Source organism: Mustela lutreola, chromosome 14 (genome assembly GCF_030435805.1).
Source record: "Mustela lutreola isolate mMusLut2 chromosome 14, mMusLut2.pri, whole genome shotgun sequence".
Classification (NCBI taxonomy): Eukaryota; Metazoa; Chordata; class Mammalia; order Carnivora; family Mustelidae; genus Mustela; species Mustela lutreola.
The window spans coordinates 74,148,802-74,199,937 of NC_081303.1; the positions used below are offsets into that span (position 1 = coordinate 74,148,802).

The following is a 51,136-nucleotide window of genomic DNA, read 5'->3' on the forward strand; positions in this document are numbered from 1 at the left end:
ACTGCGCACCTGCCGGCGAGCTCTCCAGACGTCCCGGTCTCAGACTTTTGAATAACGGAGATCTGTCTCTCTCTCCCTGTGAGCTCCTGTCCCTGCACCCCAGTGTGCCCCACAGAGTACCGGTGACTCGTGTGGTCAGTGGACGGCCCCCTCTCCGAGCAGGGGCAGGAGACGACTTCTTAGAGCCCCTTCCTGCTTTCCTCCCGGGCCCTCCTCTGGAGCGTCTGACCCCAGACCTGTTTCAGAGTCTCCGATCTCTGCTCCGCGGCAGCGGGTAGTGACATGATGGGATCTCATTTGGGGGCTAAATACAGCCATTGTGCGAGAGCCAGCCCTGGCCACTGCCCGGCACCATTTCCTGAGCTCCGGAGGCTGGGGGAGCCCGGAAGGGCCTGGCGGGAGCTGGCGGAGGAGAGGGGGGAAGGCGACCATGCGGGCAGCCTGCGTTTCAGAAAGTGGAAGGAGGAATGTCTCCGGGAGGGGTTGAGGCCGCCTTGCTACACCTCATCCCTTTGAAGGACAGAATGGACATTATTGACATTGTGGCGTGGAGGGGGCGGAGTTGAGAGACCAGGACAAATGGAGAGAAATGGAATGAAGATATGAGGCAGAAGGAGCCCCATCGGGTACATTTGCACAGAGGGCGGAGGCCGGGAATGAGTGACGCAGGCGCTGGGCAAAGGTGGGTCTCCCCGAAGAGGCCGGACTCCAGCTGGTCGGAGCCCGAGGAAGAAGGGTGGGCGTTCAGGACCAGAGCCTCTGTCTCCCACGGACCCTCTGCAGCAGGTAGCATCCCCAGGGACAGAGGGGAAGAAATGCTTCCCACCAAAGCCGGCGCCACGCATGCCACGGGGACGGGCGTAGCAGACAGAAGCTGGGGCTGGTGACTCAGGCCTTTGGCCTCTTTTGTGAGGTCTCCGCCCCCTTTCCAGCCCCCCCTGCTCCTCTGTTCCCAGGGAGCACCCCGGGTCCTCCTCTTGCCTCCACCCCAGCCTCTCACAATACTTTGTGTGCATTTCCCCCTCCCTGCCCCCCCACCAGCTCTGGAGACCCTTAGAGGGCAGGCTGAGGCGCTGGCCCTGGGACCGTGCCGTGCTGGCCATGGGTCTGCCCGTCCCATTTCTAGCCGGCACATCAGGTGCACCAGGCCGTGTTCGCAGACGCAGAGAGCGGACCTGTCCTGGCGGCTGGCTGCGGGCCCCACGCCCACCCCCCCCCCCGTGGCTCCCCGGTGTGAGGAGCGTGGCCCAGCTTTCCAGGCCTCTCCCTTCCCCTTCTGTCCACAGAGCCGTTGGTGGGGCCGCAGGTGCACCTGCCTTGGCCCAAGCACTCACCCCCTTCCTTCCGCGCTATGGCCGGGACAGCACAAGGGCCTCTCTCTGGTGCTGGGTGGAGCAAGGGGTGTGGACAGGTTGTAGGGACAGTAGGAAGATTGCCTTGAAGGAGCCACCTTCCGACAGTGGGACTTCTGGTGTGGGTGGTGAGGAGTAAGGTGACAGGCAGAGGCTGGGCGCCCTCGAGGAGAGCCTGCGGGTCAGGGGAGGGCTCTGGCTCCCCGCCAGCTGGTCCTCCGGGGCCCTCCCAGCAGCTCCACTGGGAGACTCCTGCTAGCAGAAGACCCCATAGGGACAGGGCCTAGGACACAGCAGCACAGGGGCCAGCAGGAAAGGAGAGGTCCCGCCCGCCCCCCACCTCGGGGTCCTTGGTCCTTCGTTGAGGAGTGGGGCGTCTCAGTGTCAACTTTAAGAGCTCCTGAGGGTTTTTAACTCTGAGACTCACTGAGGCTGGCCCCAGGGCCGCCGGGCGCGGGGGTATTGGGTGGCGAGAATAGTGCTCACGTCAGGGACAGAAGAAACTTCCAGGTGGCGGCCAGTGGTGTCCAGCACTCTGCTTCTGGAGAGAGGACTTCCGGCTCTGCTCCTTCCACATGAGCAGCCTTGGAGGGGCCAAGCCGTCCTCCCCGCCCCTCTGTCTGCCTAGACTCCCCCCTTGAAGCCAACCACTCGCCCCTCTGGACCCCTCAGGCCACTCACTCCCTTCGGTTTCCTCTTGCTGAGTTTTCTTTTCTTTTAATTAAAGATTTTATTTATTTATTTGGTAGACGGGATGGGGGGATGCAGGCTCCCGGCTGAGCGGGGAGCCCGATGTGGGGCTCGATCCCAGGACTCTGGGATCATGACCTGAGCCGAAGACAGACGCTTAACCCATGGAGCCCCCCTGGCACCTTCCTGAGTTTTCTGAGGGGCTATGAGCTCACTCCTTCCACACCCCACAGCCTTCTGTCGCACCTCACTAGCCACTCTGGCCACTCAGTCATCTGTGATTTGGGCTTCTGTCTCTGCACACACACACGTGTGCACACACGTATGCATGTACGCACACACTCCTGCACACACACGCATACATGCATGTGCACAGGGGCTGTGAATTCCTTGAGGACAGGAACGGTATCTGTCTCTTTGCTCGGCTGGGTTTTCTGCTCACACCCTGGAGAGAGCCCCGGGCTGGGAGTCAGCGAAGCTGCTTACCCCTCTGGGCTCTGGGCCGGCCACGCCCCAGCTCCGCGCCTCAGGAAGGGAAGGGTTGGCTGTGATACCCCCCAACCCCCCCATCCCAGGATTCCAGGATTCTAGAACTCCTCTCGCCCCTTTGTCTTCTTGACTCAGACTGGCCCGTGGGTGCCTCCCATGAACGGAGACGTCCCAGAGGTGTTCCTCGCAGGCGGAGACCTGGTGTCCCAAGGCCACACTCGCCGCTGCCTCTCTGCAGTCGAGTCCGGAGAGCAGCTGGAGGAAGACGAGGAGGAAGACGAGGAGGAGGAGGAGGAGGAGGGAAAAACACAGAAGCGAGATGGCTTCCACGCTGTACCCCTCCGGAGGTCAGGGGCCTTCCGTGCCCATGGCCACAACCACAGCCCGTTCAAAAGACACAGCTGGGGGCCAGGCAGGGAGCACGAGGACCCACTGAGCAGGTAACGCCCGTGGGCCCCTGCCCCTCCTTTCCTCAAGTCCCAGACCCTGGAGAAAGGGGTGAGGCAGAGATGCCGGGGGCTGAGGGTACCTGGGCCCTGGCCCTTCCTGGAGAGTCTGAACCCGGCCTGTCTCTGGCTTTTGGGGGAGATGACCCTGCTTTTCAAAGTGCGGCCCCCCTCGCTCCTCTCCGGCTGGTCTGGGGGCAGGTGGGGGAGGCCGTGGAGGGGAAGGGACAGGCCATATCGCCTCCACCTCCCACTCTGGGTTTCACTGACCCATAGAGCTGGAAGGGACCCAGGCATCATGGGGCCCGAACTTGTCCCTGTGCAGCTGAGGGAAGTGAGCCCAGAGAGCTTCGGAGACTCCTTGGGCAGCATCCCCGGGCTGGGGCATTGCTGGTTCTGGGCTGACCCAGACGCAGGACGTCGTAGGCTTGTCCGTACAGCAGCGCAGGGCGAGGAGAGGGCTGTGTGCATCTTCCTGCCGAAGACGGGGGCCGGCTCTCCTCCCCTTCTGGAAAACCCCCGACCACTTCCCCAAAGACAGGGGAAGTCAGAGAGGAGGTCTGGGGGTCAACGTGGAGAGCTCAGTGTGACGGGTCTCTGAGAGGAAGGGCACTGACCGCTCTGGCCGTGGTCCCCGGGGGCAGGCTCGCTCAGCTCAGGTGAGTAGACCAAGCTCCTGGGCCCAGCGGGCTGAGCTGTGGGAAGGAGAGGGCCCACGGGCTCATGAAACCTTCCAGAGAGCAGCCCGTCGGAGGCAGAGATGCCCTGGGGATCGCCATGGGGGGCTAGCTGTATCGCAGGGCCTTTCAGGGGTCACCTTTCGCCGTCAGGCACTGATTCTGCCCCTTGGGCTTTGAAGGGGCAAAGCTGGGCATCAGAATCCGGGCAAGGAATGAGACTGCAGCTTGCCGTGGGGTCTGGCGAGCGCCGGTGTCCCTTCCGAGGACAGTACTGCCCCGTGGCCAGCAGGGGCCACCCTTGCCCGCAGCTTCGCAAAAAGCACAGCCCCAGAAGCCCAGTTTGGGTCTGGGCGGCATTTGTGCCATCAGGAAGGGCCCGGTGGGGCGGTGCCCCTCCCTGGTGCCCGTCACTAGCCACTAGGCACTGAGGGCAGTGGTGACAATGTGTGTTTCAGGCACGAACTGCAGGCACCGGGATGCACAGGCGCCAGGGAGGCCGCCTTGCTGCAGAGCCGAGAGGAGCTGGACAACTTTCTGGGGCCGCAGAGCCAAGGCAGTCAGCCCGCCCACGCGGTATGGACAAGCGTCCCCACGGAGGCCAGCGCCTTCTCCCCGACTCCTGCCCCCTTGTCTGTCGAGCCACCGCTCTGTGCCCCTCTGTCCTGCCAGCTGCCGGGTCTGTCTGTGCCTGGACCTTGTCCCGACTCCGACTCACTGAGGCTGTGTCTGCTGTGTGTGTAGCCCTCTGTCCGCCTCCCCGGGTCCGCGCGCCCTGTCCCCCACTCCTGGTGTCCTGCCCCTGCCTCTCTCTCTACGACTCGCTGTCCCCACCTCTCTGAGTCTGAGCTCTGCGCTGATGTGGACCTCTCTGCTCCTCTCATGAAAAGTCTCCTGTTCCCCTAATTGTGATAACCACTTCTTCCTGTGGGCTCCACATTTCTCAGCTTGGAGCCCAACTTAGACTATGTGGGAAGAAACCAGGCGTCTCATGCCCTGAAAGGCAGTGATCTCTAACAAGAGAATCATAGACTGGTGCATGAGAAGGGGCACAGAGTCTGCGCTGCCTTCGGGCTTAAGGGAACGCATCTGGCGGATCTCAAGCCAGGACCTAGGGACCCCTGGGGATACACAGGCCTTTAGGGGCACCCCTGCGTCAGCTAAACTCAATCCCTCCAGCTCCCCCTCTAGCTGGCCAGGAGCCCCAACACCAGCCTCCTAGGGCCGGCCTGTGGCTTGGCGGAGAGGGTAAGGGAGACGGGCCGCTGTAGACCGTGGCTGGACCCTGCTCCTCCCGCCGCCTCCCCACGGCCGCCTCCGGCGCGGTGCTGCAGGAGGAGCAGGGTGGGGAGGCAGACCAGCTTCCAGATCCTTCACGTACCTGCTAGAGGACCTAGAGCTCTCTCCAAAACTCAGGATAATAAAAACTGTCTTTTAAAGTTATGATTATTTTGAGGACGCCTGGGTGGCGCAGTGGGTTTAGCCTCTGCCTTCAGCTCAGGTCATGATCCCAGGGTTCTGGGATCGAGCCCCGCATCGGGCTCTCTGCTCAGCGGGGAGCCTGCTTCTCCCTCTCTCTCCCCACTGTCTGCCCTACTCGTGCCTCTCAGTCTCTCTGTCAAATAAAGAAATAAAATCTTTTAAAAATTAAATTAGGGGCGCCTGGGTGGCTCAGTGTGTTAAGCCGCTGCCTTCAGCTCAGGTCATGATCTCAGGGTCCTGGGATCGAGTCCCGCATCAGGCTCTCTGCTCAGCGGGGAGCCTGCTTTCTCCCCCCTCTCTCTGCCTGCCTCTCTGTCTGCTTGTGATCTCTGTCTGTCAAATAAATAAATAAAAAAATCTTAAAAAAAAAAATAAAAAATAAAAATAAAAATTAAATTAAATTAAATTAAAATAGGGCGCCTGGGTGGCTCAGTGGGTTAAGCCGCTGCCTTCGGCTCGGGTCATGATCTCAGGGTCCTGGGATCGAGCCCCGCATCGGGCTCTCTGCTCAGCGGGGAGCCTGCTTCCTCCTCTCTCTCTGCCTGCCTCTCTGCCTGCTTGTGATCTCTGTCAGATAAATAAATAAATTTTTTTTTCTTCTTTAAAAAAATAAAATAATAAAATAAAGTTATGATTATTTTGAAAAGAAAAACAAAAAAGGAAGGAAGTTCAAGTGCCCAGTGCAGAGGCTGAGCCCGAGGACACGCAGACCCCCTCCCCTGCTCTCCCTCAGCCCCGCCTGCTCCCTACCTTCCTGCCCTGCTCCTACTCCTCCCCCCTCCCCTCTCCTCTCCTCCTAATCTTCAAGCCCTCCCCCTGTGCTTCTCCCTGTCTACATGTTGGTGTTTTTGTTTCTTCCTCCAGAGCCAGTGCGTACAAACACCACTGAGGTCGAGGGGCCAAAAGCTCCGAGGCGCACGAGGGTGACCCTAGGCCTGCAGAGGGGGTGCCTGGGGCCCCCAGGAGGTACTCTGTGTGGCCAGTGCAGAGCTGACCCTCTAAGACTCAGCGCTGGGGCTGCTGGCCGGCTCAGTCAGGAGAGCCCGTGACGCTTAATCTCCGGGTCCTGAGTTCCAGCCCCACATTGGGCCTAGAGATAACATTTAAAAAAAAAAAAGAAAAAAAAAAGATTCAGATGTCTTTTTTTTTTTTCTTCCTCTTAACCAGACGCCACACCCAACGTGGGGCTGGAACTCAGGACCCGGAGATCAGGAGTTGCAGGCTCCACCCCAACTGCGCCCACCAAGCTTCTCCTAGTTCAGACTCCTTAAGTGGGGCCTGCGCTCTTCCCTTTGCCAGAGTGACTAGGACCCCCTGCTGTATTTCCCTCTCTGTCTCTCTCTCTCTTTTTTCCTAAGATTTTATTTTTATTTATTTATTTATTTTAAAAAGATTTTATTTATTTATTTGACAGACAGAGATCACAGGTAGGCAGAGGCAGACAGAGAGAGAGGAGGAAGCAGGCTCCCCGCTGAGCAGAGAGCCCAATGCGGGGCTCGATCAATCCCAGGACCCCGGGATCATGACCTGAGCCGAAGGCAGAGGCTTTAACCCACTGAGCCACCCTTGATGCCTCTAAGATTTTATTTTTAAGTAATCTCTACCCCCAACATGGGGCTCAAACCCAGAGCCCTGAGATTAAGAGTCCCTTGCTGCACCTGCTGAGCCAGCCAGGCGACCCTCCCTTTCATCTTTAAGTCCATGTTTGAAATCGAATGCCCAGTAAATCAGCGCCCACCGCTAGCCCTTGAACACCACCAGTGCCCGGGGTCTTGGTCTGGCCCTTGTCCCCTCTGCTGCTCCCTCCCTGCTCCACCAGAGATCATCACTTCCTTGAATGTCCTTTACAACCCATCCACATTTCTTTATAGTTGAACACAAATATATATGCATTACCTAATAATATATTAATTTTAATTTTAAAATTATTTTAAAACAATGATGTTACGTGGTACAAAATGGTCTATAGTCTGCATTTTCAGTCCACACTCTATCTAATTTTTATCAATGTGTTGTTGACGGTTCCGGTTTATTCGTTCCCATTCCACTCTGCCCTCGAACGTGTAGACAGTGTCGGCTCTGCTGTTCGAGCAGCGTCACCGTGAACCTGCTGTTGTCAGTCTTCTGGCCACATTTGTAAGCGTTTCCCGAGGGCAGACACCTCGGTGGGGGAGCCGAGGGGTGACAGCGCGCCTCAAACTTACAAGATCGCGGCAGACTGTTTCCTCCCCCTCCAAAGTGTGGGAGAGGCACTCTTGATCCTCGTCTTTCCCGGCATTCTGAGGCCTGAGACTTCGTAATGCTGCTGGTCTAGTGATCATAACCCCCACCGAGGCGCCGACCCCGACGGTACGTGCGGCTGAGCATCCTCTCCTGGGCACACAGGTCCTCTGTGTTTCCTCTTCCTGTCTCTGCCCATGTCTCGCCTTTGTTGTTATACACATTGCAATGATCTTTTCACCACATGGAGAAAAATGGTTTGTCTTTTCCTTCTCCTGTGGTGACTTTACATAAACAGAATTTCCTAATTTCTAATTTTATTTTTAAATATTTTCCTTTTAAGGAATCTCTACACCCCACGTGGGGTTTGAACTCACAACTCCCACATCAGGAGTCACGTGCTCCGCCAACTGGGACAGCCAAGCACCCCTGAATTTCTTTCTTTTTTCTTTTTTAAGATTTATTTATTTATTTATTTGACAGACAGAGATCACAAGTAGGCAGAGAGGCAGGCAGAGAGAGAGGAGGAAGCAGGCTCCCTGCTGAGCAGAGAGCCCGATGCGGGGCTCGATCCCAGGACCCTGAGATCATGACCTGAGCTGAAGGCAGAGGCTTAACCCACTGAGCCATCCAGGCACCCCGCGCCCCTGAATTTCTTAATTTTTAAAAAGTAAACATTTATCAAAGTATAACGTATATACAGAACATGCATTAAAACATGTTTGAGATTTTAGTTGGAATTGCAATGAATCTGGACAATAATTTAGGGAAAGTTGACATCTGTACAATGTTGCTTCTTCCTTTCTATGAAGATAGTACACCTCTCTAATATTATTTTTTCCCCATACAGACCTTGTAGATATAGATGTATTCCTAGGTATATATATATTTTTAAGATTTTATTCTTAGGTATATTATACTTTTGTTGTTTTAAATTTTAGTCATTCTGGTGGATGTCTTAGAGGTATCTCATTATGGTTTTAATTTTCATGTCCCTGTTGAAACAGTTTGTTGGGCATTTTTCTTTCTTTCTTTCTTTTTTTTTTTTTTTTTGAGAGAGAGAGAGAGACCATGGTAGGGGAGAGGTAAGGGCTAGGGAGAGAGAGAGAATCCCAAGCAGACTACAGGCTTACAGGCTGGGCACTGGATCTGATGTGGGCATTATCCCTGAGAAAACAACGTGAGCTGAAATCAAATGTTTAGCAGAATAAGCCATCCAGGCACCCCACTTATTCATATTCTTATTGGCCATGTACATTTCATCCTTTGTGAAACATCTGTCCAAGCCTTTATCCACTTTTTTTTAAAGATTCTATTTTATGGGGCTCCTGGGTGACTCAGCCATTAAGCGTCTGCCTTTGGCTTGGGTCCTGATCTGGGAGTCCTGGGACCAGGCCCCACCTCAGGCTCCCTGCTCAGCGGGAAGCCGGCTTCTCCCTCTCCCTCTCACCCAGCTTGTGTTCCCTCTCTCACTGTCTCTGTCGCTGTCAAATAAATAAATAAAATCTTTTTTAAAAATTCTACTTTTGGGGGCACCTAGATGGCTCAGTTTTTGGACTTCTGCCTTTGGCTCATGTTATAGTCTCAGGGTCCTGGGATTGAGACCCGAATCAGGCTCTCTGCTCGGTAGGGAGCCTACTTCCTCCTCTCTGCCTGCCTCTCTGCCTATTTGTGATCTCTCTGTCAAATAAATAAATAAAATCTCAAAAAAAAAGATTTTATTTATTTGAGAGAGAGACACAGAGCATGAGCATAAGCAGGGGGAGGAAGCAGAGGGAGAGGGAAAAGCAGACTCCCCGCTGAGCAAGGCACCGTGTGCTGGGTTGATCCCAGGACCTGGAAATCATGACCTGAGCTGAAGGCAGATGCTTCACCAACTGAGCCACCCAGGCACCCCTTTTTATAACAATTTATCTGTGATTTTTTTTTTTCTTCTCTAAGTAGATAATTATGTTATCTGTAAATGAGCTTCGTTTCTTTTGTTCCAAAATTTATTCCTTTCCTTTCTTTTTCTTGCCCTCTGTGCTGGCCAGAATCCTACTGTAGTGCTGAGTAGGAATGTGATAACAGTAGTCTTGTCTTTTTTTTTTTTTTTTTAAATGAAAAAAGCACTGTGCAGTGTATTTTGGTGTTTCTATTCACGAGAATGGTTTCCTTGTTTCTGATTTTAGAGGGACCACATGTTATTGAAATTGATTTTTGGCTGTAAGTGTTTAAAGAACACTTTTTATCAGGTTAAGGAAGATTTCTTCTATTCCTAACTGCCAAGGCTTTGGTTTAACAACAAATATTGAATTTTATTCTCTGCTTTTCTGCTTTTGCAGAGATAGTTATGTTCCTCCTTGAATATGTTACTTAGGGAAATTATATGTAAAGATTTTTCTCATGTTAAGCCACCCTTGTATTCTTAGGATGAATTATTTGTTTCAGGGGTACAAGTCTGTGATTGACCAGTCTTACACAATTCATGGCACTCACCATAGCACATGCCCTCCCCAAAGTCCATCACCCAGCCACCCCACCTCTCCCACCTCCCTCCTCTCCAGAAACCTTCAGTTTGTTTCCTGAGATTAGTAGTATCTAATGGTTTGTTTCCATCTCTGGCTTTGTTTTGTTTCATTTTTTCCTCCCTTTCCCTCTGATCCTCTGTCTTTTCTGTCAAATTCCTCATATCAGTGAGATCATATGATAATTGTCTTTCTCTGACTTATTTCGCTTAGCATAATACCATCTAGTTCCATTCACATCATTGCAAATGGCAAGATTTCATTTTTGATGGTTGCATAGTATTCCATTGTATACATATACCACATCTTTATCCATTCATCTGTCAATGGACATCTATGGCCTGGTGCATTTTGTTTTATTTATAGAAATTAATTAACTACCAATTCCATTTCTCTAATAGGACCATTCAGACTTTCTATTTCTTCTAGACTTAATTTTATTGTTATATATAGATATACATATGCATTTTTATAAGGGATTTTGTTTGCATTTTCAAAATTGCTATCATCAGGACGCCTGGGTGACTTGGTTGGTTAAGTGTCTGCCTTCAGCTCAGGTCATGATCCCAGAGTCCCAGGATCAAGTCCTACATCACCCAACGGGGAGTCTCTGACCCTGCCCTTCTCGTGCATGTCTTCCCTCTCTCTCACTCTTTCTCTCTCAAATAAATAAATAAAACCTTTTCTATTTTTAGAGAAAATTTTATACCACCATCACTCAGCAATTATTAATTTTGAATCAAAAGCACTTAGTTTGATAAAAGTATAAATAAAACCTTTTTTAAAATTGCTATCATCAAGTTGTGGGCAGTTTTCTCCTGCTTTCCTTTTTTTTTTTTTTTTTAAGATTTTATTTATTTATTTGACAGAGAGAGAGAGAGATTACAAGTAGGCAGAGAGGCAGGCAGAGGTGGGTGGAAGCAGGCTCCCTGCTGAGCAGAGAGCCCGATGCAGGCCTGACCCCAGGACCCTGAGATCATAACCTGAGCCAAAGGGAGGGGCTTAACCCACTGAGCCCCTCAGGCGCCCCTTCTCCTGCCTTTCCAATCACTGGGTCTGTCCCACATTCTTCCTCAGTTTGTCCCTTCCCTCCGTCTGCCCGAAAGTTGTCTACAATTTTTGGCTTTATTGATCCTGTTTTGTGTTTACTGCTCTGTTGATTGTTGCCTTTTTAATTTTTTTTTTTTTTTTAAGTAATCTTTCTGCCCAACGTGAGGCTCAAACTCACCTCCCTGAGATCGTGATTCACATCCTTGGCCAAATGCGTCACCCAGGTGCTCAGCTTTCCGCTTTTATCCGTACTATATCCTTCCTTCTGTTTTCGTTGAGCTTCTTCTGTTCTTTTTCTAACCTTTTGAAGTTGACCTAGTTCATTAATTTTCAGCTTTTAAAATTTTTTGATATAAACATTTTAAGGCTATAAACTCCGTCCGAAAAACTACTTTGGCCAATTCTCACAAGTTTTGCTCTGTGGTTCTATAGTATTTTCATTATTGTTGTTATAAAATATCTTTTTAAAGAGATTTTATGGTTTATTTTTATTTAATTTTTAAATATTTTATCTCATTTACTATTGTTATAAAATATCTTTATTTTTAAGATTTTATTTTTAAGTACTCTGTACACCCAACGTGGGGCTCTGAGATCATGACCTGAGCCGGAGGCAGATGCTTCACTGACTGAGTCCCCCAGGCACTCCTAGTTTTACGTATTTTAAACTTTATATGAATGTAATCATACAGTACATACCTTTTTTGTGTCTTGACTCTTTCCCTTACTGTTGTGCTTGTGAGATTCACCCTGATTGTGAGGCGAGCTGTAGTGTGTTTCCTTTTCTCTGTTGACAAGTACTTTGATGTGATACACCCCGGGTTCCTCATCCTGTCCATTGGAAAAGGATTTCTGGCTTGTTTCCTGTGGTCTCTATGATACAGGTGATTTGAAATATGTTGAAATTTGCCTTATGACCCGATTCATGACCAGTTTTTATAATGCTTCATGTAGGCTTGAGAAAAACATTTCCTAAGGGTTGGGTGTGTGGTTCATGAATGTTCCTGCTGCCTTTTGTCTTACCCCCAGGCTGTCTCAGTCATGTCCTTTCCTTTTTATTACCTGCCTGGCCTCTATAGCTTGAGTCTGTCGTGTCTGGAAACACTTTGGGGCACATTTTTTTTCTTTTTATTTATTTGGCAGACAGATCACAAGTAGACAGAGAGGCAGGCAGAGAGAGAGGAGGAAGCAGGCTCCCCGCTGAGTGGAGAGCCCGATGCGGGGCTCCATCCCAGGACCCTGAGATCATGACCCGAGCCGAAGGCAGAGGCTTTAACCCACTGAGCCCCCCAGGCGCCCCTGGGGTACAGTTTTTCTAAGTGATTCTCTGTGCTGGGCTTGAGCTGCAGCAGAGGGCTGAAGGCTAAGTGGCAGGAATGACTTGCAGGGATTCCCGGTGGAATGTTGCCATGTTGCAGACGTGGGAAGTGCAGAGAGGGCGTGGAGGTAGCCTTCTGCGGGAAAGTGGGAGCAGGAGTGGGATGAAGCCTGACTTCCTGTGAGCGTTCTCCATGTGATTCTAGGGTCAGAATTGCTGTCATCCGTCTGCCGGCGCTTTGGACCACTCGGCCCCTGGCGTGCTCTCCAAGTCTGTATCCATGAGTGGCATCAGTAGCCTCTTGGGGTGCTCCGATCCGGCTGGTGAGTGGGGGTGGGGAGCGAGGCCGCTCTGGCCCCTTCCCTCTTCGTCTCGCCACCACCCCTCAGGTGTGGCTGGGCGTTCCTGGGTTCCGTTTAACCACACACCCTTGGCAACACCAAAATGCCTCTGTTCCGGTGAGAGATGGGAATTCAGCACTTTGGCATTCTAAGACTATCCTTCCAATAAAGGAGGACATGAGACAGATTGCCGCTCCCCAGCTCCCCCTGTCCCCAGAGAGGGAGGACACTTAGCTGTGATGGACCTTGTCCTCAGGAGGAGACCCTGTGAGCTGGGAGCTGGGGTGAAAGCTCTGTTCTCCCCGTTCCCAGAAGCAGGACTGAGACGTCCGCCTCCGCCCCTGCTGGCTCCCTGGCCCCTCCGCTCTGGTCCACTCAGACCCCACCTCCCTCCCTCCTCCTGGGCACCAGCCCCCAGGACCCGCAGGAGCACCTGCAGCTTGGGAACCTGACCTGGGTGGAGGGGGCGGGGGAGGCAGCCCCGGTGTCTTTGTCTGGCTTTAGCCTGACACCTCTGGTCTCCTTCTGTGTTGGCAGGGACCTTATGCCAGTCCTCCACCGCTGCCCTCAGCCAAAGGTGAGTTTGGGAGACCTGCAGCCCTTCAAAGGCCTTGCTGGAAGAGGGGTGATGGGCCTGGACCGCGGATGTTGTAACTCCAAGGGTCTCTGCTTCCTGAAACGTTGCTCCTCTTAACATTTTTTTTTTAAGATTTTATTTATTTATTTGACAGAGAGCACAAGTAGGCAGAGAGGCAGGTAGAGAGAGAGGAGGGGAAGCAGGCTCCCCGCTGAGCAGAGAGCCCGATGCGGGGCTCGATCCCAGGACCCTGGGATCATGACCTGAGCCGAAGGCAGAGGCTTTAACCCACTGAGCCACCCAGGTGTCCCTCCCCTTAACATTAAAAAAAAAAAAGATATTTATTTAGACCAGGTGCATGTGAGTGGTGGGGAGGGGCAAAGGGTGAGGGAGAACCTCAAGCAGACTGTGTGCTGAGTGGGGAGCCCGATGGCGGCCTTGATCTTGTAACCCCGAGATCATGACCTGAGCCAGAATCAAGGGTGGGACATAACCTCTGAGCCACCCAGGCACCCCTCCCCTTAACATTTCTGTTCAAAACCCTCCAAATGCCCCTTTCTCCGAGCCGCCCAAGAATTTGACCTCTTCTCATTCTTCAGCCAAGGAAGGGTTAGAAATTTCCGGCAACTCCACTGGATAGTAAGGCAATTAGGGAAAGAAAAGTTGTACCCAGACCCCAGTTGGTCAGAGGAATAAGACAGCAGGACTCGTTTGCTGTTGTCACTGACAGAGTGCTGAGTGGGCAGATGGGCTGTTGGACCATCCCACGGAGAGACGGTGCTCAAGGACCCCACGGACAGCTTTGGAGGCTCAGATCATGGACCAATGGGGAGTGGCTGGGGAGGGCAGGGGCTGCAGGCCTAGCTTGGGAATTGCGGTGGAGTCTGGGAAATTTTTGTGGCCATGAAAATCAGCGCATCGAATCAGCACCTGTCTCTTTGGTTCCTGCCACCCAAGCCGGCCAGAGTGGCTTGGCCCCCCAGACAGTGCTGTGGAGCCCGCTGGCTGTGGCCCTTTAAGATGCGGAGCTCTGATCCTTGTCTTGAAGACCTCTGGCTGACACATCCTCCTGGCTCTGGGTTTGGGATTAGCTCATGGGATGGGGCTGATGAAATCCCAGGAAATCCAGTCCTTATTGGCTTCAGGCCCAGAGGCCCTTTCCAGACACACAGAGGGTCGCACAGAGGCGCTTGTGTTTTGAGGGGAGCATGGAGCAGGCGGCTCTGGAGAGCTCTAGGCCAGTGTATCTGTCCGTGGGGAGCCGAGCAAGAGGAGACTGAGTTAGGTAGGAGGGCGGGGGAGGAGCCTGGAGTCCTCCTCACAGATAGAGGGGCCTGGCCACATCTGTCTGCATCTGGGAAGTGGGGGTGGGCTGTGGGGGGTCTGTCTCCAGGCCCTCTAGGCTGCCCTCAGACCTCTAGGCCAAGGTTCCTGCGCTGGCGCCCGTCTGTCAGTCCGGGAGCAGCTGGCTGCTTTCCCAGCTCCGTTTCTCTCTCTTCACCTTTCCTTCACCCCTGCCCCCCCGTAGCTGTAGCCAACTGGAACGGGGCTCTGGAAGCTGGACAGGCTCCCCTCTGCAGCGCACCCTCAGCTTCCTCCTGGGCATGACCGGAAAGGCCAAGGTAGGAGACGCTGGGGAAGCAGGAGGCCTGGTCCTCCTCACCCCCCATCCGCTCCCCTCCCCAGCTTCCCGGGAGACAGACCTCAGGGCAGGGGTTCGCGCACTAGCTGTCCCAGACTCCCTCGCTGTACCCAGGGCATCCGTCAGCTTTCCCGGGATCCCCAGGCCTCCGCACGCCAGCTTTAGCCAGCTTTAGCCGCGGACAGCTGGAAGAGGGGAAGGGCACAAGCTTCAGAGGCTGAAGGGCGCCCAGCTCCCTCCCTCGAGGCCTCCCGTAGCTACCCCAGGTGGACAGCGGAGATCTGAGCCGTTGGATACAATCATGATCGTAATTACAGCAAGCCTTTTTACTTCTTTGGAGAGTATTAGGGTTTGCAAAGTGCTTTTACACTTATAATTGTATGGTTGGATGCGGCGGCGGAAGGAGTTGAAACGAGAGACTACTGGGCGGAGGGGCAGCCTGGGGAGTGTGCGGTTCCGGGAGCACACGCACACCCGCGCACGCCCGCGTGGTTCTGCCCTTGGGAGGTGCAAGTGTTCTGCCCTCCTGCTTCTTAGTGTTCTGCCCTCCTGCTTCTTAGCACCGGGCCCTGCGAAGCCCTGGGCTCTGTGAACTGTGGGACCGGGAGCTCTCCTGCTCCTTGAATGCATTTCCACTTCATTTATGGGCAGAATGAGCCACCCCCTTTTCCTCTCCAGCGGTCTGTCCCGACGCCCGCCCCCCCCTGCCCCGCGCCAAGTATGCAAGTACTTTCCAACCTGGGGCTGCTTCTGAGCATTGAGAGAAGCCCCAGCAGAAACACCCTCCTGTGCAGCTCCAAGAGCCATGGGACTCTGACCCAGGAAAGTCGCTGGGCTCCCTGCCCACCTCCCGTCCCTTTCCCCAGTCCAGGCTCGCCCCTCCGCCAGACCCAGGAATGTGTGTGCGCCTCTCAGGGCCTCCCCCTCCGCTGTCCCTCCCACTCTGGGCTTGGGACTGCAGTGAAGCAGGTAAACATGGGGGTGGGGCTGGAGAGAAGGCCGGCAGGGAGAGAGGAAGTGGCTATTCCTTCCTATTTGACTAGAGTCATCATGTGGACAAAACACTTCTCCAGAGGTCATCTCATTTCGTTCTTATAACAAAGATAAGAATTTTAATCTCCTTTTTGCAGAGGAAAGAACTTCAGGGTCCCACAGTTATTAAGGGGCAGAGCTGTGTTGGGGACCCTGGGCTTTGACTCGGCAGGCCTCTGTCAGTGAACCTCCGCTCACCAGCTCCTCCCCTGTCTCCCCTTCCGCCATCTTGGGGTGGATGGCCCCTGGAGTCAGTCAGGCCTCAGTCTTTCTGTCCTGGAATAGACAAGGTCCAGAGCCACGGAAAGAACACACACACTCGTGGGCACCGTGGCTCTCAGGCCTGGGCGTCCCTGGGACTCTGACTGTCCATCTCCTGGCCAACACCAGGACCCTACCTGGCACGGCCTCCCCACCCATGAAATGTATGGACCACATTTGTCAAGTTGAAGGAGCTATTTTATTCTATTTATTTTTAAATAAATAAAAGGGGAGGGATGGGGGGGGGACAGAGGAGAGGGAGGGGGAATCTTGAGCACCCTCCGCCCTGAGCAGGGAGCCCAATGCCAGGCTAGATCCCACCACTGGGAGACTGTGAGCCCAGCAGAAACCAAGAGTCGGAGTCTCCATGGACTACACCACCAGGTGCCCTTTAAGATTTTATTTGCAAGAAATTGGGACGCCTGGGTGGCTCAGTTGGTTAAGCAGCTGCCTTCAGCTCAGGTCATGATCCCAGCGCCCTGGGATCGAGTCCCACATCAGGCTCCTTGCTCAGCAGGGAGCCTGCTTCTCCCTCTGCCTCTGCTTGCCATTCTGTCTGCCTGTGCTTGCTCTCTCCCCCTGTCTCTCTGATAAATAAATAGAATCTTTAAAAAAAAAAAAAAAAAACCAAGAAATCGTTACACCCAGAGTGGGTTTTGAACTCACAACCCTGAGATCAAGAGTCGCAAGCTCTGGGGATGGCCACTTTAAGATTCTGGCCAAAATTAGGGTTGCCTTTCGTTTTAGGGTATCTAAAAAAATAATTTCTGAAAATCTGGGAAGTATCACTGGATAGGAGTGGGGTGGGGTGGCTGGAGGGATTGGGATGCAAGTGGGGTGGTTTTGGAAGCGATTCCAGAGTTACAGAGGATGAATATTAAGTCAGGCAGCTGGCCTGGCTCAGCGAAGGTCTAGGTGTGTCTCAAGGTGGACGGGTTTCCTGTACCCACTCCCAAGCCCCTGCCACTCATTTCCTAATGGGAAAAGGCAGATAAAGGGCGAGGGGCAGGCTGGGAGGCAAAGCCCACTGGAGATGGGGCAGAGGCAGAAAAAGCTGGAACCTTAGGTCTGCTTCTTTCATGGAGACCTTCAGAGTCTGGGGCCTGAGAAGCTCTCAGACCGCGGGATTCCGGTCCTGGCCTCGCAGTCTGCCCACTGGGTCCCCACACGGCAGCATATGGGCTTTTAAGATACCATCCGTAGCCTGTGGCATTCTCCCACTCCAGGCCTGGGAGAAAAGCTGAGGTCCTGACCCACCCCTGGTCTCTGGGCCCCTAGTGGGTGGAGCCAGAGGCCTGGATTCTGGCTTCTGGTTGTCTGGTTTTAAATTTAGTACATTCCTCCGCCCTGCCTGCTGATTGCGGGGAGGGTAAGTCTGGGGTTCCAGGCCAGGATGGCTGGTTGAGGGGAGTTCCTAGGGCCTTCCCATGAGGTCTCCCCCACAGGTGCAAGCCTGGAGGAACCAGCCTCTCTGCTGACCCTGGGAAAGTCCTTTTCTGCTTTCTAATTTCCATCCAGCCTGGGCTGGGTCGTCCCCTCTCCTCGTTTCTGGCCTTTGCTGTGCACAGATCCTAAACGGTGGAATGGGTGAGGAAGACGGTGATGAAGGAGTTGTGAGGCAGGAGGCCGGCCAGAGGAGCAGTGTGGGGGTGGTGCTGGGGGGTGAGGAGCCCAACCGGCTCAGCCCCGGTGAGACATGGAGCCCAAAATAGTGGCAGAGGCTAAAATTGGCGCCTACAGGAGTGCTGAGTTGGGCTGCGAACCGGCTGCAGCCCGGGCAGGGCGGGGCGGGGCGGGGAGCCGCGGGCTCTGCGCTGGGCCTCCCGCCCCTCCTCCCCTCACACCTGCGGGGGGCCAGAACCTGGCCGGATCGCGCGCGCAGGATGCTCTGTCCCAAGGCTCTCCGGAGATGCGGGAGCCTCAGGGACCGAGGTGAACTCTGATGGGGAAGGTTACACTGGGCGGGGGAGGGGGGCTCCCAGCATCGGGAACCCCAGCTAAGGTGGAGGTTGGTTCAGGCTTCCGCCAAGGGTCCCGAAAGAATGCCCCAGGCCACCCCGCCTCTTGCGGGGAGCCGGGCCAGACCCCAACTGCCCCCGGCCGGGGGCGGGCCGGTGTCTAGTCCGCCGGCTTCCGCCTGAGTGACAGCGGAGGGAAGCGGGGTTAGACACGGAAGGACTTTCCCGGCCTCCGGGCACCCACGGAGAAGGGGGCGGGGCCGGCCCGGGGGCGGGGCCGGCCCGGGGGCGGGGCCGGGGCCGGGAGCCGCGCGGGGCCGGGCGGGGCGGGGGGCTGGCGGGAGAGCTCTCGGGCGCGCACCCTCGCCTCCACGCCCGGTAAAGACCAGCCTTTCGCTTCCCCCGGCTTTCCCCGCCCTCCCCCTGCCCTGCCCCCAGCGGCGAGCGGGGCCTGGCGGCGCGGGCAGCGCGGGTGGCGGGGCTCCCTGCAGAGCGCGTGGGGCTCCGGGGCCGAGGTCTGCGCGGACAGGGCGCGCGGGGCCGGCGGGGCGGCGGCGGGCGGGCGGGCGGGCGGCGGGGCGAGCGGCGGCCCCCGCCCCCGGCCCGCGGGCAGGCTCGCGTTTGAGGAACTGCGCGGGGCCGCGCGCGCGAGCCGCCTTCCTGTCCCGGGACCGCCCGCCGCCGCCGCCCCGACCATGTCTCGGATCGAGTCGCTCACTCGCGCGCGCACCGAGCGGAGCCGGGAGCTGGCGAGCAAGGTGGGCTCGGGGCGGCCGGGCCGGGGTGGGGGGGTGGGGGGGCGCCGGGGTCCCCGGGGGGGGGGGCGCACCGATCGCGCCGCGTCGCGCCCCCCACCCCCACCCCCACCCCCGGCCCGGCCGCCCGGGAAGAAAGTTGCTCGGGCAGGGGCCGGGCGGGAGGGGGGAGGCGCGCGCGTGGTCGGGCGGGCGCCCCTCGGCCCCGGAGCCCCGCGTCCCGCGGTCGCCGGCGTGGTCGGCCCCCTTTGTCCCCGCCATCCGGCGCAGGGCCCGGGAGGCCGGGTTTCCCGGTTCCTCCCCGCCTGCCCCGCCGCCGCCCCCCCCCCGCGAGACAAAAGTCAGCCCCCCCCCCCGCAAATGGACTTTCCAGCTGTGATTCACTTCTCCCCGCGGGTGGGCGGGTGGCTGGGGTCGGGACGCGGAGGGACCGCGCACTTCCTCCCCGAGCCGTCACCCTCAGCCGCCGGGAGCACAGGGCTTTGTGTCGCTGGGACCCTTCTCCTCCGCCCTTGCGGCCCTGAGCACACCTGCTTCTGGAACAGGGGGTCTCAGGTCCCCGTCCCTATCTGGCCAGCCCGCTTCCGAGCCCCAGTTCTCCCGGCCCTGAAACCGCGCCCGCGGCACTTTGCCTCCGACCCTCCTCTCCCCTCTCATGTCTTCTCTTGGGACCCATTCACCTACCACCACTTCAGAGCCTGGGCTGCAGTTATCCTTGGCCCGCACTCCTCCCCAAGTGTCCTGTATTCCTTCTGTGTACCCTGGCTCTCTCTCAAAGGCCATGACCTCTGCACACCCCAGACCCCAGGAAGTGAGATGGAGATGAGAAAGTTAGAGCTGGGAGCGCTGGCCGGCGGGCGGGGCCCCTCCCAGCTGCCCGGAGGAGCACACTGTACCCATTATCAGGAGGGCCAGGACCCCGCCAATGGCTGGTTTAATCTCCAGCCTCCCTCTGACCCGGAGTCCTGCCCGGGGTCCCAGTCTGTGCTTGTCACCAGCGCTGTTCTCTGGGAAAGGGGGCAGTACCCTTTGGGAGCCCAGGAAGATGGTGGAACGCCCTCCCCACACCTCCCTCCTAGCTCCTAGCCTGGCTGCCTGTCTTGAGGCTGAGTTAGGAGGGGTTCCATCCTGGAACTTCTCCTTCAGGGGCTGGGATGAGCTTCTGCCAACAGGAAAGCAACCCGGGATTTGAGTAGGGCCTAAGACAGGAAGTGAGCTGGAGCAGGGGGTGGCCGCAGGGCTCCCGTTAGGCTCAGGCTCCACTCCTCTCACCCCTGCCCGGGCCAGGCCCCAGCCCTGAAAGTCTGTTTATTTTTCTGCCGTTGGAGCTGAGACCCTGGAGTAGAGCCAGTGGGGGCAGAGAGGTTTTTTGAAGCCACGGAAATTTGGTTCCACCCTAAAAAGGAAAGCCAAGAGGGAGCCGTGGGGGGCAGACCTGGAGAAGGGCTCTGAGGGTAGACACTGGGGTCTTTTTTCATGGGGAGGAGCTGGGGGGCCAGATACCTGGGTCCTCATGCCTTCGTCTTTTTGGTGATGGGGGGACCAGGACTCCTGAAGCTTGGCTCTTTCTGTCCTGGGGCCGGCCCTGGTTTGGGGAGTGGGGGGTTGGGGGGACCGAGTGGGTGGATCTGAGGGAGAAGCACCGCTGGAGGAGGCTGGAGGAGGGCGGCTGTCGGTTTGGGTTGGTCGGAAGGGGAGGGCCGCCTCCGGAAAGCTGTGGTTACAGAGGGGGGGAGTTGGTGCTTGGCCAACAAACCCTGGATCCCCTCTCCCCCTCCCCCAGCACACCAGCTGTCTCCTTTCTTTTTATACTGTGGTGGGAAGTGGAGGGGAGCCTGTTGGAAATGAGATCGTTTGAGGAAGATGGTCTCCCTTGGTACCTATTTGGAAGGATGGGTTAGACCAAGCCCTGAGCCCACACCCCTGCCCCTTTCCTTGCCTGACACCCTGGAGCCTCCTTAGAGAAGGAGAAATTGGGCGGGAGTGTACCCCCTCCCCCCACCCTCACCAAGGGGACTGTGCGCCCCTCCCCACGCTTCTCTTCTTGTCACCCCTTCCTCTCCGCTCCTCTCTGCTCTGCTCCCCACCTTCCCGGGCCCAAACCCCATAGGCGCCTTTCCCCCTGCTCTTCAGCTCCTCCGCCAAATCCTAACCTTCATATCTCCCAGAACAAAGGGTCCTTTCCTGTAGAGGAGTGCGCAGGGGCCCCCAGGATGGTTCGGGAGGCTGGGGTCCCCGTGGAGTCTCCAGGACCCCAGCACTGGAGCATGCGGGGCAGGTGGGGTGGGAGAGAGGAAGAGGCGCTTTCTTTGTTCTGAGTGAGGAGAGGTGGCTGGCTTTGTGTGCGGGACGGGCTACGGGCTGGGCTGGGAGAGGCTCCGGAGCCAGGGGGAGGGGTGGGTGAGCAGGGAGGGGCTGGCAGTTTTGCCAGAAAGTTTGGCAGGAATTGGGGGTCCCTCGGAGGTTGCAGCTTGTAGGGGCACAGGAAGAGGTACTGGAGGTCATGATGTTCGGGACAGAGCCGAGGGTGGGGCAAGTTCCAGAGTGCCGCAGGTAGGGGGGGTTACTGTGTGGGGAGAAGGCTCCCCCCACCCCCCAGCAGAGGGCTGAGACTGGGACCTGAGCTCAGGCCTGGCTTCCCTGGGACCGACCTTGGATGGGGGAGGGGACAGGTGTGAATGTGTGACTCCCATGCGTGCCTGGGACCTGTGTGTCGGGTGCTGTGTCTGTCTGTCCCCAGACGCTCTGGGTTACTGTTTCAAGCGGTGGTCACCAGATTTAGGGGCTCCTGCTTTCTGGAAGTAGTTCCGTTTTGAGTTCCTGTCTCCGGTGTGAGGGCCGGCCGGAGCCTGAGCGGGCAGACTGGTCAGGGCGCCTGGAGCCCGTGAGAGGAACGGCCGGAGGAGCTGGCCGGACCCTTCTGGTTTGTTTGTGTCTCCGGGGGCGGCGGTGTGGGCGGCCGCTGCCCCCTCCCGAGTCAGCCGCCTGCCCTGTGCCAGGAGGGCAGGGAGGCCTGGCGGCCATTGTTTGCCGGCACAAGTGCCGTCTGTTCGCCTCCCCCCCCTCTGCCTCTCTCTCCTGACCCGACAGGTGTGGCCGGGCAGGGGGCGGGCTGGGGGCCAGGAGGCCTGGGTCTCCGCTCCCTGTAGCCCGGGGCCCCCTCTGGTGCTTGGGCCGTGCTCCTGCCGCGTTGTCTGGGGCTCCTCCTCGCTCATCCAGCCAGTGTTTAGGAAGCGCCTTTGTGCGCTCCGCGGGGCTTTTCCTCTCTTTTCTGGCTTTGGCGCTCGCGCCTCCGTTGGGCCCCCTTCTCCCCGGCCGCTGCCGTCGCCTTGTTCCTGGAAGCCGGTGCAGAGCAGAGCCCGGCTGAGGCTGTCCTGAGCCCGGGGACCCGCTTGTCTCCCCAGTTCCCGGCCCCGAGCTCCTCCCCAGGACTCAGGGCCCTTCTGGGCGCCCCGGCTGGTTGGGGCTGGGCCGCAGGTGACAAATCCCAGTGCAGCCCCAGTGCACCCCAGCAGGAACGCAGAGGCCTCCCCATCTTGGGGAAGGGGCAGAGGGATCACGGGTGACTCTGAGCCCCGTGAGCCGAGGCCGTGGTGTGTTCACCCCTGGCGGAGGAGCGGGCCCCGCAGAGCGCCTGGGCCTTGCTGCGACGGGCGTGGGCCCTCAGGGTGAGCTCTGGTGTCCCTGCTGCCCACCCGGGAGCTCTGGCGTCGCCTTCTTCACGTCTGTCACACGGGAGGCAGAGTGCCGCTGTCCCGGAGCTACAGGGCCCTCGGCCCTTCGCCCGAATTTCTCTGCCCGCCCAGTGTGACCAAGGTCTAGAAGGACAATGGAGGGAAGCCTTTGGGTTGGCCTCTTCTGGCCTCCAGAGGAAACCCCGCAGGGCCTAAGCTCGAAGGAAGCGGAGGAGGAGCGAGATGGGGAGACGGGGTGGGTTTTAATGGCCCAGGGCGAGGGTTAAAACCCAGGGCGAGGGTGCTGCCGGGACCCCGTGTCCCTCGTCCATCTGTCTTCCCACCCATCTGTCCTTCCCTTCAAGCGCCATTGACTGCCTGCCGTATGGGCTGCGGGCCAGGGGCTTGGAGCGACCTCCTCACGGCCTCCAGGGCTGGACGCTGGCCGGGCAGCAAGGGGCTCGGAGTGCGGGGGCTGGCCAGGGGGTCTTGGCCATCATAGCCCGTGTCTCACTGCACAGCTGGGCGTGGAGCTGAAGGGCTGTGTCCGGCGGGTCGGCGGGTAGAGAGGAGACCGGTGGGACCATCTTAATGCCTGGAAGACAGTAGAACAGAACCAAACAGAGCAAGCAAAGCCCACTCACTGCATCTCGGGAGCAGCCCCCCCCCCCCCCCCGCCCCTGGGCCAGCCCTGTGTCCTTCCACCCTCCCAGCCGGGTGCTGGGCAGCCGCACTGCCCAGGACAATAGTGCTAGGCAGTGCCAGGGCCGGGCAGCAGCTGAGCTGGGATGTGCCTGGGGGTCCCTCGGAGAGAGGCTGAGTGTGGGGAGCAGGGGAGGCTGGGCCCAGAGCACCAGGGTCCTCTGGGGCCATCGATGCCAGGGAGGGAAGGGCCTGGGGTACTGCGTGCTCTGGCCCCTGTCCCCTCCCTCCTCCTCCCGCCTCTTTCCCAGGTGAGTCTCCAGGAGGCCCAAGGGCAGAGGCCGGAGGGCGGAGGGCGTGGGAATGGGGACCTGGGGCAGCCAGGGCCGATCCCCAGCACCCCCTTCTGGGGGTCAGCCCGACCCAGATGTGTTCTCCTGCATGTGGACTGGGTGCGCTGCTTTCCGTGCAGACGCACTGACTGCTCCGTCATTTGTGTCCTAGAGAAGCCTGGAGGTGCTAGACAGGAGAGACCGTGGGACCTGGTCATTGAGGTCCCATGTCATTCAGAGGAGGATTTGATCTTCCAAGGAGCTATAATTTGGAGCAAGACAGATGGAAGTTAGGCCAGAGGGAGAATTTTCTAGTCTGATAGGTGCTGGAGTGGGACGGAGGCCTCCAGGGTTGGGGGCTGGTGCTGGAAGGCCGGGCTTCCCTAACCCGTCTTGGGGGAGGGGAAGGGGGAGAGAGGGGCCGCCTGGGCTGTAGTGAAGCCACTGGGGGAGGAGGTGAGAAGGGGAAGGCTGAGGGGAGCGGAGGCGACTAGGAAGGAAATAGGAAGAGGAGGAGGAGGGGAGAACTAGGTGATGCAAGTGAGGAGAGACATGCAGACCCCCAGGCTCTGCCTCTCAGCAGATGGAGCCAGGGGAGAGGGGACCCCGGCCCGGAGACCTCAGGGCACTGTGGCCCAGTGCCCTCCGGGCCCCTACCCTGTTGACTCAGCTCCTGCACACTTCCCCTTTCTGCCCGGAGCGCAGAGAGCCCTGCAGAGAGCCTTCCTCGCCCGCCCCGGTGTTTCCCTGCCAGCCTCTCCGCTGCTCTGGGGTGGGAGCCAAGTTGGGCACAAGCCTAGGGCTCTCGCAGGGCCCCAGCCAGTGTCCCCCAGCCTGGGGCACCTGCTCTCAGGTCAGCCACCTGGACCCCACTCCGTTCCTGGGAAGCTCAAAAGTCTCCGGAGCGGGGAGTGTTCTTGACAGCACAGTGCTGTTCACTGCCCTGGGGGGTGGGGACATCAGGGGTCTGAGGTGACCGAGGAAGGTCCCGGAATAATAGGTGGGAAGAAAGGCATCCCACACAGCCTCTTGGGGACAGAGAAGGGGTAAATGACTTGACCTGCCGCTGCTGGGGCAGTCGGGGTGGGGACCCCGGCCTCTCTGGGCCTGAAGAAGGGTGTAGCAGGCAGAGGGCAGAGGCCAGAAAGGACTGCGGTGGGAGCCTGGTGAGCAGAGGGAGCAGAAGGGGGAGGTGGGTTTCCGAGGGGAGCAGAAGGAATAAAAGTCAGACTTCCTGCCGGAAGGAAGGAGACCCGTGGGCTGCGTTTCCTTCCTCAAAGAGCCCAGAGCCAGGCTCCAGCCTGGGGGCCCTGGTGGTTTGGGGTCCAGCCTCGGGGGTGGGGACGGCCACAGAGGCTCTGGAGGGGCTCTCCTCCCCCCCACCCTGCTGTGGCGGAGGAGCCCGCAGCTCCAGCCCCCGTTGTCATGGTTATCAGAGCAGCCAACTCCCCTAGATCAGGAGCGCTGGTGAGCTGGCACCCTCTGCTTGGCCGCTCTCCCCTGCTCTCTGCGCATCTCCCCCAGCTCGGAGGAGAGCGCGCCTCGCACCGCAGCAGCCGGGGGCGCTCTGAGAGGTACAGGGGGAGGTGCAGGAGGACGCGGGCCTCCGAGCCGCTGGGGCCATGAGCGGCCACAGGAGGCAGCCTAGCCGCCGGGGCCAGGTAGGTCAGGAGCGGCTGGGCCCCTCAGGGCCAGCCCGGGCCCTCCCAGATGGTCGGCGGCCTCTGGCGCCCTGCGGCGGGCCCTTCTTGGGGAAGTGGTGTCTTTGCAGCGTCGCTCCCTGGTCTCTGCCCTCCGCCCGTCTCTGGGCGCCTGGTGCCATCAGCCTCACTGCCTGTCTCTCTGCCCCTCGCACAGGCCCGGGAGAAGGAGAAGATGAAGGAAGCCAAGGACGCCCGCTACACCAACGGGCATCTCTTCACCACCATCTCGGTCTCGGGCATGACCATGTGCTATGCCTGTAACAAGAGCATCACAGCCAAGGAGGCCCTCATCTGCCCCAGTAAGTTGCCTGGATCTGACTCTGCCCGCTGACCCTCATCTTGCGCTCTGTCCTTTCTGCCCTGGATCCGTAGGGTCACTCTCTTGGAGCCCCAGTGGGGCCCTGGGCCGCATGCCTGACCCCTCGCCCCCCCTGCCTCCCTCCGCGGGGTGCAAGCAGGGCTGTGGGAGTTGGGAGAGGGGAGGCTGGGGGGCCGCCCTTGCAGCTGTTGTCCACTGGGCGTCCCCCGGGTGTCCCCTGGCTCTCCGAGCAGCTGCTGAGGGTTAGGGGAACTGTTTGGAGAAGGATCAGGAATGTCCTGCTGTGTGGGGAGCTGGGCAGAGTGGGGGCTGGGAGGTGGGGAGGTGGCTGGCCACAGTCTTGCACCTGCTTCTGCCTGTCTCCCGGGGCAGATCTGCAAGGTCAGGACTCGGGGGTCCCCTTTCCCTTCCCTTTCTCTTGGCCGGGTGGAGCCTGAAATTTTTCCCCCCTGCAGTCTGAAGTAGAGGACAGGGTCAGGGCCCGTGTCTCAGATTTCCAGCGCGACCGGATAGAGCGTGAGAAAGGGAAAGCAGCAGGAGAGGGTGTGTTGAGGGATAGAGGTCAGAACTCCCAACCTTCGCCCGCATCTGAGGCAGTCCGGGGCACTCGGCCTTCCCCAGGGTGCCGGGATGCCTGCACAGAAGGCTCCTTCCCCCCTAGTTTAAGGCCCAGCTGCCTCTGGCCGGGGCACTGCCGGGTCTCCAAGCTGCTGATGGCAGGCCTGGGGCTCCAGCTCTCGGTCCCTGTGCAGCTGGAAAGCCATCTCAGAGTTAGGAGGTTGAGGAGGGAACCCCCAGTCCTGATCCCCCGAGACCTGACAGAGTTCCCCATTGGGAAGCTTGTTGCCAGGGGAACCGGGGAAGCAGGCGGCAAGCGCTATTTTGAGAGCAGGTGGAAAGCGGAGGTTTGATCCAGAGACACTGGGTGCTGGGGTAGAAGAAGGGAGCTCTAGGGGAGTGGGGCGGCCCCAGCCCCCTCCTGCCCTCCCCCACCCCACCCCGCTTGCCCTGTATTTGTGGAAGTGAGCCTGCTGCTGGGTATTGTCTGCGGGAGCCACAGTTTCCTGTGTTGTTGGACACGGCAGAGGGAGCAGGAGAGGGCAGAGGCACGCTGGGGACAGGGACAGCTAGCGGTCCCACTGCCAGGGCCCAGCCACGTTTCCTCTCCTGCCCCATGGCAGACAGAGTGTGGTGACCGTGGGTTCCCTGGGCCTGGACGTGGGGGGAAGGTGGGGGTCAGAGAGGAACCATGGGGAAGGGGGCCGGCTCTGGGGGGGGCAAGACAGGGTCTGTCCCCGCCCTGGCACCGGGGGGGGGTGGGCGAGACAGGGTCTGTCCCCGCTCTGGCACCCGGGGGGCAAGACAGGGTCTGTCCCCGCTCTGGCACCAGGGCCAGCAGCCTGTGAATTGCTTGGGCCTGGCCACGGTTCATGGGCACACGCGGAGCACAGTAGCAGCGGCCTGGCCTCAGAACACAACCAGGCCGGGGTTTCAGTCCTGACTGTGCCACTGGCTGCCTGAGCTCTGGCTGGGGGCTCTGACCTCTCCGGGTGGCGGGCCCCTCTCTGTGAAATGACAATCCTTGACTCTCCCCCAAAGGGTTGTTAGGATCAAGTAAACATGGGCCACGTGCTGGGAGCTCTGGGGGTGCAAGCCGCCCCCTGCCCCTGGCCCCCACCTCAGCTGCTCCGTGCCTGGTTCTGTCCCGTGGGCGTCCGCTCCCATCTGTCACTCTCAGCCACCCCTGTGCTCCTTGAGCTCGTCTCTGGCAGCCAGAACCCCTTCTTCCCTCCTGGGCCACCCTGCAGGTCACCTTTGGGTCGGGGTGGCCACCTGGGCCGCTCGCCTGCTTTCCTGCTGGAAGGAAGGGGGAGGAGGAGGTGTGGGGAGCGTCGGGTCACTGGAAGGCTGGGGCATCCGCAACTGTGTGGCTGGGGGCAGTGGGGGGAGGGAGCCAGGTGTCTGGATGCAGGCATGCGCCCCCTCGGCCACCCCTCACCCTCTCTGCCCCGCCCCCCAGCCTGCAATGTGACTATCCACAACCGCTGTAAAGACACGCTCGCCAACTGCACCAAGGTCAAACAGAAGGTGAGCTGGAGGGCCGCGGGCTGGGGAGAGGGTCGTGTGCCCGCCCTTTCTGTTCACTCCTCCCCTGTGCTCACCGCGGGGCAGCCCGCACCCTGCGCTCCAGGCCCTGGGCCCCGCGTGGCCAGCCTGCTGCTCTGGACGTAGCCCTGGCGCTGGGCTCGGTGTCCCTCATGCCCGAGATCACTGTGCCCCGTGGGGCCAGCACCCAGCTCCTGCCCCCCACCTCCACCAGCTCCACCCCCACCTCCTGTGGGGGTGACCCTTGGTGACAGCTGTCCCCCGTGTCTCTCTTTCACTCTGTCCCACAGCAACAGAAAGCCGCCCTGTTGAAGAACAACACTGCCTTGCAGTCTGTCTCCCTTCGCAGTAAGAGTGAGTCGTGGGGGCACACAGGACACCCCGTGCAGAATCCTCCTCCATGGGACCCCAGGCCTCTCTCAGCCTGCGGGCTCTGCTGCCCCCCACAGTCATTCCCCGGGCGGTACCCTCCTCCCCTCGGTTGGACGGTTGGACGTGGGCGGTGGCCCAGTAGGGATGTCTAGCCTCTCAGGCTGAGGGGCAGGGCAGGAGTCTCACGGGGTGGGGGGAGGCTCAGGTTGGCTGGTTGTCTGAGCACAGGTCGCGCACTCGGGAGCGTTGCTGGGGGCCGCCCAGCGCCAGTCAGACAACTGGTGCCATAGAAAGAGCAGGGTCCGGTCCCTGCTCCGCTGAGCACCCCTGGACGAGTCCCCTGACCTCGTGAGCCTCAGTGTGCTTGTAGGCTTCTTTTGGGGACGAGATGAGCCAGGACATATGTTAGGAATAGTGCTCAGGTGTCCCCCAACCTTTCCCGGACTGGGGGCCAGGCTGGGGATGGGGTGGCGGAGGAGGCCTCATTTCTAGTCCACGAACCTGGGAGGTCCGGATTCCGGGAAGCAGTAGTGATGACGTTCGGCTGCTCCTGTCCCCCTGCAGCTACCCCCCGGGAGCGGCCGAGCTCTGCCATTTACCCCTCAGACAGCTTCCGGCAATCCCTGCTCGGTTCCCGCCGCGGCCGCTCCTCCTTGTCACTGGCCAAGAGTGTCTCTACCACCAACATCGCTGGGTACGCCCCTGCTTGGGGAAGGGACAGCCGGGCGGGGGCGTGGAGGGTGGAAGTGGGCACCTGGAGGCCTGCAAGGGCGGTCCCTCCCGGCCCTGAGCTCGGGGCCATAGACCGGGAAGGAGGACTCCGGGTGCCTTCCCCTCAGACCCCAGCCCCGGTTCCCCATCTGGGGAGGAGGGCTCCGTCCCCCGAGTCGGGGTGACGTAGACCCTGTCCCCTCAGACACTTCAACGAAGAGTCCCCCCTGGGGCTGCGGCGGATCCTGTCCCAGTCCACGGACTCCCTCAACATGCGGAACCGGACCCTGTCCGTGGAGTCCCTCATTGACGAAGGTGACGGCCGGCCGGGGGAAGGCCTGCGGGGGGCGGGGCCCAGCGAGGGGGGTCGGGCTCAGCGTGGGCCCTGCTGACGTCCAGGTGCAGAGGTGATCTACAGCGAGCTGATGAGTGACTTTGAGACGGACGAGAGGGACTTCGCAGCCGACTCGTGGAGCTTGGCCGTGGACAGCGGCTTCCTGCAGCAGCAGAAGAAGGAGGTGATGAAGCAGCAGGACGTCATCTACGGTGAGCCCAGGCCGCCAGGCTCCTCTCGCTGACCAGGGCTTGTCCACGACCTTCCTCCAGCCGGTGGTCCCTCCCAGGCCCCATCTTTACTCCTTCCTTCGAGCCGGTTCTCCTCCTTTGCCGCCGTCCGGTGCCACCCCTGGCGCCACGCTGGGGACCCGTGGCTCTTGCCCCAAACAGCTTACGGCCTGAGATGGCAAGGCCTAAAGGGAAAACGTAGTTAAAGAAACACTCATACCATGCCAGTGCGGAATGTCACCGTGGAGGGGGCCTGGGAAACCTCCCACCAGGCCTGCGGTCCCCAGCCTGGGCCCTGCCCGTGCGGCCTGGCCTAGGTGCGGGGTCCGATGAGCCGTCACCCCGCAGAGCTCATCCAGACGGAGCTGCACCATGTGCGGACGCTGAAGATCATGACACGGCTGTTCCGCGCGGGCATGCTGGAGGAGCTGCAGCTCGAGCCCGGCGTGGTGCAGGGGCTGTTCCCCTGCGTGGACGAGCTCAGCGACATCCACACGCGCTTCCTCAGCCAGTTGCTGGAACGCCGCCGCCAGTCCCTGTGCCCCGGCAGCACCCGCAACTTCGTCATCCACCGCTTGGGTGACCTGCTCATCAACCAGGTGGGCAGGGTCGCCGCTGCCGGGAGCCAGTGGGCAGGAGGCCGGAGCAAGGCTGGGGACTAGGCCAGGGACTAGGCCGTGGCTTTGTGGGACCTGCTGAGCTGGCCTGCCCACCCCCCCCCCCCCCGCCCCTGCCCTCTAGTTCTCAGGTCCCAGCGCCGAGCAGATGCGGAAGACCTACTCGGAGTTCTGCAGCCGCCACACCAAGGCCTTAAAGCTCTACAAGGAGCTGTGCGCGCGCGACAAGCGGTTCCAGCAGTTCATCCGGGTGAGCGGACCTGGCGCTGCCAGCCGACCCCATGGCCCGAACCCCGCCTGCCCATTCTGGGGGCCATGGCGCGCTGCTGCTGGCTCAGCCGGTTCCCACCAGCCCCTGTGGCGTGTGTCAGTGATGACCCCCTTCTCCGCCAGCGATAACCCCTGTTCACTCCTTGGTCTGGTTGTTCCTCATCCTCAACCCAGGGGGTGCGCTCCCCATTCCCAGGCACAGTCACCTAAGGCCATGGGAGGGCACCAGTGCTTGGGCTCCAAGGGCATGTTCTTGGACCCCCTCCCCGCGCACACCAGCCCTGAGCCCCGCCTGTGCCCTTGCAGAAGGTGACGCGGTCCGCGGTGCTGAAGCGGCATGGGGTGCAGGAGTGCATCCTGCTGGTGACCCAGCGCGTCACCAAGTACCCGGTGCTCATCAGCCGCATCCTGCAGCACTCCCACGGTGAGGGCGGGGCGCTCCCGGTGACCCAGGTCGGGGCGGGAGGGGCACCAACTGGCTGCGCCTCATGCTGCCCCCGCGCAGGGCCCGAGGAGGAGCGCCAGGACCTGACCACGGCCCTGGGGCTGGTGAAGGAGCTGCTGTCCAACGTGGACCAGGATGTGCACGAGCTGGAGAAGGGGGCCCGCCTGCAGGAGATCTACCACCGCATGGACCCGCGGGCGCAGGCCCCGGTGCCCGGCAAGGGCCCGTTCGGCCGGGAGGAGCTCCTGCGACGCAGGCTCATCCACGACGGCTGCCTCCTGTGGAAGACGGCGACCGGCCGCTTCAAAGGTGAGTGCGTGGCGAGTGGAGGCCCCCGTGGCGTGTGGGGAGGGAGGGGCCTCCAGCCTGCGCCACTTGTCTGCACAGGGGGGCATCTGGGGAGATGCGGTCTGGGGGCCGGCAGCGAAGTCCAAATCCCGTATTTCCGCCCGTGGGCCACACGGGGCTTCCCTGCCAGGATGGGCCCCTGCGTGCCCGGAGAGCTACCGGTTTGACGAGGACAGAGAATCTCCACGATGGGGGTGGGGGTGGGGCGAGAGTGGGGCACCTAGCAGGGCTCCAGAATGGGCCTCGGGGAGACAGCCAGGAAAGCCCGGGCAGGAAGCTGAGCCGGAGGAGTCCAGGAGGGACGGAGCAGACAGAGCAGAGGGGACTGGGGTGGGGCCGGGGCCACAGTTTCCCATCCTCGTTTCCCAGACCCGCCGGCCGCGTCTTTCCCACCTAGAGCAAGGCCAAGAGCGCAGCAGGCCTGGGCTTGGGGTGTGAGCCTGCCTGAGCCCCGTCCGCTGCCGTGAAATCCCCTCTCCACGGGCTGGGGGACGGCAGTGCCGACGGGTCCCTTCCTTCCTCCCTGTTTCTCTCTTTCCCATCCCTCCCACGCAGCAGCTAAGAATATAAACCGCGGCGTTAAAAATAGCAAGGCTGGAGAGCTTTATTTCTGAAGCATTTAGCAAAAGCCCTCCCCTCTGTGTGCCCACAGTTTAGTAAGCTCTGCAAGGACAGCGGGAGAGCATGTGCTCTCTTGACTGTGACCTCTGAGTTCTAGGGACTTGACCTTTAGTGCCCCCCCCCCCCCCCCCCCGCCCCGCACCAGTGTTGAGGTGGGGGCCTCAGGATCAGCGCGGCAGGAGGGCGGGGCGGAGGAGGGCGGAGGAGGCGGCTGTGGGGTCCAGGGAGCTGGGGTCACTGCTGCGGGAGGGAGGCATGAGAAGCCCCATCCGCTTCGGGCCGAGGGATTTCAGGGCGCGCAGCTGGAAAGCTCTGCCGTTAGCTGTGAGGTGGGGAAGCCCCTCCTGCTCTGGGAATGCTTTGGACCCTCACAAAAATTCTGCACCCCCTCACCCGGAAAGATACCTGTGCATGTCGTATTCCTGAGTAAAAATACACCACCTCGGGAGGTTTGCAGAGCCTCCGCGGCCTGGCGGGGGACTCGCTTGGGGTCTCTAGTCCCCAGGTGAACCAACCAGCTTCGGCTGGGTGAAGACGGTTTTCCTCTGATGCCCTGGTGACCCCTTCCCGGCTCCTCGAGCCGAGATGCTCTTCAAGCTCGTAGGAAGGGCACATTTCCCCCTGGCGCCCCTGAGCTGGAAGGACGGGCAGGCGGGAGCTGCAGAGGGAGGATGAAGCCGTCCAAGGGGGGAGAGGCCGGGAAGAGAGTCGTCGGGGCCCCTGAGGAGGCGGCTAGCTGCTGCCCCGGCCTCTGACGCGGCCCGCCCTCCCTTCAGACGTCCTGATGCTGCTGATGACGGACGTGCTGCTGTTCCTGCAGGAGAAGGACCAGAAGTACATTTTTCCCGCCCTGGTGAGCTCTTCCTCCCCCTCTCTCGTCACAGACAGGGCTCACAGGCCCTTCTTCCTTTCCTACCCAGGCCGGAATCCCCCAGAGCCCAACAGTCAGGATTGTAATTATTACTACAGTATCGTGAGGAGTAAAAACAGCTAATACTGTGCACGGACACTTACGTGCTATGGGGAAGGCCCGGCATGATCCCTTTTTCGTAGACAAGGAAAGTAAACCTTAAAGGTGTTTGGGTTTTTTTCCCCTCAGTTTATTTGTTTATTTATGTTATTATTATTTTTAAAGACTTCATTTATTCATTTGGGAGAGAGAGATCAAGAGCAGGGGAGCAGCAGAGGCAGAGGGAGAAGCTGACTCCCTGCTGGGTAGGGAACGGGATACAGGGCTTGATCTCAGGACCCTAGATCATGACCTGAGCTGAAGGCAAATGCTTAAATGACTGAGCCACCCAGGCGCCCCTGAGTTTATTTATTTTCTAGTAATCTCTACCCCCAACGTGGGGCTTGAACCCACAACCCCAAGATCAAGAGTCACACAGTCCCCCGCCTGAGCTGGCCGGGCGCCCCAATAAACCTTAATGTCAGTGAATCTGTCAGAGGTTATGGGTGCTCCCAAGTGCCCTCTGGCCGTGCCAGAGCTGGGGCTCTGGAGTCCCTCAGGTACTGCAGAAAGACCGAAGACCAGAGACCCCAGGTCAGGTTCCCGGGCTGAGTCCTTCCTTTCTGACCCGCAGGACAAGCCCTCCGTGGTATCGCTGCAGAATCTGATTGTGCGGGACATTGCCAACCAGGAGAAAGGGATGTTCCTGATCAGCGCCGCGCCCCCGGAGATGTACGAGGTCCACACGGCGTCCCGGGATGACCGGAGCACCTGGATCCGCGTCATTCAGCAGAGCGTGCGCGTGTGAGTGTGTGCATGGCCTCCAGGATCCCGCCGCTTCGGGCCCTGCCACAGCACTCCCTGGGGGAGAACCCAGGGTTCAGAGGGGGAGGAACACGGAGGCCCCGGGGCTGGAAAGGTCATCTGTGCCGTCACACTGAGTGTGTCTTGTGCCATGACACCCCCGAGCTCTTCTTGGGAGTGGGAGTCCCGCAGTGTCCCACCTGGCGGCCGGCAGGACACCCACAGGGACAGGAGCACCTGAGGCTGCGGCAGTGGGCTGTTGCTGGGACCGTGTTGCATTTTACCTTTATTTTCTAAAAACTAATGGGAAAGGAAACGAAATCCCTGAGACTAGAGCCCAACCCCACACAGTCGAGGCAAGAAGGGAACTGTCCCATGTGCTGAGGCTGCGGACTTCCAGCTTCTGGGGGAGACACGTGGGATTTGAGACCCTCGATGGAGCTTCTTTGTAATCTGCGTGCGAAACGTTCAAAACAGATTCTTGAAGATTATGCCAAAAAGAAACTCAATCGGGATATTTCTCGGTTCTTTTAGCATTAGAAACGGGTTTTTTCCACTCGGTAACGTGTGAGTTTTTGTTTTACTTCTGCGATTCAGACTTTTGAACCAATTTTTGAGAAATGCACACGAAGCAGGACATCGGCGACTCTAGGAGAATCGTGCCAAATCCCGTCCGGCCACACGCAGGCCCGTGGGGGCCTCTGTTAGCGTATTGATATTTCTCATCATGAAAATTACAGTTCATACTTTCTGATCAATGTCTCGAGCTTCTGCCGTGTTCGGAGCATTGCTAGACTTTTCATTTTAGTTCTAACAACAACAACAAAAACAGTGAAGAAGATATCATACCCATTTTAAAGATGAGAAGTAGAGGTTGCCGCCTGGTAAATAGCGGGGCCAGGATTTGGGCCCAGTTGGCTTCATGCCAAGCCCTGTGGTGTCCGTCCTTGCGATGCGACCCCCGCAGGTGGCCTGTGGAGGGGCATACAGACCAGGAAATTGGGATGATGGGCGTGAAGAAAAGCAGGGGTTTGGGAGTGAGCAAAGCCAGCGCTTGGGGCTGGAGAATCTTCCAGGGAAGGACTATGTTCAGGAAGGAGGCTGATTCCTGATCCCTCGACCCGCCCAACCTCACCCCACTCTTACTTACCCTTTAGGTGCCCATCCAGAGAGGACTTCCCCCTGATTGAGACAGAGCACGAGGCTTACCTGCGCCGAATCAAGAGTGAGTCTGCCCACAGAGCTCGCCAAGTAAATTATAATGCATCCCCATGACGGATGGTAGCAGGCCTGGTTCGAGGGTCAGTGCTGGGAAGGACTGATGCAGACCCATGACCAGAAGGGATTGTGGAGGGAAAAGAGCAAGGCTGAGCACGGCATAGGGTGTATGCTACCTCTGGCATAAAAATAACGGGGATAGGTGTGTGTCACATGTGTTGTGTGTGTGTGTGTACACATGTGTGTAATATCTCCGAAAGGGGAGCTGGGAGGACCAGGGTGGAGACATTAATCTACTTTTTAGACTTTTATTAGAGTATGAACTAACTGCTATATAAAAATACCAACAGGGGCGCCTGGGTGGCTCAGCGGGGTAAAGCCTGCTGCAGGATGCCGTCCGTGAGGGTGACGGAGCCCTGAGAGGGAGTCCAGCGCCATAAAATCTTTATTTAAAAAAAAAAAAAAAGACCAACAAAAATCAGTTTTTTGTTTTTTTTTTTTAAGATTTTATTTATTTATTTGACAGACAGAGATCACAAGTAGGCAGAAAGGCAGGCAGAGGTTGGGGAGGGGGAGCAGGCTCGTCGCTGAGCAGAAAGCCTGATGTGGGGCTTGATCCCAGGACCCTGAGTTCATGACCTGAGCCGAAGGCAGAGGCTTTAATCCACTGAGCCACCCAGGTGCCCCAATAAATAAAATCTTTATTTAAAAAAAGGAAAAAAGAAAGTTGATACATTACTTTTTCCAAAAAAGGGTTTTCTTTTTCATAAATGCCCCAAATCCAGAATTAAATACTACCACTCAGCCCAGCCCTGGGCCCCCAGCCCTGGGGCTGCCCTTCCAGCTTGGCTTTCTGGCTACACATCCCCGCCCCCCCCCCCCAGTGCGGTCCCCGGCACCACCCTTCCCCCTAGCCGCCCCCCCCTGCCCTCCCCTCCTCCATCAGCCCCTGCCGTGTGCTCATCTGTCCCCATATCCACAGTGGAGCTTCAACAGAAAGACCAGGCCTTGGTTGAGCTGCTGCAGGAGAAGGTCGGGCTGTTTGCCGAGATGACCCATTTCCAGGTGGACGGGGATGGTGGCGGCTTGACCCTGCCGACCCTACCCAGGGGCCTTTTCCGCTCCGAGTCCCTGGAGTGCCCCCGCGGAGAGCGGCTGCTGCAGGATGCCATCCGGGAGGGTGAGGGAGCCCTGAGGGGGAGTCCAGCGCCATCGCTCGGGCTAGACCGGGGCACGGCCCCACTGTCCCTAAACTCCCTGTGGCACCCGGTGTGGGGGAGGCTGGGGAGGAGGCTCGTCTTTGCTGCTGTCGGACACCTCGTCCTCCGTACATTTGTGCTGCCCTTTCAGTGTCCTTCGGTGACCTTTGCCTTGTGCAGGGTGGAATGAGTGGGGTCCCCGGGGTGCCTGACGGCTGCGTGGGCCTTGGGTGGAAGGCGCCCTGTGGTTCCCTGCAGGGTTCCGTGGGGCTCCCCCGCTTACCTCCCCCCTTCCCCGTAGTGGAGGGTCTGAAAGACCTCCTGGTTGGGCCCGGAGTGGAGCTGCTCCTGACAGCCCAGGAACCAGCCTTGCCCGGGGACCTCGACAGCGGCGGTAGCACAAGTCCTGGGGTCACTGCCAGTGAGTGCCTGGGCTGGGGCCATGGTGGTGGGTGGGAGGGAGGGCCTGGACCCGGGGACCAGAGCTCAGCCCGTGCTCTCCGCTCTCCGCAGATGGTGAGGCCGGAACCTTCAATGGCTCCACTGAGCTCTGCGGAACCGACTCGGACTCCAGCCGGAAGGTGGGCCTCCCGCAGGTGTGAGCGCTGGCCGGGGGCAGGAGGGGCCAAGGGCCTGTGGACCCCTGACACAGAGCTGTGGGGGACAGGTGCCTGCGACTCCCGACCTTGCCTCTCTTTGCAGGACCGGAACGGAAATCAGCTGAGAGCCCCCCAGGAGGTGAGGTGGGAAGCTGCTGGCGGAGCCCCCCAAAGGGCGGGCCTTTTGGCTGAGAAATGCGAGCCCAGTGCGGGGTGGCGGTGGGGAGAGCGGACGTCTGAGAGCGTCTGCAGGCCTGCTGGCCCCAGACCCACATTCAGTCACCTTCTGGCCAGCTCTCCCATCCCGAGGCTTGGGCCCTGTCCCCACCCTCTCCTCTGTCCTCAGGAAGCGCTGCAGCGATTGGTCAATCTCTATGGGCTTCTGCACGGCCTCCAGGTCAGCGGGGCCGGGGCTGGACCGGGCAGGGGAGGAGCCTGAGCGGGGCCGCCTGTCCACCGGGGTGGCGCGTTGCGTGGCCCTGGCCCGGGCCTCGGGGCCCCCGCAGCGAGGGCTCTGACGCACCCGCGGGGCCCCCCTCGCCCGCAGGCGGCCGTGGCGCAGCAGGACACGCTGATGGAGGCGCGGTTCCCCGAGGGCCCCGAGCGGCGGGAGAAGCTGGCGCGCGCCAACTCCCGGGACGGGGAGGCCGGCCGCGCCGCGCCCGCGCCCGACAAGCAGGCCACCGAGCTGGCGCTCCTGCAGCGACAACACGCGCTGCTGCAGGAGGAGCTGCGGCGCTGCCGGCGGCTGGGCGAGGAGCGCGCCACCGAGGCGGGCAGCCTGGAGGCGCGGCTCCGCGAGAGCGAGCAGGCGCGCGCGCGGCTGGAGCGCGAGGCGGAGGAGGCCCGCAGGCAGCTGGCCGCGCTGGGCCACAGCGAGCCGCCCCCGGCCGAGGCGCCCTGGGCGCGCAGACCGCTGGACCCGCGGCGCCGCAGCCTCCCCGCGGGCGACGCCCTGTACCTGAGCTTCACGCCCCCGCAGGTAAGGGAGCGGGCGCTGGCGGGGGGGTGCGCGGGGGCTGCCCCCGAGGGGGCGGGCGTCGGCGCCCCCGGGGGCGCGAGGCCGCGGCCGGACAGCTGGGACTGGGGAGGCGACCGCGGCGCCGGCGGGGCATGGGTGCTGCGGGCCCGGCCGAGCTCACTCCCCAGCCCGCTGCCTTTCCTGCCGGACCGTCACAGCCCAGCCGAGGCCACGAGCGCCTGGATTTGTCTGTGACCATTCGCTCTGTCCATCGACCCTTTGAGGACCGAGAGAGGCAGGACCTGGGCAGCCCCGAGGAGCGGCTGCAGGACAGCAGCGACCCGGACACGGGCAGCGAGGAGGAGGGGGGCTGCCGCCTGTCCCCGCCCCACAGTCCGCGAGGTGAGGCCCGAATGGCCGTTGGGGGGGTGCTGCCGGGACGCTTAGGGGGGCCCCCCGCCATCACATCTGAGGTGCCGGTGACTCTTGGGAGGGACACACGGGACACACCTGCGGCCTTTCCCGGAGCAGAGCGGGGAGTGGAGCTCTAGGAACCAAAGGAGGTAGCAGACCCCGCAGTAAGTCTGTGATATCAGCCTTTTCTTTTTCTTTTTTAAAAAAAGGTTTATTTATTTGGCAGAGAAATCACAAGCAGGTGTGGGGTGCGGGGTGGGGGGGGAGCAGGCTCCTCACTGAGCAGAGAGCCTGATCCAGGGCTGGATCCCAGGACCCTGAAACCATGACCCCAGCCAGAGGCAGAGGCTTTAACCCACTGAGCCACCCAGGCGACCCGATGACAGCCTTTTTAAGTAGAAATAGTTTGTTTTATTTTAATTTATTTATTTGACAGCTCTCAAGTAGGCAGAGAGGCAGGCAGAGAGGGAGGAGGAAGTGGGCTCTGAGTTGAGCAGGGAGTCTGATGGGGGACTGGATCCCAGGACCCTGGGATCATGACCTGAACCGAAGGCAGATGCTCAACCGACTGAGCCACTCAGGCACCCCTAAACATAGATTTCTAAGTAAAAAAAAAAATTCTTAAGACTGTTGAAGTTCTTTTTTTTTTTTTTTTTTTTTTTTTTAAAGATTTTTTTTATTTATTTATTTGACAGAGAGAAATCACAAGTAGTCGGAGAGGCAGGCAGAGAGAGAGAGACGGAAGCAGGCTCCCTGCTGAGCAGAGAGCCCGATGCGGGACTCGATCCCAGGACCCTGAGATCATGACCTGAGCCGAAGGCAGCGGCTTAACCCACTGAGCCACCCAGGCGCCCAAGACTGTTGAAGTTCTTATAGTTGATTTAGGAAATACAGAATAACCTAAAGCTAGTGTGACTTTATATAACAATCTTAAAATATTTTGCATGGTATTAGCCAAAGTGTATCTCCCTATCCTCAGAAAGGATACACAGTAGGCAGGTGTGGGCACATTCCTTCCAGTGTGGACAGAGGTTTCGGCTCACCCATGGGGCACTGTTGGTGCAGGGGTGCACCTGCTGGCCAGAGCCTGTGTCCTCCCACTGACTCTGCCCCATCCCCCTGCAGACTTCACCCGAATGCAGGACATCCCAGAAGAGATCGAGAGTCGCGACGGGGAGCCTGTGGCTTCAGAGAGCTAAGGGGGCCCCTCATTCCGTCCTGTGCCCCCAGGAAGAACACACCAGGGGAGGCAAACTCTGGAGCCTCCAGTGTGCCGTCGGCAAGGGAACATTGGAAAGAACTGCCGACTGCCCCTGCCGGCTCTGGGGCTCCTCGGACCCCTGGGGCCGCTGGGAAGCTGGGGGGAAATGGGCCACAGCACCTCCTGCTGGTATCCAGGAGCTACACCACGGATGCCAGCTTTTCATGCCTTCTTCCCTCTACTTTAGGAAAATTTATTTATTTATTGTTTATTAGTTACACGGGGAGTGGGGAGATTTAGAGGACCAGGGACACGGGAACCAAGCCATAGGGATGAGGGGGCCTTGTCCTGCAACACTACTGGGGCTTATTCAGGCTAAACAACGCCCCCCCCTCCAGCAACACCTGAGAGGCGGTGCCAAGGACCAGGCCACCCTTCCAGAAGGGCTGTGGGCGGGGCCGTGCTCCCCTTCCCTCCCCTGCTCACTGCTGGGCTCCTTTCTCTCCATCCATCCTGGAGACCCCAGGGAGCTAGCCTGGCTCCCCGGAGTCGAGGGCAAGGTGGCGGTGACGGCTCTGTTGGAGGGGGAGGGGAAAGCCCACGGGACCAGAATGTTCTTTGTTGTTGTTTTCTTTTTTGTACCAAAGCCAACTGCACGTGTTTTGTATTTTTAAGAGATGATTGTAGGCAATTAGAAATCACAGCCTTCTATCTGCGCTTATCAGAAGAGCTTGCGGGGTGGGGGGGAATGGCGTCCCCTCACCGGCGGTAAAGGGGGACCTACTCTGACCTCTTCTCCAGCCATTTGGAAAACATTTAGGGTGAGTTGGGGAATCTCTGTGAACCCTGACCTCATCCGCACCTCAGCAGCCGTGACTGAAACCTCATTGTGAATTTGGGGGATTTTCCGGTGGACCCCCAGTGCCCACCAGCCCCTGCCATTTTCTGCCAATTTGATTGTTTAAAAAAGAAAAGATAAAGCAAGGAAAATTAAAGACCTGGAACCCCCACGAGTTGCTGTCTCCATGCTTGCCAGCCCTAGGGCCGCGCCAGTGTCCCCTCCAGAGGAGGGGCAGGCCACCTCCCCCGGCACAGGCCACTCCCATAACAAAGTGCCATGAGCCCTTGTTGTGGGCGCTGACAACCGCAAATACATGGGTCAAAATGAAGGGCACTTAGGGTCCAGGGGCTGTTGGGGATTCCAGAATTAGAAAACTGGTCTCGGCCTCATTTGCATGCCCTGCTCAGAAATGACCTCAGCCAGTGGCCCCCTCCCACCAGCGGGCCCAGTTCCTGCCGGCCTCTCTCCAGAGTCCTTCGTTTTCAGATTCAGCCCCGGCTCTGCCTCAGTCTAAAGTGTCAGAGCCCTGGGGCAACCTCTTCCAGGGGCAGCTGTTCGGTCAGTTTCAGTTCTGGGTTTTGCTCATTTCACTTCCTGTTTCTGGCTACTACCCCTGGGGCTGGGGGAGGGGCAGAGGGAGGGCGTCGGGGCTGCCCAGGCCAGCCCCTGCGCACACCTCCTCAGGGGAGAGGAACTGAAATCCTCTGGCCACCTCTCCCCTGCACCCGCCCATCTGGCCTTCAGCAGGTGCTTTCTTGTCTGTACAGGGTCTGTGCCCGGGAGGGGGTGGGTCTGGAAAGGGAAGGCTCCCCTGGCCAGGGTGGCCCAGCCTAGGGAGGCCCTGGCTCTCCACTTCCCTCCCAGCGTCTGGCTTCCGGACCTGGGGCTCCGCAGTGTGCAGCATCAGCTGGAAGCTGGGACCCCTCCAGGGTGCAGCGGACAGAGGACAACCACAGTGTGGGTGGGAGAGACTAGCACTCAGACCAAGAAAGGGGAATGCAGGTTCCTCCAACATGGTCTGATCTGGTGAAGGATGCCGGTCAGGAGAGATGCAGGGACTGGAGACACAGCACAGGGCGGGCGTGGAGAAGCCCTCAGCCCACAGGGACAGCGCTGTGCATCCCCATTAATGCTGTCTCTCTGCCATTCCTTGACCCCAAGACCTGCTGTCCACCGTTCTCTGATGCTGGACATGAGTCTGGCAATGTCGCCCGTTCTCTCCTGGGCCCTTGCTGAGCCCTTCAGAAATCCAGTCTCAGCCTCCATCCTTCCCACTGCGGTCTCAAAGCTCTCCGGCTGCTTGCTGCAGGGAGCCAGGCCCAGGGTCACCCAGTGCTCGCCGTCCTCACCAAGGAGTGCCCAGCCCCCTGCCCAGTCCTCTGCAGCACCACTCCTTCCCCGCCCACCCCTCTCCATCCGGAGGTAGGTTTGCGTGCAGTCACTCATCTAGGACTTGGACCTGTTGAAACTCTGCCTCGATACTTAACCTCCAGGCCCCATGAGGAGAGATGTCCCCCAGGGAGCCCTGAGGGGGCTGCCGGGGAGGAGGTGGCCAGAGAGGGGTACTTAGATGGGGAGGATTTTCCATCCTGAATTGACTGGGAACAGACCTGGAGTTTTGGAACCGGTTTAAACACAAAAGGGAGGAAATTAAACATCAAGAAGCTAACGTTGCTTAATGCATCTCATGATCTGGTGGCTGTTGGGAGTCCCTTCTACTCGGCAGCTGGGTGCAGCCAAGGGTGTGCTCCCGGCTTTGCTCTGGGCCCTTCAGAGGCTGGAGTGGTCAGGCTGGTGGTGGTGACGGGGGCAATGGGAGTGGGCGCTCCAGCCGGTCTGGCTTCTGCCACCTCCCTCCTTTCCAGCACCTGGCTCCCAGAAAGTCCCTTCTGATTGCTCTCCATCATCGCTGCTGGGTCTCCATGGGGACGGAAACCAAAGGCAGGACCCCCACCGCCGCCCCCGCCCTGGAGAACTCTCCTCAGAAGGAACTGGAGGGGCCAACTTTCACTTCACTCCAGAGTGGAAACATCAGCCCACAGGAGACCTCGCTGGCTCCTGGTCCCCGTCTCCCAGTTGCCTCCTCCTCCTCCTCTGGGACTCCATTTCCCATGCAGTATCAAGAGCAGCAGCCAACACACTGCTTCGGCACCGCTGAGTCTTCAACACCCCATTTTACAGACGAGAAAACCAGTCCAGAGAAGTAAAGTGACTTAGCGAGGTCCCTCCGCTGGCTCCAGTCGGAGCTCGGATGTGAGCAGGGCTGCTGATGGCGCCGTGCATGGGACAGGCAGGGGAGCTCGCGCCAGGCTCCCACTCTGCTTCCCATGTCTCCGACACACCTGTGGCCCCTCTTCTCCGCACTCCTTCCGCACCTCTCCCCTCCCCACGCCCCACCCACATCCTTGGCTTGACGTCTCCCGGCAAACTCTGCTTAGAGGACAGGCGGGGTTTTACATTGGGGCTGGGAGGATACCAGGGGTCCGGCAGCGTCTCACAGGGGCTCTCCGTGCAGGGGGCTCCCTTCCCAGGGAGCCTTCTCAGCTGGGGCTGCGGGCACCAGTTTCTCGTGGGCACCACTGGGACGCTCTGAGGCAGACACAGCACCAGGGAACTAGAGATGCGGCGTTTAAGGTGAGGGTAGGGGTGTGGGGGAGGGCACTCAGAGCCAAATGTGCACTGCCCTCTGACCCGTTAGTCTAGAACCCTTGGGAAATTCTCCCAGGAGGCAAAAAAAGGGGCAAAGAATCCTTTTGTCCACACTGAACCAGAGGTGGAAGCGGGACAGAAGGTCGAGCCCGTTGTGACGACCCAGAGGCTGGCTCCGCCGCCCTCCAGCTTTCCTCTGTCCCATCCGTTCCTCCCCCGACGGAAGACCAGAGCTCTGGAGCACTCGGGCCCAGGTGACCCCCAGCCGCCTTCAGCCACACCCGCAGGCCACTGAAGACCGCCCTCCCGGGGGCAGCCCAGGCCGGCTGCATGGTTCTGCCCCCTCCCTCCAGGTGTGTCCGTTTGTCCCAGGCGGTAACCGGGGTCAGAGCCCACCCCCACCACCGCCCTGCCCAGAGCCGGCCACCCGCCGCCTGCCTCTGTCCTTCGGGGCCAGCGGTTCCACCCGGCCCTGGCCCTGGGCCACAGCCTTCCTGGCTGATTCCGGAAGGTGTCTGCCGGGCCCCATCAGGCTCCTGTCTCCAGAGACAGGACAGCCGGGGATGAGATGGTGGCTGCCCGGAAGGGGAGACTGAGAGCCGGGCCCCTGTGGCAGCACGGCCAGGAGCTCCCGGAGCACGCAGCCCAGCAGCCGGAGCACGGCCAGGTTCTCCAGCAAGCCAGCCCCCCCACAAGCCCACTGGCCAGGACGCCTGAGACCCTCAGGGCCAGGAGCTGGGCGGGCACGGCCACGGCCACGGCTGGTGCTGAGCATACCACCTCCCAGGGGACGCCCCGGACCATGGGCAGCAGGGTGTGGACACTGCCGGGCGTGAGAGCTGGTGCCCTGGAGCCGCCAGGGGCTGGGGGGTGGGGGTGGGCATGGGCGCACCTGTATGCAGGAGGGGCTCTACCGGCGGGAGCGGGAGGGGCTGAGGGGGAATTCTTCGCCGTGGGGGGCAGCCCCAAGCCTCCATGCCCCGTCTGTCTGAGGGGTGAAAGCAACAGGAGCCCCCCCCTTTCCCTGACCACAGGCAGAAGCTCCCTTCTCGGCAGGAAGTGCTCCCTTGGGGCCTGGGGGCAGGGTGGGCGACATGGAGCCATGGAACCCAGATGGGTGTCTGGAGTCCCGAGCCTGCCACTCACTAAAGCCGTGTGGCTTTGATCAATGACTCCTCTGAGCCCTGGCTTTCCTGTTAAAAATTTCAGACAAAAGTCTCTGCTCCACAAACACGGGAGGGGCGCCTGGGGCTTCAGGTGAGGCGGCTGCCGTCGGCTCAGGCAGGATCTCAGAGTGTGGCGTCCGTCCAGGGTCCCGCATCTGGCTTCCTGCTCAGCGGGGAGTCCGCTGCCCCCTCCCCTTCCCGGCCGTGGCCCCCCCATACACACGCGCTCCCTCTCTAATAAATAAAGCTTTAAAAAATGAAATATCATGTGAGGAAAGTACTTTGTCCATTGCCATTTGCATGGAGGATCATTGCTTCAAGTTTGGGGTGTTCATTGCGGCCAGGAGCCGGGTGTCACACGGCTATCTGTTGTCACGATGCCCGGGGAAGAATGCCAACGCAAACACAGGTCACAATTCACAGCAGCAAGTGACCTTGAGGCTCCAGGCCGGGAGGGAAGGGGCAGAGGAAGCCGCGGCTTCCTGTTCTCCCCGCGCTGGGAGCACGGCCTGCGGGAGCACGGCCTGCGGGAGCACGGCCTGTGGCATGCCCTCCGCTCTGCTCCTGCTGCTGAGGGGGCAAGGGTCCTGCCAGGCCGCGTCGCCCCCCAGCCATCTCACCCTTTCCTGCTCTAGTCCGTGGAGCCCGAGGCCCGCGGCACCCCCACCCCTTCCTCTGGTCCCCACGCTCCTGTCAGAGGTGTGGGTGCTGAGAAGCACCTCACCACACCTCATCCTGTCTGCCCATGGTCTCTGTCCCAAATGGAAAAAATGCCGCCCGGGGTCCTCCCCTTAGTGCCCACGTCCCTCCCCTTCGCAGAACGTGCTGGGACACGGCAGGAGAAGGTGGAAGGTGAGCAGATAAAAGAGAGGGACTCTCCGAGGATCCAAAATACTCAACACCTTCCTGCCAACTGCCCACTTATTAAGAGACCTGATCTTTACCTGCCTTCGGGTGCTGGGGGAGGAGGAGGTCCTTCAGGACAACCAACCAGCTGCGGGTTCGATGAACCCCATAGGAGAGACCCAGACTGGGCGCCCAGACGTTTCAGTCCTCCAGCAAGGGACAGGTGTGAAATGGGTGGCAGAAGAGGGATGCCCCAGGGCACCTGGGGGGCTCAGTGGGTGAAGCCTCTGCCTTCAGCTCAGGTCATGGTCTCAGGGTCCTGGGATCAAGCCCTGCATCAGGTCCTCTGTTCGGCGGGGAGCCTGCTTCTATTTTTCTCTGCCTACTTATGATCTCTGTCTATCAAATAAATAAATTAAAAAAAAAAAAAAAAAACAGAAGAAGAGGAGAGATGCCCCATCCCAGTGCAGGGGAACCCCCCAGGCTACCTCCTGGCCTCAGGGGCTGCTCCTGAGTGCCCCACGTCCGTCTGTCTGTCTGTCAGGGCTGTGCGTCTTCTTCCAGTCCACCCCGCACCATCTTGCCTGTCTGGCCATGAGGATGTCTGTCAAATCAGACACTGGGGCAGGATCCCAGCTTCCTGCTATCCGTGTGAAACGTAGGTCCTCTGATTGTTGGCTTCTGTTAGCGGTGTCCATTTCTAATCAGAGTCCTTTCCTTGGTCTGAAACCAGCAGCGTGGGGCGCCTGGGTGGCTCAGTGGGTTAAAGCCTCTGCCTTCGGCTCAGGTCATGATCCCAGGGTCCTGGGATCGAGCCCCGCTGCTCAGCGGGGAGCCTGCTTCCCTTCCTCTCTCTCTGCTTGCCTCTCTGCCTACTTGTGTCTACTACTACTGTCTGTCCAATGGATAAATAAAAATCTTAAAAAAAAAAAAAAATGAAACCAGCCGCGTGCCCGGTTACGTAGAGAGGTGATGCCCCTGGCTGGCTTGTCTGAGAATTCCGCTGGGGAGCCTTCTCTGTTGCTACCAGTTTGTTGGTTGGGGTGTGCATTCATTCATCCATCGACGAACCGCAGCGACTCCTGACCCCTCGCTACGTGCCAGGCCCTGTGCCAGATGCTGGGGAGACAGAAACGGCCGTATGGTCTTCTCCTCATGAAGTATGATACACGTTTTGAGAAGGCTGGGGTCTCTGTGATCATCGAGTTCAACTTCTCAGAAGGAGAGAAAGTGACTTGGCCAAGGCCACTAGGACAACGATGGCAGAGTCAAGATCCGAGATCATAGGCTCTTGGTCCTTGACTCTCTCTACAGCGTTACAAACCCTTTAGGCATTGCTTTCCCCCTTGTGTGGGCCCCAAGTGCCAGGATGTGGACAGAGGGACAGTGACGACTCCTCTCTAGACGGGCTTCGGTCACAACCGCTAGCAGAGGGGGGAACTGGAGCTTTACCAGCCCCGTTTTTTCTCTCAGTCAGACTCTCAGGACCTGCAGTGGTAGATCATGGAGTCTGCCTTACGTGGAAAGGACTTCTAACGGCTGGACCTTCTCCTTGGTCCCCGGAATATCCATCCCTCGCTCAGCGCACGCATTCCTCCAGCACTGCCTCCCTGAGCCTGTACTCCCACGCCTGGGCAAAGAGGAATTGGGGAGGCAGGAGGGACTGAGCTCTCCCCTAACACACCCCGAGAGCAGTACGAGAAGGAAGCTTTGGGTTTGCACTCGTGGCCGAGACAGTGCTGCAGATGCTCCGGGACTACACACGGTAGGAGCAGGAGACCTGGCCCTCCTCTGGATGCCCCTGCACTCGGCCCAGCAGCCGCTCTCCGCTGCTCTGCTGTCCACTGGGACCAACTGCAGAAACTCCTGTCGTCTCGGCTCTCTCTCAACTTTGTGTTTTGGAGCAGTTTCAGACTTTACAGAAAAACCGCAACGGCAGAGAGCCATCTGTATCTTTCATTGTCCACGTTAAAATAAAACCGGCAGTCGGGGCGCCTCGGTGGTTAAGTGTCAGACGTCGGCTCAGGTCAGGATCCTGGGGTCCCCGGATTGAGCCTCGCATGGGGCTCTGCCCTCAGCAGGGAGTCTGCCTCCCCCTCTGCCTCTCTTCCCTGCTCTGGTTCTCTCCCTAATAAATAAATAAAATGAGAGAGATCACGAGCAGGGCGAGCGGCAGAGGGGGAAGCAGGCTCCCCCCTGAGCAGGGAGCCCAATGCGGGGCTCGATCCCAGGACCAGCCTTCTCCACAGTAACTGGCTCAAGAACCAAGGCTGCAGCTCACCAACACCCAACCTCACGCCCGTGATGGTCATTAGCTCTCAGGTTGGTCCCATCAGATGGCAGCGGGGGGAAGGATTTTGATTGTGTGAAGGGCAGAGATTGCTTTCTCCTGTTGACCCGACGTGCAGAAGCGGGGGCCCCAGCGCGTGCTGGCGGACTGCCCGCGACGGCGACAGAGGCCCGTGTACGGAAAACCTTCCCGTGCAGGCAGGCAGGCGGCGAAGCACACACGGTCTCTGGGCTCCGAGCTGTAGGCGAGAATACGTTTATTATCGCTGAAGCCCTTGCGAGTGAGGCTTTCTGTTCCTCACAGCACAAGCATCTTCATTCCAGCCAGAAGGGATGCAAGGTTGGTGAAGGTTGTATTTTAGGGCAGAAGGAAGCAGAAATGCTGGCCGAGTGCACAGCTTGCTGCTGTGAGCGGATGGAAGGGATTGCGCTCGGGCGTGATTCCTCTGAGCGAAGCGGACTGTAAAGCCGCCCCTAGAGCTTGGGGGAAGCTGGAGTTCAGGGACGGCAGGTTTTCAGAAGTGAGAGCTGAGCGGGGCACACAGGGAGCCCTCTGGCGAGCCTGGGGTGGACGACCGGCTGGCACGCTCAGCCCCGCGGCCGGGGGGCCGTGGGACTCTCAGAAGCCAGAGCCTGACTCTGCGGGGCGTCCGCTCGCAGGGGTTGTGGACGGACTCAGTGGGTTTAATATAGGTTCTGATGTCCACTTGTTACCATGGCGACAGAATACTCAAATCGGCCTTGTTGTTGCTGCTAAGTTTGTGGGGTTGTTAATTTATTTATTATTATCAGGAAGAAGTAGTCCTCTCCCTACGCGCAGCCTCTCCACCTCTGTTCCTACACGCTCCTCTCAGAGCCTGCTCTGTCCACCCGGCCCTTCCTCTGGGGTTTCCGGCAGGACCCCTTTCCTGGCAGGGAGCAGGAATCGCCTGGAGTTGCTTTGAGTGATGAAACGGGTATTGAAGGAAAGGGTGACGTCGGTGATCCTTGAGAGACCTGGATCCCTGCCTCTGCCCGGGCTGTGGGCCAGAGAGCACAGGGCCCGGGGGCACTCTTGACTTTGGGCAGACCTGAGGGGACACGCAGGTGAGCGTCTCCGCCTGCTCTTCCCTGGGCACAGTCTAGCACAGCCCTGTCAGCCCTGACACCCCAGCACCGCGACAGCCTCGGGCAGCCACCGTTCTCTGGTTCTGACGATCCTTGCGGAAGTGGAGCATTCCAGTCCTTTGTCTAGCGTGGACCGTTGGTTTCATCAGCTGCGGCCACCGAGACATGCAGTGAGCGAGCCTGTCCTCCCTGGAGACGTGTGGGGCAGCCCAGAAACCCAGCCAGCGTGTCCCCCTCCTGCCCGTGCAAGATGCCACCTCCACTGACATGGGCCAGGTTTTCAAAATAACCGTAAACGCTCCCCGCCCCCAACAAAGAAAAACTACCTCAAACCCAGTCTAACTTGCAGAGGTCTCGAATGACTCTGCCCTCTCTACATGCTGCCCATGCTTTTCTGGCTCTCTCGTAATCGGTTCCAGGTACTGGCCTTCGGCATCTTATGCCTTTGAGAAAACGAGCACCCAGACCTCTGATGTATGTATGAGCGGAAAACTCAAGACAGCCACGAGAAGTGTTTGTTAAATGGAAGAGAACAGAACGGGTCCTCCGATCAGAACCACGCGTCGGTCAAGCCCTCAACCTCTTTCCATGCTCCAGCTTTGTAGACAACCGCCGCGCCCGTCCTGCTGTGGGACAGCCGTGGGGGACACAGCCGTGGTGCGAGCCGTGGTGCGAGCGAGTTCCAACACCAGCTCCCTGGCTCCTTCAGGGATCCCATCCTCAGAGGTGAGGGGAGTTCCTTGGCCAGAAAATTTGATTACGTCAATTTTGCATATGGGAGAGTCTTCCTCTTATCACTGATCTTCAGATCAACCCTGGGATTGCTCCTTGATGTAAAAATTTCCTCCCATGAACTTGAGTTCCTAAAACAGTTCTTTTCGGCCATTATCTTTGTAATTGGAGGAAGAATTGCTGGGGAGGCTGTCTTGCCATGTTGCTTTGAGTCCAATGCAGGACCCCAGGCTTCAGACCCTGGGTTCTTCCAGCATTCCGAGTCCCAGAGAATGTTAGCGAGTTCCCTCTCCTTTGTACTTCTAAAGACACCATGTTTGTTGGTTGGTTGGTTTGTGTTTTGTTTTTTAAATTTAATTTCATTTTTAAATATTTTAAAAGATTGTATTTATTTGAGGGAGAGAGACTGAGAGAGAGAACATGAGAGGGAAGAATGTTAGAGGGAGAAGCAGACTCCCCGCTGAGCAGGGAGCCCAACGTGGGACTCTATTCGGGGACTCCAGAATCATGACCTGAGCCGAAGGCAGCTGTTTAACCAACTGAGCCACCCAAGTGCCCCAGTTTCTTTTATTTTAATGAAGATTTTGTTTACAACTACTCTCTACACCCAACCTGGGCTCAAACTCATGACCCTGAACTTACGACCCAGGAGTCCTGTGCTCCTCTGGCAGAGCTGGCCACGTTCCCCATATGTTCCGTTTTTTTTTTTTTTTTTTTTTTAAGATTTTACTTATTTATTTGACAGAGGGAGAGAGATCACAAGCAGGCAGAGAGGCAGGCAGAGAGAGGGGGAAGCAGGCTCCCTGCTGAGCAGAGAGCCCGATGCGGGACTCGATCCCAGGACCCTGGGATCATGACCTGAGCCGAAGGCAGAGGCTCAACCCACTGAGCCACCCAGGCGCCCCCATGTTCCTATTTCTTACTGCTGTTGTAGCCTTCTTCTTTTTTTTTTCTTCTTCTTTTTTTTAACTTTTAGTATTTTTTCTTTTGACATTATTTCAGACTTAGAAATGGCACAGAGAATCTCTGTACACCCTTTACCCAGATTTCCCAAATGTTAACGTTGTGTTTTCACATTTACTTTGTCCTTTTCATTCTGAATATATGTATGTATAAATTTTTTCTAAACAGTTTGAAAGTAAGTTGCAGACAAGATGTTCTTATACCTTTAAATTATTCAACGTGTTCCCTAAAAACAAGAATATTCATTCTTTCTCTTTCTTTTTTTCTTTTTGACAGAGAGAGAGCATGAGCAGGGGGAGGAGCAGAGGGAAAGGCCGGCTCCCAGCTGAGCAGGGAGCCCTATGTGGGACTCGATCCCAGGACTCTGAGATCATGACCTGACACTTCACTGAATGAGCCACCCAGGCACTGCTAAACAAGAATATTCTTAAAACAAAACAAAACAAAACAAAAAAACAAGAATATTCTTACATAGCCATAGTATAACGACCAAAATCAACAAATTTACAATGCTACAGTAATATTATCTAATCTGGAAACTTCCTTCAGATGTTGCTAAATGTCTATCATAGTATCTCTTGTAGCAAAAGACATCTCAGATGTGTGACATTCGCTCACCATTTCCTCATAGTCTCCTTGAGCCTGGAACAGTTCCTCCGGTTTTGTCTTTCATGACATTTTGAAATGTTAGATATTTTTAAAGAGTAAAGGTTAGTTTGGTTTTTAAAGATTTGTTTATTTATTCCAGGAGGGGGATGGGCAGAGGGAGAGAGGGACTCCAAAGCAGACTCTGTGCTGAGTGTGGAGCCCGATGCGGGGCTCAATCCCACGACTCGGAGTTCATGATCTAAGCTGAAATCAAGAGTCAGACGCTCAACTGACTGAGCCACCCAGGTGCCCCTGACGGCCAGCTGTTTTATGTGACATCCTCAACTTGGACTTGTCTATTTGCTTATGATCAGACTTGGGTTATAACGTTTTTGGCGCTGTGTTCACTTAAGAGTATTCCAACAGGAGGTGCGTGACGTCTATCGCTGGTGACATTGGCTTCCATCATTTAGTTAAGAGGGCACCTGGAAGGCTCCCCACTGGGAAGGCACCATTCTCCCTTCTGTAACTAGTACGTATCTCGCCAGGAGCTGTTCTGAGACTGCGCAAGTCTCCTGTCCCTCCTCCAGCCTTGCCCTGGTATCTTCAGCATCCACTGATCATTCTCGTCTGACTCCATCCTTCCTGTCTCCGTGGCCCAACGCTGATTTTGAGGCGGCAGTGTGACAGCCATAGCCTTTTCCTGTCGGGTGTGTTTCTCTGGGACATGCAGTCCTGCGGGAGCTGGTTGCCTGGTGGAAAGACATGCCTGCATTTTGCCCACCTCCCTGCTCTGCTCCCAGGGCTCATGAGAAACTGTGTCTAAGAACTGCTGTTGTTTTACATATCACCTCCAAGCACACTCATCACAACCCTCCGAGAGTCATCATTTGGTCGGGGAGAGGTGCCCTGAGAAGTTTTTGAGCACCCAAGAGGATAGGGCTTCCCCCTCCTCTTCTGCTCTCCCAGAAACCAACACTCCATGGCCAAGAGCCCAGCCAGGGCCAGTCTGGCATTAGCTTAATCCCAAAAATTTAGTATGGCAAAAGAATTCACTGAGACCTGAAATTTGACAAGAAAGGGGTTAAT

General features: G+C 58.7%; 1 protein-coding gene across 21 annotated transcripts; it reads left to right on the top strand.

Annotated features, from left to right (window-relative positions):
• The first annotated feature begins 633 nt into the window (after positions 1 to 633).
• ARHGEF2 (Rho/Rac guanine nucleotide exchange factor 2) lies at positions 634 to 39,879 on the top strand. 21 transcript variants are annotated; one of them, XR_009347240.1, is made up of 27 exons: positions 634 to 786; positions 2,667 to 2,971; positions 4,113 to 4,230; positions 12,437 to 12,554; positions 13,110 to 13,149; positions 14,678 to 14,771; positions 25,303 to 25,447; positions 27,488 to 27,555; positions 27,864 to 27,927; positions 28,510 to 28,639; positions 28,862 to 28,971; positions 29,056 to 29,202; positions 29,569 to 29,819; positions 29,962 to 30,087; positions 30,414 to 30,531; positions 30,613 to 30,861; positions 32,298 to 32,374; positions 33,105 to 33,274; positions 34,432 to 34,499; positions 35,475 to 35,672; positions 35,993 to 36,112; positions 36,205 to 36,287; positions 36,394 to 36,429; positions 36,585 to 36,687; positions 36,838 to 37,272; positions 37,470 to 37,653; positions 38,791 to 38,822. XR_009347240.1 is itself a non-coding variant. In XM_059144929.1 (27 exons), exons 2-27 carry the CDS (start codon positions 2,688 to 2,690, stop codon positions 39,164 to 39,166), a joined length of 3,846 nt encoding a protein of 1,281 aa, XP_059000912.1. In that variant the 5' UTR covers positions 634 to 786; positions 2,667 to 2,687; the 3' UTR covers positions 39,167 to 39,879. The 21 variants fall into 21 exon arrangements, 20 of the variants coding, with proteins under 20 accessions (XP_059000912.1, XP_059000914.1, XP_059000913.1 ...); XM_059144929.1 differs by having other exon boundaries at positions 37,536 to 37,653; positions 38,791 to 39,879; XM_059144931.1 differs by having other exon boundaries at positions 36,205 to 36,272; positions 37,536 to 37,653; positions 38,791 to 39,879.
• The last annotated feature ends 11,257 nt before the right edge of the window (positions 39,880 to 51,136 follow it).

Coding starts and splice junctions, on each gene's coding strand:
- ARHGEF2 (XM_059144929.1), top strand. CDS start 2,688: ATGAACGGAGACGTCCCAGAGGTGTTCCTCGCAGGCGGAGACCTGGTG. Junction 4,231..12,436: donor GCAGTCAGCCCGCCCACGCG/GTATGGACAAGC, acceptor ATGTGATTCTAG/GGTCAGAATTGCTGTCATCC. Junction 36,288..36,393: donor GGAAGGTGGGCCTCCCGCAG/GTGTGAGCGCTG, acceptor CTCTCTTTGCAG/GACCGGAACGGAAATCAGCT.